Here is a 72,089-nt window from a genome sequence, read left to right as displayed (position 1 = left end):
AGGCTCCAGCACCCTGGAGCAAGGAGGGAGCATCATGGAGAGCGAGCGAAATTGGCTCTTGTCTCCAATCTGAGCTGGTACTTGAGTTGTCCAAACAGTGGATCGTGCCTCGCACCAGAACCTGGCTGCTGTGAAGGGTGCGGGGCCAAGACCGTGCTGCCCAGTGACTCACTACAGTCCCAGATTTCGACGCTCAGCCCAAAGCAGCTCTGAAGCTCTTCATATCAGCTCAGCACCCAGATCGATCCAGCCTTGCACCTCAGTCAGTTGTGCAGGTATTGGAACTCTACTGCCCTGACTTGGTCTCTCCTAATAGTTCACTCCATCTGCATCGATTCTGCCATTCTGCAACACAATCCCAGCTCATCCCCCAAACTTACCTTGCCATAGCTCGCCTGTTCCCTGTTTGTGGCAATAATTTAACACAATTTACCTTAGAAAAGGTGCTTTTAGTCAGATTTCTTGTCTGTGCAAGTACCGGTGAGCTGTTGCCCACATTCTGTAGCGCCATCCTAGATGGAAGCATTATACGCTGGTAGATATCCCAGTCTACCAGTCTTACATGTAGTTAACCTCTGGTGAAGGTTAATTATGTGTGTACTCACATGTTTATGAAGATGATGTCCTGTCATTTCTCTCGAGAAGTCTGCATTTGTTACTGGACTAATTTTGGAACATGAATTCACCCTATCACACACCCCCTAAGAACATTTGATGGAGGGCTGCTGTTAAATATTTAAAAGGGTAATGGCTTTCTCACACAAATGATTGACGGATACTTTGTCACAGGAATTAGTTTAGAAGAATATGGGAATTGTAGTCCTTTTAATTTTTTTTATTGTTGCTGAATTTGCAATTCTAGACAAATATGTTGGTGATCACGCACTTTAGATACAGCTTTCTTTCTGCTGCACCTTTTTGATTTTGTATTTCAGTTAGTACTCACCTGTGCCTTAATTTTGAGTGGTTGGACGTCTGTTTTTCAGGCATGACAATATCTGTGAGTTCTTCAGTGAAATTCTATAGTAGGGACAAGAATGTCAGCTTGGGGACTGAGTAGAAAAGCTTGTAATTGTTGTTTCCATCGACACATTTCACAAATTTTGTAGGCAAGAGAAAAGTGATTAAATGATAACTTGCAAAAATGTGATAAAGAATTGGTGCTATATGTACATAGTGGGAAACTTCAGTAAAGCTGTTTAAAAGCTGTGGAGAAACAATTGAAATAGCCTTAGAACTGGAAAGAAAAAGCTGCAGATAATGTTACAGATGTAATGGCACAAATCTGTCTGAACAAAGTACTTAAAACTTGCTCATTAAGCCCATAACAAGCACTTCATATACACTCTCATGCTGCTCGGAATGCAGAGGTGATGTGAACATTATGATCTCAGATGGGAAGTTCCCAAGTTAGAAGCTGAAACATGTTTAAGAAACGGAAAGATAAACTAGGCTGAGCATCTAATCTTTGGCAAACAGTCAGAGTTGTCTAAAAGGCAACTTATTAGACAAACAAATCTTCACAGAAAAGTAGAAGGAAGAGAAGTGGATAGACACCTTGAAAGACACATAAAGCAATGATACACTGCAGTCAGCACAGCTGCACAACCCTCTAGTGTATGAACCCAGAGTCTTTGTGTACTCTAGCAGTAGCCTTACAAAACCAACAAGCTAAAAGGACATTTTTTCACTCTTGAGCATGCAAAAGCAAGTAGGTAGGCCTAGTGGCAGGGGTTGTGGGATTTGCGATTAGTGGTGTGGACGTATTGGGACAGTCTCTGGCTACAGTGGGAGAGGTAGAATGGAGTATCGTTAGGCTGGATTGGATACATGGTTGCTTATAGAGTCATTGGGAAGGGCTTGTTGAGGTCACTCTCTGTTTCAGGAGTGGGAGTGTTATCTTGGTGGGGAAAGGTAATGGTATCTGAGGAAGAACCATTATATCTGATGCACTTTTATCTTAGAGATCCTACCTTAGACAGGGTCCAGGACCAGATCTGACAGCTTGGGATCTGCCCCGGTCCGAAGTTTTTAATGATGAAGTTAGCCTCAATGCATATCTGGCAGGCTGCTATTACACGGAGAAACTGAGCCATGTGTGTTCCCAAAAGAAACTCACAGAAAGCAAATAATACTTCACACATCATCCGATGCCAGATGCCTCCAAGTATTAGTCTTGGATTGATCACGTGCATCGTAAAGTTTGTAGTGTTCTATTATGGACATATTCTCGTGGAAATTCAGTGATTTGGCCTAGAAACAAAAAAGATTAGAATTTAATGTTCCAGTATCCCACCACCTCGACAGTGATAGAGTTCCTCATGTCATTACCTACAACCCCATGAGCCTTTGCATCCAACACATCATCTTCTGCATCTTCCACCATAGAGTCAGAGAGCAGTGTGGCACAGAAACAGGCCCTTTGGCCCATCTAGTCCATGCCAAAAACCATTTAACTCCCAACAACCTGCACTGGGACCATAGCCCTCCATATCCTTACTATCCATGTACCTATCCAAACCTCTCTTAAATGTTGAAATTGAGTTTGCATGCACCACCTGTGCCAGCAGCTCATTCCACACTCTCATGACCCTCTGAGTGAAGAAGTTTCTCCTTATGTTCTCTTTAAACTTCTCAGCTTTCACCCTTAACCCATGACTGATTTTATCCCAGCCAACCTCAGTGGAAGAAGCCTGCTTGCATTTACCTTATTAATACCCTTTGTAATTATACCTCTATCAAATCTCCTCTAAGTTCTAAAGAACATAGTCCTAACCTATTTCAACCTTTCCTTATAACTCAGGTCCTCCAGACCTAGCAACATCCTTATAAATTTTCTCTGCACTCGTTCAACCTTGTTTGCATCTTTCCTGTAAGTGCACAAAATACTCCAAATTAGGCCTCTCCAATGTCTTACACAACTCCAACATAACATCCCATCTCCTGAACGCAATACATTGATTTATGAAGGGTAATGTGCCAAAAGCATTCTTTACAACCTTAACTGCCCATGATGCCACTTTTAACAAATTATGTACTTATATTCCCAGATCCCTTTGTTCTACCACATACCTCATTGCCCTACTGTCCGCTGTATGTGGCCTACCCTGGTTGATTGTACCAAAGTGCAAAATCTCGCACTAGATTCCATTAAGTTCCATTTACAATTTTTCAGCCTATTTTTCCAGATGAACCACATCACTCTGCAAAGCCATGATAGCCTTCCTCACTGTCCAGTAACCCCCCACCCCAATCCTGGTGTCATCCACAAATTTGCTGATCCAGTTAACCAGATTACCATCAAGATCATTGATATAGGTGACAAACAAGGAAGGACCCAGCACCATTCCCTGCGGCACACCACTAGTCACAGGCCTGCAGTCAGAGGGGCAAATCTACGACCACTCTCTGGCTTCTCTGGCCATTTCCCAAGGGATCCTACCACTAAATATATCTTTACCTTCCCCCCCCCCCACACACTTTCTGGAAGGATCCCCTTGTCCATTTGTCGCTCTCCACTAATCTCCTCCTGTCACTTAACCCTGCAAGTGGCCTAAGTGCTACACCTACCCATTCACCTCCTCCCTACCTCCATTCAGGGCCCCAAACAGTTCTTCTAGGTGAGGAAACTCTTCACCTGTGAACATTCTGGGGTTGTCTATTGAGTCCAGTGCTCCCCATGAAGCCTCCTCTACATTGGTGAGACCTGTGGTAAATTGGTGGACGCTTCGTTGAGCACCTCCGCTCTATCCACCAAAAGCCGAACTTCCGGGTGCCTGAACATTTTAACTCTGATTCCCATTCCCTTTCCGACGTGTTGGTCCATGGCCTTCTTTTGTTCTAAGATGAGGCCATCCTCAAGGTAGAGGAGTATTGCCTTATATTCCATTTGGGTAGCGTCCAACCTGATGACACAGATATCACTTTCTCCTTCTGGTAATTTTTCCCTCCTCCACTTTCACTCTTCTTTTATTCCCCACTAAGGCTTCTTACCTGCCCATCATTTCCCCTTGGTTCCTCTCCTCCTCCTCTTACTCTTATGGTCCACTCTCCTCTCCCATCAGATTCCTTCTTCTCCAGCCTTTCACTTTTTCCACCCACCTATCTTCACCTACCACCTTCCAGTGAACTTACTTCCTCCACCTTTTTACTACAGCATCTTCCCCCTTTTCAGTCCTGAAGGAGGGTCCCAAACCAAAACGTCAATTGTTTATTCATTTCCATAGATGCTGTCTGACCTGCTGAGTTCCTCCAGCATTTTGTGTCTGTTGTCTAACATTAAAATTTTAGGCTGCAGATTTACAACTAGTCTCCATAGTCAGCAAAGGGACATGAAGTTGGAATTGCGAATATGATTTTTGTTTATGGTTAAAGAGATTATCATTGATATTCATTGCCTTTATTTGTTACCCATTTCAAATACAATCCAAGTCCTATCATAGCATATTGGGATTTAAACAATAAGGATTTGAATTTCATTGATTTTAGGGCAATGGTGGGTCATAATTTGGACTGGGTAAGAAATGTTGGGTTTAAATAAATTTGAATTTATGTAGTTTGGTGGATAGAGCTGAAATATATGTATACTGGAGATATTATCCTTGAAAGGAATACCAGGTAAACTTAACAGAACATCATCTAGACACCAACAGTTACATGATGAGCAGGAAAGAATACTTAAAGCACACTAATGTCATTGGATTTCAAACATTAAGGTGTTATTTGAGTAGATTTTTAAGATTCAGATATTCTTTCCTATCGGCAAGGCACAGATGAAGAGGAATGAAAATTAATCCTTTCCTTACTGGGTTTAGTTTCAACGGGCCTCCTGACTGACATTTTATCCACTAGACCAAGCACTAACATTGTCAACATGTGCTATGCAGGATGCAATCCAGATAAACAATAAACCCAACATTCTTTGAAAACATTTGCCAAGCCTGAAAAGTGGGGGCAGCAAATGTATGCAGACACGTTATCTTCTAGTTCTCCTCTAGGTCACACCCCACCTTGTTTAACACATACAGTAAATTGTGCTTTCTTCGTCATAGTCTTGGAATTTCTATTCAAGCACATCAAGAGAGTTGCAATGCATGGCAGTTTTGCAGTTGCAACACAAATAAAAATGGTTTATTTTCTTAATTTTTCAATACATTTCTTCACAAATTTGGAACTTAACTTGTTTATTGGATTAAGGTGAACAATTCTGGTGACTTAAAAATACGACTGAATTTCAGATTCTAGTTCTAGCTCTGTATCTGAACATGTACAAAGATGTAAGATTTGGGTGGAGAATCTGACAGATAAAGTACAAGCGTGTTCTAAGGTTGGGCAGTATAACATCCTAAATACAAGTAGAAAAGGATATAAAAACCAACAATCACTTTAGTGGATCTGGTGACTAACTGACAAACGTTTTCTCACAACCTCTATACAGGTTTGGCAATGAAAGCCAACAATGTTTTCCGGCCCTCTAAGCTGTTGCAGGCAGCAGCATCTGGTGAAAGTGGTATTCCACAGCCCTCTCTGCAATGGCAAATTCCCAAATGTTTGTTAAAATCCTGGGACAGTGCAGAAAGCATACAGATTGAGCTGAATCTTCATGGGGATTAGTAGCAGGAGTCAGAACTCTCATCAGCAGATTTCCATTTCTTCATTACCACAACCACATGTCGCTGTTCATCTGCACTCAGTAATTCAACCAGTGTAACCTCCTCAAAATGACTGGACATGCATGAAATGAGTAATACAGTATGCCAGAAGGCTTTGTCTTGTATGGCATTTGGAGCTACACATGGTGTTTTGGGGGATGTTTGCAGAAGCAAAGAGTATTTTAGAGTTCTGTTTGTAGGATAGGTAACTATTCAACTGTTAACTACATGAGGTGTGCTGTACCCTGGTTGTATGCTTCAATATTAGCATGGATGACAGCAAGAGTGCCACAGTAGAGTTGTGCTTGGCACAATGCTATTAAAGCTCAGGACGTCGGTGTTTGGAGTTCAATACCAACGCCATCTGTAAGGAGTTTGTATATCCTCCCTGTGAACACATGGATTTCCTCTGGGTGCTCCAGTTTCCTCCCACAACTCCTAAGACGTTCCAGTTAGTAGGTTAATTGGTCATATAAGTTGACCTGTGATTAGGCAAGGGTTAAATAGGTGGTTGCAGGACAGTGCAACTTGCTGAGCCAGAAGGGTTAGTTCTGCATCCTAATGCTAAATAAAATAAAATAAAAGAGAGTAAGTGAATGAATAATTGATTGGAGAAGAGTAAGTCTGGTGAAGTCAGTGCCTTCCCTCAGGGAAGGTGTTTTTCTTCCTTCTCCCACTCTGCCTGTTTCACCACCAACTCGAAAGTTGCCTCCTTAGTAGTGTCAGAGGGCAAATAGTTCTCTGTTCTTTCAGATAGTCAATTCAAATAGATTTATATCAGGTCTGACTCCTGCTTGAGCTCAACACCATTGTTGATAGGCCAGGCAAATGTAAAGAGAAGGGTGCTGTGAACCTGTGCGAATGATGCCTAACAGTCAAGAAAGTTACAAGCACATCATTGGAGTATGGAGCATGGAGATCATAGGGGGATGAAGTAGGTGAATTCAGTGAGGTATGCAAGAAAGAAGGACCTTTTTTTTTCAGAAATCTGATCAGGATAAGGTCCAGAGGCCCACTGTGCTATTTGGAGGTCATTTAACCCTTTTATCTATTCTGCCACTTAAAAGAGTAGTCATTTCCCTGCTTTATGGTCTTATGGATTTTCCCCCAACCTCTATAAAAGCTAAAAGAAATTATTCTTCTAGCACTACACAGCAGTATGCTTCCTGGAAGTAAAAGGCCACAAAGCATTAATCACAGGTGAGTTTTATTTAAACGTTAAATTAAAAAAAGTATGAAGTCATACATACAAATCATTCAGTATGCACGGAATTATAGAGAGGAGGTTGTTGACCATTTTCCTTCCCATGTGAAAGAGAGATTTGATGGTGTGTTGTGTACACATTTTTACAATCTCTACATTTATTAATACTTTTTTTTCAAGGTTGATCACATTGAGTTCATATTTTGCGATTTTATAAGTTATTGCTCCCACTGAGAATGCTTGCTTAACTGCAGGAGGGTTGACGGTAAATCAGCCTCGGAGATTGTTGCAACCAGATTGCAGCTGTTCTTCTTTTCGGTAGTTAATCTTAATCAGTGAGGAAATGAAAGGGACAAGAATCAGATTTTCAGAGCTCCACAGCCAATTGTCTGAACTGCAGTGCTGTTGAGTAACACTCACCTACTGGAACACCAGATCATCAAGTGCAGAATGGCATAAATGTGTAATTTCTTGATGGTCAAAAGTAAGCTCCTCAACATAGAAAGAATTTAACTTTAATAAGAAGGGGCACAAATTTGAGGTGATTAAGAAGAGCAGAAGGAAGGTACTTAACAGAAGAGTATTACACACTTATGCATAGTGAAATGGTTCCTCCTCCTCTTCTCAGTTTTGAAAGGATTTCCCTTTATTCTGAGGCTGTGCCCTCAGTTCCTATACTGGGCAGATGAGTCAATGTTGAATTGAATGAAGGGACAGCCTTGAGAGTCTAAATAACTTAGTCCTGCTCCTATTGTCTAATATTCTGAGACCTCAATACAAGAAAGACACCTTTATATAGGTTAATATCATCATAATTACAGAAAAACATGGGTGGGTTCTTAAGGGATTGAAGTGGTCATGGCTTGTGTATATCCAGAAGGAAGGGAAGAAGATAATGGAATCGAGAACAACAAACAATCTGCTGGAGGAACTAATGGATAAGAGATGCTGCTTGGCTTACCAACTTCTTCCAGCAAATTGATTGTGGCTCTCGTTCTTCACTTGTAGTTCCCATCCACAAATTTCCCAACCACTTTAAATTGTTTCGCTCCAAGAATCAATAAAGTCAACCCGTTACTTAACTTTTATAACTCCAAAACAAAACTATTCAAAAGAAAAACAAGGAAGCTTGAAATATATGTACAATGTTGCTCAAATATCACTAAAAATATACATCGCTCCTCCTGCTTAACAATAAACTCCAACTCAAGATAGAATGCATCTCAACTATATACAGTACATAGTATACTATATAATACAACCACTATATAGACATCTACAGCATAGTCAATTTTAAATTGTCCCATTCAGGCCTAAAGATTAAATTGCCATGAAGGATTTCTACTCTTGTGGAATAACATCTTTCATGACAAGGAAGGTCACTGCTTGGCAGATGAGACATGTGGCTGTGAAACAGTCTCAGGTTCTGGGTTTCCTCTGTGGGGTTTGTATGAGATGACTCTGGGCTGCAGAGAGTGGTTCTGACAGCTCTGAATTGACTCTGCTCTCCTCAACTGATCGATGTGTTATCTCAAGATGACATCAGACACAATCTCCACTGTGTAGGACAGTGTTTCAGTTCTGTCCTTAATCTTTCCAAGTACACACTTTTGATCATCTCTGTAGTCCCTCACCAAGACTGCTTGTCCAGGAGTGAAACTTGTTAGTGTGTTCTATTGATATTGCTTGCAGTGTGTTCTTTGGACCCCGGACAAACTTTTCCCCAGCCACTTTTAGCTGGATGGTACAGTGCAGATGTAAAATGTCTTATTCCATTTATTTTCTGAAATGACTGAAACTGTTCCACAAGAAAATGTGGTCCATTGTCACTGATCTGGTGTTTTGGAACACCATTCCTTGAGACGAGGCTTCTCAGCACATCAAACATGTGTGAGGCTGAGGTGGAGGCTGTTGTAGCTGCACGCACTACTACCAAGAGATTTATGCCCACGAATGGTTCGGCAAAATCCGCTTGAATTCTCCTCCAAGGCAATGCAGACCATTCCCAGGGATGGAGAGGTGCTGCTCTTGGGATCTTCCAGATGTATTGGCTTCCCAAACAGTGCATGGCAAGCTGCTCGATATGCTGATCTATCCCAGGCCACTACACAAAGCTTTGAGACTACGCTTTGATTTTGACCATGTGTAGGTGTGCGGCATGTAGCTCCTCCAACACTTTAGCTCTCAGCTTGGATGGTACAACAACTCTCAATCCTTGCATAAGGTAACCCTGTCAAAGGCAATTTTCCTGGGTTAAGAGAAAAAAGGATTAAAATGGATTTGAAAAATAGAAAATTAGCAGGAACTAGGGACAGCTTTTCTTGTGAATTTTCAACAGATTCCAGTTTATTTGTGTTTACTACGTCCAAAAATTATTTGCATGTAGACCCTGAGGTTCTTTATTTTGAACTGTTGGAAAGACCAGACATCCAAAATGGATGCCTATAAATTTTCCAACATGCCATTGATGGGAGTAACTTGTAGATTCTGAACATGTTGAACTATATGTAGCAAAGAATAAAGACCTCGTACTTGCTTATGAAAGACCTGCTCTGCAAACTCCCAGTAAGCCATGAACAAGTGGACAACCTTGTGCAGATAGTTGAATGATAAAAGAGTGATAAAAATGAGAAGGTGGGTTTGATTTTCGAACAAGACCAGAACTTGTCAGGACCTCTAGGTTACTACTCTTCCTAAAAATTCTACCTTTGTTAAAGCAACATCTAAGTGTACTTTAGAACCTTAGATCTCCATTAATGTATGTTCCTTGATGTCATTTGATCCTAGCTAAAGGCTATAAATATCTAGTTTAAAAGCAGAAGAGCTTTTGCCTCAGCCAACTTGTTGCCTCACTTGTTGTCATTTCCCATCTTTTTGTGTGTGTCACTCAGGATATGCATTGTCAGATCAGTGAACAAAGACTTCCCTCTAACCTAGCACAATATGAGTGAATTGCAATGATTGATAATAGTGAAAATTGAACCATATAAAAATGAATCAACTTCTGTTGTTGTGAACAAAGATAGAATGTGTTATGCTAAACAATATACCTATTATGGAAAGTTTTGAAAGGCTTCTATTGTTCTCTGTAAAATTCATTTCACATATACATAATACTTTTTAATAAGTAGACAATTTTAAAAAATTGTAATTTTAGAGAGCTAAATTTATTTAGTTGTTATTTAAAATATTCTAGTGGCAAGTCAGCACAATGTTTCTTTGACAAAATTAGAATTTTTAGGAACAATGGAAACCTATTGGAAAGAATACTGAGGGATAGGATTTATGCATATTATGATTTTGTGCAGGTCAGGTCATGTCTAATAAAATTGATAAGAGTTTTTTTCAAAATTCATTTTTATTTGTTAGCCAAAACATAGAGTCAAATATATTGTTTGCATTAGCAAGCAAAAGGTGTGCTGAGGACAGCCCACAAGTGTCACCACATATTCCAGTGCCAACTTAGCACGCCCACAATTCTTGGCAGAACAACACAGACACAACAAGTATCAAACAACAACAGCAAAGACAAGTCCCATTTCTCCTTCCCATGCATGCACATGCACAGTCTTTTAAACCCAGGAAAGGTCTCCAACGGACTCAGGCCTGCAGACGCTGGGCTTCAATCTCCCCAGTGGGAGATTCACAGAGATCCACTGACTCAGCTCCAGTCAACGGGCCTTGATCCCAAATACTAGGCCTCAAATTCTGGTCATACCAATTTGCAAACCCACAGAGTCATTAGAACTCGTTCCTCCAGCTCACATGGAACTCCAATTCCAGAACACGCCAACAACTCGCTGACCTGGGGGATGCAATCATCCACTCTCTGCTGGTACAACATCTGATATCCAACCACAGATAGTGTACATCTGCATAGTTGGTCTTCAGACACAGAGTAGAGACTTAGATTCTAGCCTGACTTCTAATTACATACATTCCTGTTCTTAAAACCCTAATCCTAATGCCCCAAATCATCATTATGAACCTTAAACAATTGTTTTTTTTTTGAGGAAACAAAGATCCTTGATGAGGGTAAGGCAATGGACATTATTTGCATGGACTTTCGTAAGGGAGTTGACAAAGACCCTCATGATAGCTTGATTCAGAAAATAAAGATATATGAGATTCAAGGTAAATTCCAGAGCCAGCCTCAACTTGCCCATCAAAGACAGAAAGTGTGAATAGAAGACTGTTACTCTGGGTGAAGGCCCAGGGCTTCAGTCATGGTGTTCTGCAATGATCAGTGCTGGGACCTCTGTTCTTTGTGAAATGTATCAGTGACTTGGATGAACATGTAGATGGGTGGATTAACAAGTTTAGAGATGACACCAAGATTCAGGATGTTTGCCTGAACTGGAGGGGTTGAGCTATAAGAACAGATCTGAGATTCTTGGGTTGTTCTCCTTAGAACATTGGAGGCTGAGGGAAGATCTGATACAGGTTTTTAAATTTATGAGAGACATAGAGCAGAGAGTCAGGATCTGTTTCTCGGGGTAAAAATGTCAAACACCAGAGGACATGCTTTAAGGTTAGAGGGAGAAACTTAAAGGAACATAAGGGACAAGTATTTTATGCTGAGAGTGGTAGGTACATGGAATAGGTTGAAGTTGGTGAAGTTTAAGAGGCTTTTAGACAGACACATGAATAAGAAGGGAATGAAGAGACATGGACAATAAGCAGGAGGAGGGCAATTAGTATATATTAGCATCAAGATCAGGATATCATTGTGGTCTAAATAGCCAGCCCAATGCTGTAATGGCCAATGTTTTATGTTCTAATCAGGGTTGACTAGATTAGAGTGTCACACTAAAAGAAAACCTGTCTATCCAATCAAACACTAAATTAGGGATGCACCTGCTCACACAGGCAGTGTTCAAAAATTTTCTGCACCACTTGAAAAAGAACAATTAATTTATCCTAATTTCTTGACCAAAGCCTATCATGTTATGAAAATAGATAAATTGGATACTTATTCAACTGTGGCTTCCAGGATTTAGCAGTATACAAGCTGAAGCCATGTTTAGTTTGTAAGCAATGATTACACATTGATTCACAGAGCATTGTGAATTGTCCACCTCAGAAAGCCAGGTTGAGAAACATGCACAGTGACATTTAGTCTGATGTGATACAGTACTTACTTACTTCCCGTTAAACCACTGGCGTTTAGGACAGCAATGAAGATCCTCCATCTCTGTCTCTCCATACCATTGCACACAGATATAGGAGGATTCTCCATTGCTGTTTCCATAACAAGTTTTTTGACCAGTCAGGGTTGTTAGCCCTGAGCTGAACCCCTGAATCTGGAGGACCGGAGGACCACTCTTATCCTTTGGCCTCTACCCTTTGACCTATTTGGCATGAGTGACCCGACCAATAGCCAAAGCCCAAGGCCCTGACTCAGCCAACATAGCTCTCCAGGTCATTGCGGCACGCAGGGCTCCAAACCCTACGACAAAGTTGTGGTCCTCTTGAGGAATATGATAGGGGCCCAATTTATATTCTGATGAATAATACCTTTATACACTGAAAGGAAGTCACAAACAATCATAAATGGAATTGATAAGCACATTGAATGAATACTCCAACATTTACATTCAGCCCAAGGAAAGTATAGAATTGGGGAGAGGGTGCATCTACATAAATGTAAGCAACATAAAACTGATGAAGAACATCATGTGATAGATTGCTAGGCCAGATGGTTTCCATTCCGGAGTTTTAACCGAAAACATTGGTGATGCACTAGCCAATTTTTTAAAGAAACTATTCTTTAAAATGCAAATTATTTATGCCAATCTGCTATTTAAGAAAAGTGATGAAAAATATCTGGGGATTATAGACCAGTTAGCTGATATCTGTCATCACAGGAAATTGCAGGAATCCAAAATAACGGATACAGGCCTAGAAACCTGTCACATAGCACAATGATCATGTATCTGCAAAGTGTAATTACTGTGGAGGAGAATGTGTGAAAGAAAATTAAAGACTTACTTGGTGAGTGGCATAGTTCACGTGTCCAATACCGTATTGTATAGAGATGCAAAGGTAAGCACAAATGGCTCTAATGGCATACATTAAATGTCCATTCTTTTCTGCTTCATTGGTCAGTGTATGACTCTCAGAAGGTGTACTCTGCGCATGTAGGTCTTTGTAGCATGGATGAGGGGCTTGATTCAGTAGGACCCAATTAGTTAATGGATTTTGATACAGAGAACCTGCTTCACTTTGGGTCTGCTTTAGACTACTTACCCTTGGTTGTGACCGTCATCTCCCTGTAGGATGACCCTTGTTATCCTAAATTGGCTATGACCCCAGACAGATAAAGACTATTTTAGTAAAATATAAGTAAAATATAATGACAGGTACTGGAAATATCCAAAATCATTCATGGAAAGCAAACCTTTTACCTAGAGGTCTGGACCACCGGTAATGACACCAATCCATCAGTTCAGGGGTGAGCTCTGCCATGGATTTCCTTATGGAAACTCCAGAGAATGGCTGTTGAACTAAGACCTATCTAAACAGGATACAGATTTGTCATCACTCTTCTTCTGTCTGCTGATTGGGTTTCATTCCCTTCTCTTAATATTTTCAGCTTTAGTCAGAATATTTCACCTCATAGCATGCTATTTTCAAATGGAGGTCAACTGATCAATTGACCTTCTCAGCTTGTGATGCCCTCATCTTCTTTCTTGAAGTACACTTGCAACATTTCATTTGGCCACCATTGAAACTCTGACCCTGCATGAACTGGGCGTAAAGGTCCCAGTTGAGGGCCCAGAATCTGTATGCGATATCTTTTTCAGTGAAGTTGTTGCATGAGGATTCTTGATTCACTGTTGGAAACATAGGCTTTAGTCAGGACGCTGGAAATAGTGTGACAACTTTCCCGTTTGTCGAGAAGGATCTTCCAAAGGCATCATTGATGATGGCTCTCCAGACTCTTGAGGTATTGTCATACAGATTTTGTTTCCATTGAGGAATATATGCATTTGGATTTTGATGCCCTTTCCTAGATTATAATCAATGGAAATGTATCAGAGCAGATGACAATGAAACGTTATGCGGTAGATCCTGTACTGAATCTCAATTAACGTTTACATTTTGGAGATGGCTATCTTGTTATCAGAAGCACTAGATTTTCTCCAAAATCCATCCTTCAGTGGTGTTTTGTAACTGTTCATGAGCAAGGCTCTGAAAGAGGCCATCAGAACATCTTACCCTCTTCATTGTTAAATGAGAATCCTAAGCTTCTGCAAACAGATCCAGTGAGAAGATCTGTGTGTGTGTGTGTGTGTGTGTGTGTGTGTGTGTGTGTATGTGTGTGTGAGAGAGAGAGAGAGAAGATGACATGGTCACTGGTGCAATGAAGATCAGTGATGGTTTTATTGAAGACTTTATTCATGTTGCAGGAGAAAACTGTTATCCATTGCCCATTCTTAATTAGATGCAATTATTGCAAGGCACTCTTTCCCAAGGGCAACAATTCCAACCAGGAAGCTGTAGAACATGGTTAGGACAAATGCATAACCTTGACTACCCTAGCTTGGATGAAGGTTTGATTTATCTTCAGACTATCATGGACAGAAGCAGCAATCATTTGATTGTGGAGAATACGAAGGACCTCAAAAAATTTCAAGGACAGCAAAAATCTTGCTGGAACCTTACACAGCTCAATGACAGAGTCAAGTTTGCCAAATTATTGAAGGCTATCTTGCGACAAAGCAGATGCTGGAAGTCTTGAGTAACACACACAAAATGCTGGAGGAACTCAACAGGTTAAGCAGCATCTATGGAGGGGAATAAACAGTTGACGTTTCAGGCTGAGACCCTTCCTCAGGATGGGATAGGAAAGGGAACAGAAACTAGAATAAAGTGAGGGGGAGGAGAGGAGTACAAGCTGTTGGGTGAGTCAGATGAGGCGGGAGAGTGTCTGAATGGGAGACAGGGATATGACCCTCAGAGTTCCTGGATTTATCCAGCAAAGAGGATCATGTTCAATGAGCAGATCTAAAATTGTAGCAGTATTCCTTTTAATGGGATGGTATTGGTTTCATCAAGGATATTTCCTGCAAAAGTCTTTCCTGCAAGACTTTCTAGTAACCTACTCAGCTAGGATCAAAAGTGATGCATAATCTCACTGACCGGCAGAACAGTGCAAAGGCTTACATAGCCTTTTCCTGTCCTTGTGTTCCTAGCTTATGTGATACCATAACCTATCATCTGCATCCACCAGCTTAAACTGTACATGTGTCCATTCCACAGTATATTATCTACATGCAGAATGGCACATTCTAAAATCCTCCCAGTTTCAATTCATAATCAATACTTAACAATGAACTACACTATATTGTATAATGCACTTAGAATGCCTTCTCAAAATCCAAGCTTCCATGACCAGCTGCTTTTCATAATGTGTGTACTACTCTAAATTTCAGTTTGAATTGATGCTCACCATTTACTGATCTTACTCAATTGATCCAGTCCCTCTCCTTAGCTTCTCACACCTGATATTCTGTACAGCAGTTCAATGGAGACTCCAAATTCCAAAATCCTTTTTACTCCTTACTTGTTTTAATTTTACTTCATTCCACAATGTACATTGAATCTGTGAGTTCTCATTCTTTCATCATTGGCTGAAGTCTATATAATGTGCCCCCATTTTGTTAACAAGTTGCCCCAATTATTTCACTTCTGAGAAATTCCTGCCCTATATGATAACCACAGAACTACTGACAAAGACTTGGATCTTGACAGGTGAACCAGTGAACTATCTGACACTTAAGTCCATTATGGATTAGTTGTAAGTCCTACACATGATAGTTTAGAAGTATTTGGGAAAAGTTTGACCTTAACAAACTTGTCTATTGTGTTCTATGCTTGACAGTTGAAATCTGTGCAAAGAATAAAGCTATTGTTCAAGGTTATCACCGTGCAAATTGTGCTGTCATCAGCTGGATTTGTTTTGTAAAAGACATTCCGACAGTCCTACTCAAAGCTTAAATGCTGAAAGATAATGTGTAAAACATGGGCACTGAAGTGTACCCAGTGATAATGGAAAGGTAAAGGTGGCTGTGTTTATGTTGTATTCTGCCGCTAAGATTTTTGTGAATCATTACACAAATAAAAGGATTGATGAAGGTTGAAGTTTATTTTCTGAGTGACATGATGAGTGATTTCAGTAATGGGGAAAGCTCAGACATATATAATTATGGTACTTACTTATTTTGTGCTCAAAGTTATTTATGTTTTTACAGGCATATGCACTAGGCACAAAGAGCTATACAGTAGAAAGCGACAAAAGGTGAGAACGGTAAGTAACTAAAAAAATGTAATATTAACTTTTCTATGCACAGAAACACATACCCTGTGCAATCTGTTTATATAAAGATAATGAATACAAAACACATGTGTTCATTTTATTATCAAGAAGTCTTTTCAATGGCAGGAAGTGCATGTTCAGGCAGCGTTGAATAAGCATTCTATTCAGAATCCAGGGGATACTATTCCATAGATGTGCACTCACTGATGTTGAGCCAGATAACATTCCCTTTAATCATTTTGGAGTACAGTTAATATATAGTAAACTGCACAATGAATCAAATTCTCTTCTAGTCAAGCCTCTGAGTTTCTAAAATTCCGTATGCTATTACCTTTAATTAACTTGGCTAATGAAATGTAAGCTATCAGAGCTATAATCTAGAAAGATATTTTCTAAAAGACCCTTTCTAAGAACGTGATATGGTTGACATTTTGAGACAACTTCATGATCAATATAATTTATTTCAAAAATTATTAAATTATTTTTTAAATTTTAATTTTTATTCCCATGGATTATTCATTCTGGTTATTAGATCACTGATCTTGTGGATTAGTAGCCAAATAATTATCATACCCTAGTATAATAATTACAGTTATAATATAGTATAATAATTATAGTTATCAGATATTTTGCAATTAACATACAAATAGGCTTTGAATATTTATTTCTAACTGAATAAAACAAATAATAAAGAACCTCCAAAGACATGCTTGACATTTTACTTTGCTGATCAAACTCCATGCTGGTAATTGTGCTAACCCTGCAGCAGAATTTCACTTACATTTGTTTTTGCAGGTTCAGGTTGTAAGTCAATATATTGTTATTCAACTGTAGACATGTATACTGCTAAACGAAACATTGTTCCTCTGGACTAAGGTGCACACACAGTACATATAACTCTCACACACACTTATCACATAAAGTAATCTGACCACACATAAATTTAAAAAATAATAAGGTGCTTTAAGATGCAAGTTAATAGTATAACACAACTGGCGCACTTCAAACGTGATAAGACCTGTGTGTTGGCAGTGAGTTCAGTAGTCTTACGGCTTGGGGGAAAATGTTGTTCCCCATCCTAACAGTTCCTGTCCTAATGCTACAGTATCCTGCCTGATGGTAGGGGGTTAAGGAGATTCTTAGACAGTTGGGAGGGATCATTGACAATGCTAAGGGCACTGAGGACGCTGCTCTCTGGATAAATATCTCTGTTGTGTGGAAGAGAGACCCGGTGATCCTCTCAGCCGTCTTCACAATCCTTTGTAGGAGCTTGTGGTCAGATGTCTTGCAATTCCCATTGCAGGTGATGATGTGGATGGTCAGGATATTCTCAATGGTGCTCTCGTAAAAATTGGCTAGAATGGGAGGGGAGCAGTTAGGAGCCTCACTTATCTCAATCTCTTTAAGAAGTGGAGATGCTGCTGTGCTTTCTTGACCAAAGGGGTGTTGTTGAGGTACCAGGTGAGTTCAACCCGTAGGTGCACTTCCAGAAACATGGTGCTCCGCACTCTCTCTCCTGAGGAGCTGTTTATGTGCGGTGAGTAGTGGTCAGCTTCCTAAAGTTCACAATCATCTCTTTGGTCTTTTCCATGTTGAGACTCAAGTTGCTGTGCTTGCTCTGTTCTAACAGCCGCTCTGCCTCCTCACTGCATGCCTTATCATCATCATTGTTGATGAGGCCACCTACTGCTTTTGCCTGTTGCTTGTAAATGCACATTAAGACTAATCCCACTACAAGACTGACTAACAGATCCCTTATTTTTGGCAGTCTGCACTGGTCAGTGGTGCGACAGTGGTGAAAATGTCCAGGACAGTTAAAGTGCAGTTGGAAATGGGGCAGGGAACAAAATGAATTCATGATGGTATGAGAGAGAATAAAAATTAGTAATTAATATAAAACATAGGCATTCTATACTTGTTATTTGTACTACTTTCATTCTGGTTTTGTTTTATAGGGACTGAAAGGTTGATGCATATTTTGAGGAAAATTTTCCTAATAACAACAAATACAAAACACAATTTTGTGTTTATCATGCACAAAAGTCACCAGAACACTCTAATCTTAAAGACCATAAAATTCAAGCCTTACCGATAAAACTAAGGAAAATAATGTTGTGAGCACAGATATTGATAAAGATGATACTGAACCTGTGTGATTGTCATAAGTCTTCAAATTAAAATCCCTATACTCATCATGCAATAATTTACACGGATTCATAAAACTTGGTAATTCTTCCCAGTTTTTAAAATATGTGCAAGTAATTGCCATGCCTTTCTAGTGCTCATTTTCACCAGTATTACCTTTGGTTTCTCCCTTGGTTATTGCATGACTAGTTATCTTAAGAAGAATGCCTCCAATCTATCCACACAATGCTTGAATCATTCTCTTTCACCTTCTTTACCTCATGCCAATTTCAAGTTGTAAGTCAGTTTTGTATGATGACAAATTCCATACTGTACTAGATACATAATTATAATTTATTCCCACTGCTTGATGCTTGCCCAAAACTCCTCAATAACAAACTGCATTTACACTGCATTTATTATTGGAAGTATTTTTCAGAATATGTCTTGAACTTAGGAATTTGTTTCTTAATTTTTGTCAAAAATAAACTTTGTTCATTTTTATCCACGTATAAGTGCATCTCAACAACGTTGCTGTGTAAGTTCCCAATTAGTTACTTGCCAGCATGTCTTCTCACTACATATACATTTCCCAGTGTTGGCACGTAGCCAAGTGGCTAAGGCATTGGCCTAGTGATCTGAAGGTCACTAGTTCGATCCTCAACTGAGGCAGCGTGCTGTGTCCTTGAGCAAGGCACTTAACCACACCTTGCTCTGCGATGACACCAGTGCCAAGCTGTATCAGCCTTAGTGCCCTTCCCTTGGACAACATTGGTGGTGTGGAGAGGGGAGACTTGCAGCATGGGCAGTTGCTGGTCTTCCATACAACCTTGTCCAGACCTGGGAAACCTTCCAAGGCTCAAATCCATGGTCTCACGAGACTAACGGATGCCTATCCTAATCTCCCCAGTAAACTACAAAATGACTACTGCCCATTCTGCATTACATTGGCAACTGCTTAATAAATTCATTCATCCTCCTCATTATTTCCTTTCCTCAAGCAACTTCTTATGCATTAATTATTTCATTATGTGCCATATAATGCACGATCATGGTCTTGACAAATTTTTCAACAGAAGTGGTTTGTCATTGTCATTCTGGTCAATAACTTTACAAAACAGATGACCCCAGCCATTATCAATACTCTTCAGAAATTGTCTGCCTGGATCAGTGGTCACGTAACCAGGACATGTGATATGTACCAGCTGCTCATACAACCATCCACCACTTGCTCCCATGGCTTCATGTGACATTGATTGGGTGACAAGCAGGTGCTACACCATATCGAAGGGTGACCTGCAGGTTAGCAGAGGGAAGGAGCATCTTATACCTCCTTTAGTAGAGACGTATCCCCAACCTGCCACAGCATTTATTAAAATGTCTTTAATTCCAACAATCTACTGGAGGAACTCAGCAAGTTCCAACATCCACAGACTCTTGTGATTCTGTTAGAGTTCCTCCGACAGATTGTTTGTTGCTCCAGATTCCAGCATGTGAAGTCACTTGTGTCTCCTCTTAATAGCCACTTGTTTATAACGACATATTGATTCTATTTCATCCTCCTTTCTTCATTGTTGTCATACTGGACCTTCTCTTTATTTTCTTTGTTCTAGTTACCATGCATCATTACAAATCCTGTTGTTGGGAATGTGGTTTGAAAGCAACCATTGAACTTACTGGGGAGAGATCTAGGGATTATGAAGTTAAGATTAAAGATTGAAGATTTTCTTTATTTGTCACATGCACATCAGAAGATGGAAACATACAGTCAAATGCATTGTATTATGTCTGCGACCAGCGCAGTCCAAAGATTGTGCTGGGGAGAGTCTGCAAGTGTTGTCATGCTTCTGGCGACAAGATCGCATGCACACGACTAAGTAAGCCTAAACCATAAACGTTTGGAATGTGGGAGGAAACCAAAGCACCCAGGGAAAAACAAAACAGACTTGGAGAGGGCATGCAAACTCCTTACAGACAATGGTGGGAATTAATCCCCAAATGGTGATCACTGCTGCTGGAAAGCAATTGTGCTACCCTCTCTGAATGGTCCATAAGCATGAGTAGCAAACCTCTGTGAGGAACACTAGTGGGCTGCTAATAGAACGTTATTTCAGCCTTACTGGCATTGGTGACTCTTTGAAAAGGTATGCTGCCATCAGCTTAGCCAGATCTAGGATTGTACATGCCTTTCTGCCATACAAGTATACTCTTCGTATTGAAGGAAAATATTAACAAGGGAAATAATAACGAAAATGTTTCAGCAAGTTAGGATTTGAAGAATCAACTAAGAGTAGTAATTCCCCAAGGAAATATGATTGAGGTGATGACAGAGTTGATTGTAAAGTCAGTGGAAGAAATGCATAATGAATCAGGTAGTTTGTGTGCTGGTTAATGTTTATACCTCAAGCAAAATCACAAAAGATGTTTATCAGTTCAAAATCACATTTTTGTGTGTGGAGTCTTGGCAAAAAAAAATTGGCTGGCATTTTTCCTGCATTACTACAGTTACATGACTGACATCAGGCACCTCAAGAACCGGAAAGAAACACCACACTGTCGACGCAGAATACTCCAATTTCAGTGCAAGGAAGAAAAGTGAACTAATGTCAGTGTGTTTCCCAGGCCAACTGAGGCTCCAGTTACACTTACTTATTTCTAGCTCTCTCATGGGAAGGGGTTACCAGGAGGTCAGAGGAAAAAGTTCAAGGATGTTATCAAAATCCACTTTGAAGAAATGCAACTTCCTCACTAACTCTGGAGAACTGCTGACCCATGAAAACTCAGAGTGAAGAAGGATTGTGAACCTCAAGTTCATGTATCGGCTCCATGTACATGACCGAATGGGCATACCACCTCAAGAACAATTGCTTCTCGGTACCATCAGGAGCCTCTTGCCCCATTTGTGGAAAAATCTACTGTTCCCTTTCTGATCCCATCAGCTATCACAGAACCCACATGACTGGAATGGAAGCAAATCATTGTCATTCCAGGAGTATTGTCTCTGAAAAAGATTGTGGCAGTTGCTATATGGCAAAAGTATGGTTGGGAAGCACCTTGGATGCACTGAGCTCAGAAGATGCTCAACAACCCTAGTTCCTTGATTTTTGACTCCTGCTTTCAATATTTTATGAAAAAAGAAGGGCAAAGATTTTAATTTGAGAACAGAGATGACACAGATGAATACTGTGTAATTTTCTTCATGGGATGTCAAATTATGATGTGTTTTGTGTCAAGTTACCTTATGATCCTTTTGGAATATGACCACAATATATTAAGAGACAAACGGAGCAGGCCTGCCAAATGCTTTTTCCTAATGCCTGCGCCTTTTTTTTAAATAATAGCAATTTTTTTTCTGGAATTGTTTTAATATAAAACACATCAGGAATAGCAATTGCCAAGATTTCGGAGAGAGAAGGAGGCATTTTACACTCTGAACCTAGTACTATTGAGCCTGCCTTCTATTATGATCAAACAATCCAATAAATTTTGTTATAGCTGTAAGCGTAGTCAGGGTTACAACAAAAAAATCCTAAGCAAATATTGTCCCTAAAGCAAACTGTTATTATTTAGCCCATGTTCTCTTGAATTTAAAAATGTGTGTATTTAGTGCTTTCCATTAAATTTGATTATTTAAGTACATTTGATTTTCACAAGGACAATACTGGAGTACAGATCCTTCATTTGTTATTGAAAAGAAAAAATAACCATTGTAGTTGCATGATACTGTACTTTTAATCAATTTAGACATATGTTAATTATCAATCTGTGTTCATTAGTGCTGTATTTCCATTCTTAAGCTAAACAATGACTATGGCTTGTAGCACTAATCCAATAAAGAGTTAACTCATCATATATGGACTTGTATAGTACACTAGGATTCTTACATTTGATAGGAATTGAGAAATCTGAGATATGGTCTTTGCACAAAGGAAAACAATCTGACAATTATGGAGTTTGTAAGTAATGTCCCAATCCAGTGTTTCTGCAGATCCTTTGTTTAAACTTCATTACATTCCCAGATTTTCAATTGCTAGTACTATAGTATTTTCATTCTAAGTCTTCCCAAGTGCTGCTATTGATTTAAGAGTGCACACTAAAATTGTCAGATTAAATAACAGGCACAGCAGCTTGCAAGGTTTATCTTCAGCATTTCCTTGGCCCAGTTGGATGACTCATATTTTAAGAGAGCAGTAATAAGAATTGGGATTCCCTAAATAATAATCTGTGTTCTTGCACAGGGCCTTTGGAAATGTCAGAGAAAAGGAAAAGAAATGACTTTCATTTATAAAAGCGTTTTAGAATATTTAAAATGTTTTTTAGCCAAGGAAGCAGTGTTACTTTTATAAGTGAGGAAACATGTTCACACAGCAAAGTTCCAGAAACAGGAATAGTCGGAATATTTTGTTATGTATAAATGTACAGCCAGGACTCTTAAACAAAGAAGTGCACTAGGATCCTTTACATCTACTTAAGAACTGATGGACAGCCCTCCCTGAATGAGAGCACTGGATTGGTAGCTTGTTCAAATCTCTAAAGATCAACTTGAGCGCAAAAGTAATTCCGAGTCAAGCGCTCTACTCAGTGAGCCACAGCTAACGCTTTAATGGATGGGTATTTTATAGAGAAGCAATGCATGATAAGTAACATGGCTAAATCAGTTACAGTGACAGAGTGAGAAATTGTGACAACACATTCTACAAATAAATCGTCAAATACTATCTTGTAAAAACATTCTTGGAGTTATGAAAATTTGGAAAAAATCAAAATTACTTAAAGTGTCTTCTTGGAAGGTTGGCATGGAGATAGAATGGGAGGAGTTGGTTACATGAAAAAGAGGAATTTCTTTGTGTTGGAGCAGAGAGAGATTGGTGAGATCTTTTTATTGGACTTCCCTTGCCTGGTAAGTTATATGAATGTGAGGTGCTTGGATTATACCATCAGTTGCACAGAAGACCTGACAAGGAATTTTAAAGATATAACAAAAGATCAACATTCTGTAGTGAAATACTTTCCCTTAGAGTTATAGAGTAGTATCACATTGAAGCAGACTGACCAGCCCAACTTGTCATGCGTCCAAGGTGCCCACCTCTCACTTTTGCCTGCATTTAGCCCTTATTACTCCAAACCTTTCTTGTCTGTTTCTCCTGTCCAAAAGTCTTTCAAGTGTTGCTATTGTTCCTGCCTCAACATCTTTCTCTGGTAGCTCGTTCCATAGACACGCCACCCTCTACATGAAGAGGCTGCCTCTCAGCCCCTGTTACATTTTCCCCTTTCACCTTAAACTTATGCCTGTTAGTTTTTGTTCCCCTTTGCTTGGGAAAAGGACTATGTTCATTCAGCCTTTCTGTACCACTCATGATTTTATACAGCTCTGTTAATGTCACCCCTCAGTTTCCGGTGTTCTAAGAAATAAAGCCCTACTCTGCCAAACATTTCCTATAACTCAGCCTCGCTAGTCTTGCCAACATTCTTGTAAATTAGGTTGAAAGATTAAAAGCACTTACAGTGAAATTATGACACCCTCCCTTTTCTCTCCAATACAGAGCTTACCACTCATTTACCCACTATTGTTGTGGAAGTCATTTAGCCTAATAAATTCCCGCTTTTGTTCATCCTTCCTTGTCTGTAGCCATTGCCTCGGTTGATCATCTGTCAGGACATTTGCTGATGACCTTTTGATAACCGTGTCCGTATTGCTGATAGATCTTGCTTTTCAGTTAAACATCCAAGGATGACTACATGAATGAAAGTGGTATCAGAGACGTCATTGAGAATGAGACCATAAGACATAGAAGCAAAATTAGGTCATTTGGCCCATCAAATGTGATCTGCTCTTCCATCAAGTCTGATTTATTTTCCCCCTCAACTCCATTCTCCTGCCTTATCCCCATAACTTTTGACACCCCGACTAATCAAGAAACCTTCAACCTCTGTTTTAAATATGCTCAATGACATGGCCTCCACAGCTTTCTGCGACATTGAATTCCACAAATTCACCACTGTCTAGCTAAAAAAATTCCTCTTCATCTCTGTTCTATGTGAACATTATTCTAAGTCTGTGCCCCCAGTCCTAGAATCTCCCACTATAGGAAACATCTTCTGCATATTGACCCTATGTTCACAATATTCCATGCATAGTCTGACCAATGCCTTATAAGGCCCCTGCATTACATTCTTGCTTTTATGTTATAGTCTTCTTGAAACGAATGCTAACATTGCGTTTGTTTTCCTTACTGCCAACTCAACCTTCAATTTTATCTTTAGGGAATCCTGCATGAGGATTCGCATGTCCCTTTGCACCTCTGTTTTTTGAATTTTCTTACCATTTGGAAATAGTCTATGAACTTTATTCCTGCCACCAAAGTGCATGACTATATACTTCCTTCACTATATTCCACTTGCCATGTCTTTGCCCATTCTCCCAATCTCTCTAAGTCCTGCAGGCTTCTTCTTTACTTAGCACTTTACTTGCCCTTCTATCTACATATTATCTGCAAACTTGGCCAAAAAGCCATCAATTCCATCATCCAAATCATTGAAATATAACGTGAAAAGAAGTGGTCCCAACACTGACCCCTGCAGAAGACAACTAGTCACTGGCAGCCAACCAGTTAGGAGATGCCCTTGCTGACTACAAATGGACAGTAAATATTTACATCATATGAGGGCTGCATTTTTGAGCTAGATAATGGACTAGACATGACCAAAGGAAGTCATGGATGACCATAGTAAGCAATCCTGAAAGTCAATGGACACGGAAAATATATATCACCTTACAATCACGTCAGATATTTCTCTGACTTTTACTAGGGGAGATTCAGTGCTAAAATTGAGGACATTCATGAGAGAAATTTCAGTAGTAATGTCATGTATTAAACCTCAGGAGTCTGAGATGAGTTGAAATTGGATAAATCAAGTTTAAACAGTGAGAAGAAAAAAATGAGCAAACATTTTGTGTGCTGAGTTTCAGTGTGCAAGTGCAATATTTGATGTGTATCCATCTGTTATAAATTATGTTCAGAAGCACATTGAAACAAACCATTAAGTTATTTAGAATACTTAATGGAAGTTGTTATATTGCCAATTGGTTATGAAATTAATAGTCATCGGTGTTCAACTTTTCTCAGCTATGTTTTGGATTTTCCATATTCTATTATGGCCATCACCCACATGAAAACAAAATGTAAAATTTAATTTCAGGCAATCTTCAAATGTGGAGAAAGGCTCTGCCATTCTGTGGATCAGATCTGTGTTTTTTTTAACGTTGCAAAAAAGGAGACTTACGGGGTCTAAAGAAATCTTCATTGGCATTACCCGCTGTGGCCCTTTTGAGAACTTCTAGCTTGGACACTCAAAGCCAGGTATCAATGGACAGAACGTGAACAACATTTCTATTACCACCTCAATACTGCAGTAGTTTTTTTTCTTTATCTGAGGACTACATTAAACGTAAACGTTCAAAGTTCAAAGTGTATTTATTATCAAAGTACATACAGTATATGTTACCATATATAACCCTGAGAGTCATTTCCTTGTGGGCATACTCAAAAAATCCAATAAGCATAATAGAAAGTTACCAAAATTCATGAAACATGCCGGTGATAATAAACCTGATTCTGATTCTGATGAAAGAGTGCACCAATTGGATATACAACCAATGTTCAACTCCTTCCAACTGTGCATATACAAAAACAAAGTAATAATAAATATTGAAAATGTAAGATGAAGAGTCCATAGGTTGTGGGAACATTTCAGTGATGGGGCAAGTGAAGTTGAGGGAAGTTATCCCTTTGGTTGAAGAACTTGGTGGTTGAGGTGTAATAACTGTTCCGGAACCTGGTGGTATGGGACCCAAGACTCTGTACCTCCTTCCTGATGGCCACAGCAAGAAGAGAGCATGGCCTGGATGAGGCTGTCCCTGGTGATAGATGTTGCTTACCTTCAACAATGCTCCTTGTAGATGTGCACAATGGTGAGGAGGGCTTTACTTGTGATGGAATTGGCAGCATCCACTTATTTTCTTAGCTTTTCCATTCAAGGGCATTGTTGTTTCCGTACCAGGCCATGACGCAACCAGTCTGTGTACATTCCACTGAGCACCTACAGAAGTTTGTCAGTTTTAAATGACATGTCAAACCCTCACAAATTTCTAAGGAAGTAGAGGCACTGCCATGCTTCTTTGTGATGGCACTAAAGAGGTGGACCCAGGACAGATCCTTTGAAGTGATAATGCTGAGGAATTTAAAGTTACCTACCCTTTCCACTGTTACTCTATGATCATGAATGCCTACTTTTCTGCCCCTCGACAATATTAGAGAAATCTGATCACCTAGCTGTCCTGCTGTGACCTACATACAAGCAGAGGCTAAAGATCAAGGCAACAGAGGTAAGGAAAACAAAGAAGTGGTCACGGGAGGCAGAGGAGAGACAATGGAATTGTTTTCAATTGGTGGATTGGGCGATGTTCAAGGGCTCATCAGAGGATCTTTACAAATATGCAGCAGTTGACACGTTCTTTATGAAGGCACACATTGACAAATGTTATCCTCAAAAGCAAGTCTTTTTCATCGAGAAGCCCTAGATGAACCAAGAGATCCTGGATCTACTGAGGTCTAGATCAGTGGCGCTCAGGTCTTATATCGTGGAAGGATAATTTCTCTCTCGCTCTGTCTCTGTCTATCTCTCTCTCTCTCTTATTATTATTTTGTTTTTTCCCTTTTTGTATTTGCACAATTTGTTGTTGGTTGTTTGTCAATCTTGTGTAAAGGGGGTTTCTTCTTTTTTCTTTGTTACTGTGCATGTAATCAAAAGGGCTTCTTTGTTTTGTTAACTAGCAGGAATGCTTCTTTGTTGCGAGAGAGTGCTGGAAGCTTGTTGGGAAAGGGCTTCTTTGTTTTTTTAAAAGCAGGAATGCTTCTTTGTTGGGAGAGAATGCTGGAAGCTTGTTTGGGTTAAAATTTACTGATAACGAGAATTGTATTCCTTTGTAAACCAAATGGGGATTAATGTTCTTTCTTCTGAGTCTGTAAGCAATTGTTGACGGGCTTTTGGGCAGATCGGCGCGAGGGAGTTGAGAGAGAGGACACAATGCTGTAAGCTGGGCGAGGAACGGACCGCAAGCGGGGGTCCGAGGCCAGGAGGTACTCCGAGGGGGGGGGGGATGAAGCTAGATGTGCTTGGTTGACCACTTCGGAGGGTCCTGAGCTGCGAGTCGAGGAGTTCGGAGGGGATCGAATGGTGGCCAGAAGACTTCAGTAATTGAGCTCCAATGGTTGTGCATGAAGTGGTTTGGACTTTGATAAGTTTGGCGCCTTTTCTTTAATTTTCTCTTCATATATACTGTATCATTATTAATCACTTAGTTATAGTAACCTTTATAAATTGTACTCATTTAATCGCATATGGTGTACTGTCTGTTTTTGGGCGAGGCGGGGACATCACACAGCATCCACACCAGCTGATTACCAAGTCTGGCGGGGCCAAAGGCTGCTTCCCCTAGACGAGAATGAGCTGAGCCAGCCTGAGGCAACCCAGGGGGTTACACTTGCTTGAGTGCAGTTTTCATGGAGTCTGCTGTGTTTATTTGCATTTACTGTGAATGCTCTCAAGTGCCTTGAAGTATCGTGTACAGTTCTGGTCACCGAATTATAGGAAAGATGTCAACAAAATAGAGAAAGTACAAAGAAGATTTACTGGAATGTTACCTGGGTTTCAGCACCTAAGTTACAGGGAAAGGGTGAACAAGTTAGGTCTTTATTCTTTGGAGCGTAGAAGTTTGAGGGGGGACTTGATAGAGGTATTTAAAATTATGAGGGGGATAGATAGAGTTGACATGGATAGGCTTTTTCCATTGAGAGTAGGGGAGATTCAAACAAGAGGACATGAGTTGAGAGTTAAGGGGCAAAAGTTTAAGGGTACATGAGGGGGAACTTCTTTACTCAGAGAGTGGTAGCTGTGTGGAACGAGCTTCCAGTGGAAGTGGTAGAGGCAGGTTTGGTTTTGTCATTTTAAAAAAATTGGATAGGTATATGGACAGGAAAGGAATGGAGGGTTATGGGCTGAGTGCAGGTAGGTGGGACTAGGTGAGAGTAAGCGTTCGGCATGGACTAGAACGACTGAGATGGCCTGATTCGATGTTGTAATTGTTATATGGCTATATGGTTAAGGAAATGAGTCTCAGTGTAGTATATGGTGGCATATATATCCTTCGATAATAAATTTACTTTGAACTTTGAACTGAAAGATTGACAGCAGGAATTTTCTCATAACCCCCAATAGAGTCCTTGAAAAGAATACATTCATACAAATGTCCCTGAGCTGCTGTAGTCTATGTGTTGAATACACTCACTGGCCAGGGAGTTCCAGGTGCTAGATTCAACACAAGGAAGAAGATGATATTTTTACCAAAACTCAAAACGTTGAAGCAGGAATAGGCCATAGAATCAGAATTCAAATCAAATTTGTTATCACTGAGTTACATGGCAAGAAATCTGTTGTTTTGCACCAGCAGTACAGTGCATAGATAAAATTTACTATAAAGTTCTTCATTTTACTTGTACCTCACTTGTACCACATTTTACATGTACTGTGTACATGTCTGTAAACCGAACTTGACTTGATGTGAAATGGGTGACCTCTTATTCTGAAACTATGCCTCCTCATTCCAGATTATCTAAGAGAAGAGCATACTTCATAGAATTTACCCTGTGGAATCTTGCATTTGCAATAAGATAGTCTCTCATTTAAGCTCCAACCTACTTGAATTTTTTTCATTAGACAATTCTTTCATTAAAGAATCAACCAAGTGAACCTTTTCACAACTGCCCCGAATGCAGGTCCTGCGTACAACGCTCCTTTGGTTGACATCTTCTGGATAGATCATGAAACCAATTTTTTCCACTTTTTTAATGTCTTGAATGTGATTCTGGAACTGTCGGAGCTGTTTGGAGATGATTGGATGCTTCAGCGCTCTGCAGTCTCTGAGATTCCAGAAGGCTGAGGCAGTGTGAGCAGACCTCATGGTGAGAAGCATGCAAGATGGCTCACAAGCTGATGCTTCACCCCATTTCGCCGATTGTAGCTTCTGTTGTTCACCAATTAAAGGTTCCGTTGTTTGCTGATTAAAGTGATAAAGGCCATTGGAACATCAAGGTTAGTGCAGGAGTTTGGAGAACGTTTCGTGCAGTCTTTGAGAGGATTCTGGGAGGCAGAGACCTCGTGAAGGGCAGGCTACAGGATGGGGCACAAGCCGATGTTTGGCTCCATTTCACCGATTAAAACTCTCATTGTTTGCCGATTAAAGTTATGAGGCCAATGAAGTATCAAACCGAGTGCAAAAGACAAACGCCAGCTGCCCGCTCTTTGATCGGTTGCTCTGTACCAGAGAAGGGAAAGCCTGCTGCTGCGTTTGGGCTGTGTCAATATTGTCCAACTTTTTTCTGCAGTTTGGATTTGGACTTCGGCCTATAGCCTCTATTCTTCAGTCTTATAGTTTTTATAATCTGTGTTTTTACATCTGATCTTCTCATTTTTTGTGGGGGGAGGGAGATTTGGGGAGTCATTGTGCCTGATCTATTTTGCTTGTATTTTTCTTCAGGAGGAGGGATTTGGGGTCATGTACCTGATCCGTTTTGCTCGTTTTTTTTGTGGGGAGGTGGGATTTGGGGGTTGCTTCCTTTCTTTTCTTTATCTTTCTTGATTTCATGGCTACCCAGAAAACTGAAGAATTCCTGAGTTATATACTTTGAACCTTTGAACTTTCCTCTTTAAATAAGGAAAGCAAATCTGTATAGTTCTTGCTGTAGTTTAGGATAGCATGTTGTTTGACTTACGGGGAAAATCTCCTCGTGCCTTCTGTCCTTGCTTTTCTAGATGATGGACTTGGCAAATTTTTGCTCATGGTACAAGAATGAGCCACAGTGGGCAAGTGACACAGAGAGAGAATTCTAAACATGTCATTTCTAATAATGAGAGAGCTTGCATTTAAGTAGCACCGTTTACCTTCTTGCGTCATTACTAAATGTTTGGCTCCCAATTAATTATCTTTCAATTGTGGCTACAGTGGTCACTCACAAACTGCATGGCAAGTACTCACTGTAACATTGAGCCTCAAATGTGTTTTGCCACTGTTGACCTGGGTAATGATCTGACTACATGCTCTTCAAATGGCACAATAGAACTTATCCTGTAAATCTGGCCAGGGACCTCAACGGTTCCCAATTTAATCTGAAGTTCATTTGAAAGGTTGCACTTTTGACAAGACTGCTTATCTTCTTTCTGAAATGTGTACCTTCTTCACATGCACTAGGAGGGTTATGGTTTGCTTACATGATAGAATAGGAGGGATATAGTTCTGAAGGGGCAGATTATGGAACACTAAACTTTCTAGAAACTTGGCAATTTTTTTGTGATGATTATGACGGCTTGCATCAGAGCTTGGGGAACGCTTTGGACCAAAGTGCAATGTAAGATTTTATTTGCCATTTTTTCGTTGGACTTCAGATTGAAAACTTGCATCAAATACTAATGCTATGATGCCCATACATGCAGAAGGTTATAAGTACGCAGATTACTGGGAAGTATAAGCAAAGTGAGTCATGTTTTAATGAAATATGATAGATGAATTTTAGAATCACATTACAAAATGGATCTTCTGCAAATGACAGACAAAGTCCTATTAAAGTTAATCAGTTCAATGACATTCGGAAAACATTAGGAAACAGTTTGTAAGGTATAAATTGTGGAGATCTATCAGGCAGCGTAACAACAAATTGTCTGCTTTAAAGCAGCAACTCTGCAACTAAAGAATCTAGACAAGAATACTTTCAATAATATACATGATTTACCTCAGAGTCAGAATCAGGTTTAATTTCACTGGCATATGTTGTGACCAATTTTGTTGTTTTGTAGCAACAGTACATTCCAATACATAATAATTTAAAAAGCTGTGAATTCCAATAAGAAGTATATATTAAAATTAAATTAAATAAGTAGTGCAAAAAGAGAGGAAAAGTAGCGAGGCAGTGTTCATGGAATTATTGTCCATTCAGAGATCTGATGGTGAAGAGGAAGAAACGCACTCAAAATGCTGGAGGAACTCAGCAGGCCAGGCAGCATCTGTGGAAAAGAGAACAGTCAACACTTCGGGCTGTGACCCTTCAGCAGGAGTGGAGATAAAAAATGGGGAGTAGAGTTAAAAGGTGGGGGGAGGGGAGGAAAAAACACAGGGTTATAGGTGAAACCGGGAGGGGGAGGAGTGAAGTAAAGGGTTGGGAAGTTGATTGGTGAAAGGGATACACGGCTGGAAAAGGGAGAGTCTGATAAGAGGGGACAGAAGGCCATGGAAGAAAGGGAAGGGGCAGAGGGGCACCAGAGGGAGGCAATGGGCAGGCAATGAGATGAGGTGAGAGAGGCAAAAGGGAGGAGGAATGCTGAAGGTGGGGAGCATTACTGGAAGCTCAAGAAATTGATGTTCATGCCATCAGCATGGAGGCTACCCAGACGGAATATAAGGTGTTATTCCTCCATCCTAAATGTGGCTTCGTAACGACAGTGGAGGAGGCCATGGATAAACATTGGAATGGGAATGGGAAGTGGAATTAAAATTGGTGGCCGCAGGGAACTCCTGCTTTTTCTGGTGCACAGAGTGTAGGTGCTCAGTGAAGCAGTGTCCCAATCTACGATGGGTCTTACCGATATACAGCAGGCCACATCGGGTGCACTGAACAAAGTAAATCACCCCAACAGACTCACAGGTTAAGTGTTGCCTCACCTAGAAGGACTGTTTGGGGCCCTGAATGGTAGTGAAGAAGAGGGTGTAGCACTTGTTCTGCTTGCAAGGATAAATGCCAGGAGGGAGATCAGTGAGGAGGGACGAATGGACAAGGGAGTCGCGTAGGGAGCAATCCCTGTGGAAAGCAGAACATAGGGGGTGAAGGGAAAGATGTGCTTGGTGGTGGGATCCAGTTGGAGATGGCGGAAACTGTGGACAATTATGTGCTGGACACGGAGGCTGGTGGGGTGGTTTGTGAGGACAAGAGGAACCCTATCCCTGGTAGGGTGGCGGGAAGATGGGGTGAGAGCAGACATGCGTGAAATGGAAAAGATGCAGTTGAGGGCAGTGTTGATGATGGAGGAAAATAAACCCTTTTCTTTGAAAAGACTCAACCTGAGAGCAGATGCAGTGGAGATGGAGGAATTGAGAGAAGGTGATGACATTTTTACTAGTAACAGGGTGAGAAGAGGTATAGCCCAGGTAGCTGTGAGAGTCCATAAGTTTGTAACAGTCATCAGCAGATAAGCTGTCTCCAGAGACAGAGATACAGAGTTTGAGAAATGGGAGGGAGGTGTCGGAAATGGACCGGATAAATCTGAGGGCAGGATGGAAGTTGGAGGCAAAGTGGATGAAGTTGATGAGTCTAGCATGGGTGCAGCAAGCAGCACCTATGCAGTTGTTGTTGTAGCATAGGAAAAATGCAGGACAGTCACCAGTGTAGGCTAGTCTGGCGTATTGACTTCTACCTCCACCACCGACAACTCTCAGACACCTCCTCTTATTTACCCCTCAAACAGGACCCCACCAAGGAGCACCAGGCCATCGGGTCCTACACCATCACCAACCTTATTAACTCTGTGGATCTCACATTCACTGCCACCAACCTCATAGTTCCTGCACCTCCCATTTCTGCCTCCTACTTTCCATCCCTCTCTCTCAGGGGGAGATCTGTACACTGACCGGTGTCTCTCAGTCCCTCTCTCTCAGGGGGAGATCTGTACACTGACCGGTGTCTCTCAGTCCCTCTCTCTCAGGGGGAGATCTGTACACAGACCGGTGTCTCTCAGTCCCTCTCTTTCCAGGGGAGATCTGTACACTGACCGGTGTCTCTCAGTCCCTCTCTCTCACGGGGAGATCTGTACACTGACCGGTGTCTCTCAGTCCCTCTCTCTCACGGGGAGATCTGTACACTGACCGGTGTCTCTCAGGGGGAGATCTGTACACTGACCGGTGTCTCTCAGTCCCTCTCTCTCGGGGGAGATCTGTACACTGACCGGTGTCTCTCAGTCCCTCTCTCTTGGGGGTAGATCTGTACACTGACCGGTGTCTCTCAGTCCCTCTCTCTCGGGGGGAGATCTGTACACTGACAGGTGTCTCTCAGTCCCTCTCTCTTGGGGGGAGATCTGTACACTGACCGGTGTCTCTCAGTCCCTCTCTCTCAGGGGGAGATCTGTACACTGACCGGTGTCTCTCAGTCCCTCTCTCTCAGGGGGAGATCTGTACACTGACCGGTGTCTCTCAGTCCCTCTCTTTCCAGGGGAGATCTGTACACTGATAGGTGTCTCTCAGTCCCTCTCTCACAGGGGGAGATCTGTACAGTGACCGGTGTCTTTCCATCCCTCTCTCTCAGGGGGAGATCTGTACACTGACCGGTGTCTCTCAGTCCCTCTCTCTCAGGGGGAGATCTGTACACTGACCGTTGTCTCTCAGTCCCTCTCTCTCAGGGTGATATCTGTACACTGCCCGGTGTCTTGCAGTCCCTCTCTCTCAGGGGGAGATCTGTACACTTCCTCCACCATCTATGCTGCCCTCAATCATATCTCTTCCATTTCATGCTCATCTGCTCTCACCACACCCTCCTGCCACTCTAGCAGGAATAGAGTTCCTCTTGTCCTCACCTACCACCCCTCCAGTCTTCATGTCCAACACATAATTCTTCAGAACCTCTACAATCTCCAGCAGGATTCCACCACCAAGCACATCTTTCCCTAATCCCCCCCCCCCCAACACATTCTGATTTCTACAGCAATCGTTTCCTATGTGTCTCCCTTCTCCATTCATCCTTCCCCACTAATCTTCCTCCTAGCACTTATCCTTGCAAGTGGAACAAGTGCTTTACCTACCCCTACACCTCCTCCCTCACTACCATTCAGAGTCCCAAACAGTCCTTCCCGGTGAGGCGACACTTCACCTGTGAGTCCGTTGGGGTCATCTGTACCTGGTGCTCCCAGTGTGGCCTCCTGTATATCAGTGAGACCAGACATAGATTGAGAGACTGCTTCACTGAGCACCTACTCTCCGTCTCCCAAAAAAAGTGGGATCTTCCTCTGGTCGCACATTTTAATATCACTTCCCATTCCCATTCCCATATGTCTATACATGGCCTCCTCCACAGTTGTTATGAGGCCACACTCATATTGAAGGAAGAACATCTTCTATTCCATTTGGGTGGTCTCCAACCTGATGACATGAATATCAATTTCTCAGAGTTCTGGTAATGTCCTCCCCCCTTTTCCCTTGCTCACCTTATCTCCTTGCCTGCCCATCATCTCCCTCTGCTGCTCCTTCCCCGTTTCCTTCTTCTATGGCCATCTGTCCTCTCCTATCAGACACCTCCTTCTCCAGCTCCATATCTCTTTCACCAATCAGCTTCCCAGCTCTTTACTTCACAACTCCCTCCAGTTTCACCTATCACCTTGTGTTTCTCCCTCCCCCTCCCCCACTTTTTAACTCTACTCCTCATCTTTTTTCTCCAGTCCTGTTGAAGGGTCTCAGCCTGAAACATTGACTGTAATCTTTTCCATAGATGCTGCCTGGCTTGCTGAGTTTCTCTAGCATTTTGTCTGTGTTGCTTGAATTTCCAACATCTATAGATTTTCTCTTGTATGTGGTGGAGGGGTAGAAGCTATTTCTGAAATGTTGTGTGTGTGTCTTCAGGCTCCTGTACCTCCTCCTTGATGTAACAATGGGAAGAGGGCATGTCCTGGGTGATGGGAGTCCTTAGTGATGGATGCTGCCTTTTTGAGGCATCACTCTTTGAAGGTGTCCTCAATGCTGGGGAGGCTGGTGCCCATGATGGAGCTGGCTGAGCTTGCAACTTGCTGCAGCTTTTTCAGATCCTGCGCAGTGCTACTCCATAACAAATGGTGATACAACCAGTTAGAATGTTCTTCATGGTATATTGGTAGAAATATGTGAGGGTTACTGATTTTCTCTGATGTTTTCAATATCCACACCCTATCATAAAGATAATTGTTTGGGATACTATAATAGGATGTGATGTACTACTGACATACTGTATACCTGACATCATTACTCTGACAAACACACTGCCTATAAAAAGTATTCTGCTCCCCATGGAGGTTTTCATGTTTTATAACATTGAATTACTATGGATTTAATTTGGCTTTTTTTTTGACACTGATCAACAGAAAAAGGTTCTTTGTGTCAAGTGAAACTTCTCTACAAAGTGATCTAAATTAATTATAAATCTAAAACACAAAATAATTGATCGCCCTGTTCAAGCCAGCCTTTGGTAGCAATTACAGCCTTGAGTCTGTGTGGATAGGCCCCTATCAGCTTTGGACATCTATACAATGCAATTTTCCCTCATTCTTCTTTATGAAACTGTTCAAGCTCTGTCAGATTGCATGGCGATCATGACTGAACAACTCTTTGCAAGTCCAGCCACAAATTCTAAATCGGATTGAGGTCTAGACCCTGTCTTGGCCACTCCAGGACATCAACTTTGTTATCGTTAAGATATTCCTGGGCAGCCTTGGCTTTATGCTGGGGGTCATTGTCTTGCTGGAAAACAAATCTTCTCCTAAATTGTAGTTCTCTTGCAGACTGCATCAGGATTTCCTCCAGGATTCCCCTGTATTTTGCTGCATTCATTTTACCCTCTACCTTCACAAGCCTTCCAGGGCCTGCTGCAGTGAAGCATCCGCACAGCATGATGCAGCCACTACCCTGCTTCACAGTAGGGATGATGTGTTTTTGATGACATGCGGTGTGTGGCTTACACCAAACATAGTGTTTAGTCTGATGGCCAAAAAGCTCAATTTTGTGTAACATGCTGTAAGGTTTCACTGATAATGTAATGGTTTCTCAGTAGCAGCAACATTTGGGTTATGACTAGAGATAATGAGATTTGGAATGCTGTTGTTCTTTCTTGTGAGTCTGGAAGAGAGATTTTTGCGGTCTTTTGCTGGGCAGAGATGAGGAGAGAAGAATGGAGAGAGTTGGTAGACCACTGGATGGGGTGGACTTGGAATGAGGGTCCGAAGGGCAGCGATGATTGGAGGAAGTGGATGGTGGATGATCGACTTATCAGGGAGCTCCAACATTGCACAATAGACTGTTGCAAAAGATTGGGCCCTTTTTCTTTTTTTTTTCGTTTTCCTTACTAAACACATAGTCAAAGTAAGAATTATAAAGCTTAATCGTTTAATCACATATTGTGTACTGTTTGTTATTTTAGGGTACTGATTTGTAACAGGGGACACTGCACAGCATCCACCCAAATGCAATTTCTTAAGTTTGGCCAGGCCAGGGGCTATCACCCCCGCTAGCCGAAGCGAGAGTTACAATTGTGGGGGGCTCGTCCAGGATTGATTCTGTTGGATGCTGTTTGATTACCCTGAGCAATGAACCAGTGGGGCAGATATATGTACTCTGTATCAATTTGCCTGATAAGTACTGTTGAAGTTGCGATTGAGGGCGGAGGTTTGATAAAATGGCTGGCACAGCGCTTGTTTTAATACAGACCAGTGCTCAGGTATCGGTAGCTGGGAGCAGAGATTTCAAAGACAGGGTTCTCTTGTTTCTGAGGAGTGAGGGGAAAGCGTGATCAGATTTGTAATGTCTAATTAGACCACGTCCCCCGGTGAAAAGTGAGAATTCTGACGTAAGATCTGCCCTTACTTCTCTGGCGAATAAACGGAAAAATCAGAAACAAAGTCCCAGCTATGACAGGCTCCACTGATTCTCTGGAATGACGCCCACCCCTGAAGGGGAGGAGGAGTATGAGACGTGGGCGGAACGGACTGCTTGGTTGTTAGATGAGTGGCAGGGCTCTGATGATGAAAAGCGACAGAGATTGGTTGAAAGTTTGAATGGGCAGGCCACTGATGTTGTGAGAACTGTCAGGTTGAAATATCTGGTAGCGACAGCTGTCAATTACATGCAAGCACTGGACAATGCTTTTTGCTCTTGGTGGAGTTTCAGAACATGCGTCAGGAGAAGAGGGAGAAGCTTTCTGCTTTTATTTTTCACCTAGAGAGGCAGTTAAATTCCTTGAGCACAGAGGGGTGGATCAGTTAAGAATGGACCAGATAGCCAGGGGCACCCAGTCCCATGACCTGATTGCTTGGGGTCTCCGACAGTCTCATAAGATGCGACCCCTCCATCTTTCGTTGAGCTGATCAGAGAGGTATGGGAAGAGGAGAACGCGGGAGGACTCTGTCAGCAGTCCTCGCTAGTGCTCCCCTGCAGTGGAGTGACCACAGATAGCCTACCCTGGTGAGCGGTAGAGGAGACTTCAGCAGAGTTGAGAATGGAGATGCGTAGGCTGTTATCAGCGGGTGTGACCCCACCCCCAAGATGGAGCTAATGGGGGGGGATTCCCCAAGGAGACGAACAATGCGGAGGGCTGCTGGCAGCAGGTGTCACGCCAGAAGGAAAGTGAGTCCCCGGGTACCTCAGCAGGGAGAGTTGTTGGGAAAACGTAGAGGAGACCCAGTGAGGGAATGGCCTGGTCTCTCTGGGGGACACATTCCCAGCAATGTACCAAGGAACTCCCAAATGTGAAAGGCCCTATTCCTGAAGGCTTAGTAGGTCCAAGCTCCAGTGTGTCACTATGAATAGAGGGTATTTATGCTAAATCCATACTTAACACGAGGTCGCAGGTCAGTTTGTTGTACTGTTTGTTTTCCATCCGGTATCTGAAGCATTTACCATTGATACCATTCAGTGCACTGGAGATCTGGGGCCTCAGTGCTAGTGATTATCCAAATGATGGTTATTTGTCAGTGAAGTTGGAGTTCCCGGAGGCCGATGTGGGAGTGTCTCAGGTCCTGGGTACATTAGTGCTGATTTGTCCGGACCCTGTTGAGAAGAGTGGCGTTTCAATTCTGGTGGGGACCAACACTCCTCTTGTGAGGAGGATCATGGGGGCCTGCAAGAAGACAGGTGGGAGGTTTCTGGGAACATTGTCCGTGTACCCGGGGTTTCAAGCTGCTTTTGAGGAAGTGCATGGCAGCATTGGGCGGGATACCGAATTCAGACGAGTGACTGTGTGGTTCACCCAGTCAAAGTCAATGGTAGTACAGCGTGGAGGAAGTAGTGAGAGTGATGGAGACCCCAAAGTTCCTGGAGTGCCTGAGGGCAAAGCCCTCTTAGTGGACGCTCTGGAAGACCACGAGGGGGAGTCAGGATTTCCTGCTGGGGTACTGGTGAGGCCTGAATTGCAGAAGCCCTCGGTTGTACGGGCGAGGAGGATGGCAGTGATCATCAGGAACACTACAAAGAGGGAGGTCACCTTCAAGTGGGAGATACCCCTGGTACATTTGTTCCTGGTGACGGTAATGTCTAGTGCTCCTGTGAGGCACGCTGGGGAGAAACTATTGGAAAAGGGGGGAATGTTGACCACTGAGTCATTCAGCTTCGGGGACTCCCCGGTTCCTGTGGGTTGGACAAGGAGGCTGGTAGAGAAGATGTTGAAGCTGGAAGGTGTCTTTTTCACTAATGAGTTTGACCTGGGTTGTTCCAAGAACACACATCAGACTATCCGAGTGACTGAGGATACCCTGTTCAGAGAAAGATCGCAACAGCTGGCCCCTGCAGAGATGGAGGATGTTCAGCAGCACTTGTGTAAGGCTGGGATCATCACTGAGTCCCGAAGCCCCTTTGCATCCCCAATAGTAGTGGCCTGAAAGAAGAATGGAAAGGTACGGATGTGTGTGCCATCCAAGAAAATCTATCCCACACACAAGTTGGAATTTCTGTCGTTGAAATGGGCGGTGGTGGATAAGCTGAGTGACTATCTCTACGGGGACAAGTTTGAGGTGAGGATGGACAACAACCCCTTAACTCATATACCGACCTCAGCAAAACTGGATGCCATAGACCGACAGTGGTTGGCGCGTTGTCTGCCTATGATTTCAGCCTGAAGTACTGGCCGGGGAGCCAGAACATTGAACATGCTTTGTTCATGCTTTGGAGCCAGAACATGCTTTGTCCTGATGGGTGCATGAGGGACTGGACAGAGATGGGGAGTGGGAGAGTGTTCCAGGCATTGGTACCATTTGGGCAGCGGAGGAAAAGGGAGACATGGCTCAGGCGGAGAGGACGAAACATGCATCAGTTACTGAGACAATGGCTTCGGTCGGAGTTGAAGAACCAGATCTTATTCCGGGTAACGTTGATCTTATTCAGATCAACTCTGGCATTGCCAGCTGGTTCTGCCCAAGAGGTCTTGGAGGATGGTGTTGAAGTCGCTTCATGATAACTCTGGACATTAGGGGGTGGAAAAGACCTATGGATTGCTCAGAGACCGGTTTGACCCCGAATGAAGTTGGAGGTTGAAGAATACTGCAAGTCATGCATTCGCTGCATACGGAGGAAGACACTGCCTACGCGGGCAGCTCCCTTGTCCCACTTGCAGAGTGCAGGGCCCCTGGATCTGGTGTGTCTGGATTCCCTGTCCATAGAACCCAATGCCAGCAACACAGCAAATGTCTTAGTCATCACAGACCACTACACCAGATATGCTCAGGTTTTTCCAACCAAGGACTAGAGGGCAACTATGATGGCAAATGTGTTATGAGAAACGTATTTTGTTTATTATGACTTTCCCAGGCAGATACATAGTGACAAGGGATGGGATTTTGAGAGCAGATTCATCTATGAGTTACTGGGCTTGCTTGGAGTCGAGAAGGTGAGGACCACGCCCTATCACCCGCAGGGTGATCCCCAGCCTGAGAGGTTTAATCAGACCTTGCTAGACATGCTCGGGACCCTGGAGATCAGTAAGAAGAGTTGGTGGAGTCAACATATTGGACATCTGGTCCGCAGTTATAATTGTACATGAAATGAAGCTACTGAGTACTCGCCATATTATCTGATGTTTGGGCGTGAGGCGAGGTTGCCCATTGACCTTTGCTTTGGGACTGACGAGGGTGACTTACCACCAAAGACTTAGGTGAAGTATATGTCTGACGTGAGAAAAGAGTTGAAAAGTGCTTATGAACTGGCTGGGTTGCAGCCGCCAAACAGAATTGAGGAAATAAGAGGAGGTATGATCAAAAAATGAGGTTCTCCCAACTCCTGCTGGGAGACCGAGTCCTCATAAGGAATTTGGAGCTACCTGGAAAGCATAGGTTGGCTGACCACTGGGTGGCCGCACCCTATGTAGAGGAGAGCCAGATGTCAAACCTACCAGTTTTCCGGGTAAAACCACGGGAGGGGAATGGGCCTGTCAAGATTCTCCATTGGAACCACCTGTTGCCCCGGGTGAAGAGGTGCAGGTAGACCCAGAACCTGACTTGGACCCTACACCTCGTAAGAGGACTCGCAAAAATGCAGGGTGACTGCAGGGCCCACAGCAGGAGAGGCTGGGCCGGGCCCTGCCCATGAGAGGGATAGTGATTCGGAGGGTAAGGACCTGGATGTGTGGTATATGCTGCCTTTCGCTAACTCCCCATTGATTGAGGAAGAAACCTTCTCCCATCAAGACAGGGGAAGTGGGGGGGGGGGGGTGCTATCTGTGGGTAGCCTGGGTTCCAGCAGGACCCTGAAGGAGAGGAAGCGGGGCCTGGACACGGTACAGAGGGCTCTGAGTTGCAGGTGGGCACAAGTGATATATCAGGGGAGGCCTCGCCAGGTAGACTGGTAATATCCCCAGTAGTGTCTGAACCAGAAGAGTTAGATGATGGGGTGAAGAGGTCTCAGAGAATTAGGAGACCACCAGATAGGCTGGCCTACGTAGCGCCAAGGGAACAGAGTGTGACCCCTATTGTGTTGGGAAGCCATGTCACTGCCTTTTAGACCTGGATTGGGCTTTATGTTTTGTAGGGAGGGTTGGCAAACTATCTAAATGTCATGAGGACAATAGATAATATGTGCAGGAGTAGGCCATTCGGCCTTTTGAGCCAGCACCGCCATTCAATGTGATCATGGCTGATTATCCTCAATCAGTACCCTGTTCCTGCCTTCTCCCCATATCCCTTGACTCCGCTATCTTTAAGCGTTCTATCTAACTCTTTCTTGAAAGCATCCAGAGAATTGACCTCCACTGCCTTCTGAGGCAGAGCATTCCACAGATCCACAACTCTCTGGGTGAAAAAGTTTTTCCTGAACTCCATTCTAAATGGCCATACATCAACTCTATGCAGAAACGCCGGCGAGTTCTCTGGGTCCAAGCTCGTCTCAGATGGACCGAAAGACTGTGGAACCGTGTGCTGTGGTCAGATGAGTCCACATTTCAGCTAGTTTTCGGAAAAAACAGGCATCGAGTTCTCCATGCCAAAGATGAAAACGACCATCCTGATTGTTATCAGCGAAAGGTGCAAAAGCCAGCAACTGTGATGGTATGGGGGTGCATCAGTGCCCACAGCATGGGTGAGTTGCATGTATGTGAAGGTACCGTAGACTCTGAGGCGTATATTAGGATTTTAGAGAGACATATGTTGCCATCAAGGTGACATCTCTTCCTGGGACGTCCATGCTTATTTCAGCAGGACAATGCCAGACCACATTCTGCACGGGCTACAACAGCTTGGCTTTGTAGACAGAGTGCGTGTGCTTGATTGGCCTGCTGCCAGTCCAGACCTATCTCCTATTGAAAATGTATGGCGCATCATGAAGAGGAGAATCAGACAACAGAGACCACGGATTGTTGAGCAGCTGAAGTCCTATATCAAGCAAGAATGGACAAAATTTCCAATTGCAAATCCACTGCAATTAGTAGCCTCAGTTCTAAAATGATTAAAAAGTGTTATTAAAAGGAAAGGTGATGTAACACAATGGTAATCATGCCTCTGTCCCAACTTTTGTTGAGTGTGTTGCAGCCATTAAATTCTAAATTTGTGTATATTTACAAAATACAATTAAATTAGTCAGTAAAACTATTGAAAATCTTTCCTTTGTACTTTTGTCAGTTAAGTAAAGGTTCAGGTGAATTAACATATCATAGATTTTTGTTTTTATTGCATTTTGGAAAATATCCCAACTTTTCTGGAAATGGGGTTTGTATATGTTTCAATCAAATCCCCTCTCATCCTTCTAAATTACAGTGTATACAAGCCCAGTCGCTCCAATCTTTCAACATACGACAGTCCCACTATCCCAAAATGACTAAAGTTCATGAAATTTAGGACATGACTAAATTTGGTGCGGGGAGAGTGTAATATGCTGTAGGGTTTCACTGTTATATAACATGCTGTAGGGTTTCACTGATAGTGTAATGGTTTCTCTATAGCAGCAATATTTGGAATGCTGTTGTTCTTTTCTGTGAGCTGGAAGGGAGATTTTTGCGGCCTTTTGCCGGGGAGAGATGAGGAGAGAAGAGGCAAATGGAGAGAGTTGATAGTCCGCCGGATGGGGTGGACTTGGAACGAGGGTCCGAAGGGCAGCGACGATCAGGGGAGGTCGATGGTGGACAATCGGTTTATCAGGGAGCTCCAACATTGTGCAACAGACTATTTAATAAGACTGGGCCCTTTTCATTTTTTTTGTTTTCTTTACTAACCATATAGTCAAAGTAAGAATTACAGAGCTTAATCGTTGAATCACATATTGTGTACTGCTTTTTATTTCAGGCCACTGATTTGTAACGGGACACATTGCCCAGCATCCACTCAAACGAGTTTGTCCGGCCCTGGGGCTATCATCCCCCATATTTAGTCACTAGCAGAAGCAAGAGTTACATTTGTTTTCATCAGACCATAGAGCCTTCTTCCAGCTGACTTCAGAGTCTCCCTCATGCCTTCTGGCAAACTCCAGCTGCGATTTCATGTGAGTTTTTTTTTGAACGGTGGCTTTCTCTTTGCTGCTCCCCCATAAAGCTGCGACTGGTGAAGCACCCGGGCAACCGTTATATGCGCAGTTCCTTCCATCCCAGCCACTGAAGCTTGTAACTTCTCCAGAGATGTCATAGGTCTCTTGGTGGCCTCCCTCACTCATCCCCTTCTTGCACAGTCACTGAGTTTTTGAGGATGGCCAGATCTAGCCAGATTTACAGCTGTGCCATATTCTTTCCATTTCATGATGATTGATTTAACTATACTCCAAGTGATATTTAGCATCTTGGAAATTTTCTTGTATCCATCTTCTGACTTGTCCTTTTTAATAACCATCTTGTAGAGTTGCTTGGAGTGTAGTTTTTGCCAGGATATTGACTCACTGGCAGTTGGACCTTCCAGATACAGGTGTATTTTTACTACAATTAATTGAAACACCTTGACTGCGCACGATGATCTCCATTGAACTAATTATGTGATTTGTAAAACTAATTGGGGACAAGCAGTGATGATTTGGTGTGTCATATTAAAGGGAGTGAATACTTCTGCAATGAATTATATTGTTGTACAATGTCCTGGATATGTTACTCAAAATGGCCTCTTTGGTTTGTTACAAGTAGGAATGTTTCTTTGTCGGATAAGTGTTTCTCTAGCCGTTGTTTCACTTTAGAATGGCTGATATGGTAATTGTATTCATTTGTTAATCAATGGGGAATGTCATTGTGTCTTGTGATGCTGGGAACTTGGGGGAGGGGTTTTCGCGGGTTTTTTGGGGGAGGCCGAGGAAGACATGGAAGAAGGTGGACGTGTGCTGGACTGCTCGTAAGACCACCGGGGTGGTCCCAGGTGCGACGGCCGGATGGGTCGATTGGTTCGTTGATTGAGCTCCAACGAGTGCACTAAACAGACTGAACTTTGATAAGTGGCGCCTTTTGTTTTTTTTCCTTGTGTATATATATTGTATTGCTTACTACTCTTTTTAATTTTAGTAAACTCTTTAAAGTGTATTTCATAACGGTATTTGTTGTGGGTTTGATACTGTTGGCGGGCTCGAGGCGTAAACTCGATTCTCACAGCACCTGCGTGTACGGGAGGTGGGTTGGAGAGTGGCTGGATCCCTTTTTCCCCTAGACATATACCAGCCTGTGGGTAAGTGTTACATTGTGTTTTATATTTTTGATTAATATAGATCATTTTGTAGAGATCCGTTTTCACTTTGACACAAAAGAGTCAATTTCTGTTGATCAGTGTCAAAGAAGCCAAATTAAATCCACTGTGATTCAATGGTATAAAACATGAAAACTTCAAAGGAGTGAATAATTTTTATAGGCTCTGTATTGGCTATCATTAATTCCCGATCCTTAAATGCCTGTCGCTGTGACAAATTCCCTTATTAAAATTAATGAGCTGGGTTGTCTTGGGCCTGGCCCACAGCCTGAATTTGCCAGCCACAACCTCTGCTGCCAGCACTTACACTCTCCAGGTAGAGAGAATGAGCTAACTAGCAAGCTGATGAAATCGTAAAACCTCATGCTATATCTTCTTGAGGCATCAGCCCTAGAACACCCTGACAGTCTTTGATAGCTACCTGGCTATTAAAGGACTTTGTTCAAGCACCTTTTAAGTGCTTCTTACAGTCAGGAATACTTTAAAACAAAATTACTCCAATGAATGAAAGTATTTTTTTTAATATTGAAATTAATTAAGAAAAGCATTAAACTCTCAAGAACAATTTAGAACATTAAAATAGAATAAAATAAAGTAAACTATTCAAAAGCATAGCTCCCTTTTACCCACAACATTAACAATTCTATTCAAAGAAATAGGTTTAACTTTGTTCGCCAGCCGTCCCCAGTATGAAGCTGAGGGATTGAATGCAAAGTCTACCAGGGCCCCTTTCTCAACAGGCATGAGAACCGAAGAAGTAAAATCCAGGCCTAGGCTATTTGGCCTTTTATCTGCTTTGCCATTCAATTAGATTACAAGTAATCTTTTAACTTTGGAGCTAATTTGCAATAAAATACTATATTCCTTGATTTCTGGAACACTTCGAATCTACACCTTTCTTGAACATACTCAGTGACTTAGCTTCTACCGCCTCTTTGGGTAGTGAATTTCAAAGATTCCCTTGCCTCCTGATTTCTTCCGATCTCTCTTACTGAGCAGCTGATCCTCAATTTGAGACTGTGACTCCTGGTTCTCAACACCTCAGATAGGGAAATAAATACCATTTGCGTACATTTGATGATATTATATCTCATTATTCTACAATCAAAAGAATAAAAGCCCATTCTGCTTAATCTCTCCTTATACAACAAATCAATCATTCCCACTACAATGAATCAATCTGATGGATCCTTAAGTGCTTATTCATCCTTGGGTAGGGAGACCACACCTGAGTACAATGTAGCAGAAACAGAAACACCAGGGATCAAAATTGTAGGAAGTTATCTACATTTGTACTCATTTCCCTTCCAATAAATACTGACATACTATCATTTGTTTTTCATTTGCCTTCTGAAGATACCTGGTAAATTTCAGTGATTTGTGTTCAAGTACACCCAGAGTTCTTCGACGATTTTCAAATTTTCACCATTAAAAACAATACCCCGTTTTTCCATATTATATTCCATCTGACATTCCTTCACCCATTCCCCATTCCCTTAGAGCTTTCAGGGTGATATGAACAGACTATTCTTCCCCTCTTCCTCGCAGCCCACACTGGTAACCAAATATGTATATAAGGTAAGGTTATACATCACATCAGATCCACTCATCCAAATAATTAATAAATATTGTGATTGTGAGCAACTGTTGCCACAGCAACATAAAATACCTCACCTTTATCTATTCAGCCAGTTACAGCCTCAAAAAATTCTACCAGTTTTGTTGAACACAATTTCTCCTTCACAAAGCTTTGATGACTTTCCCAACCCTATTATTGTTCCCAAATGCCTTTTTACCATATCCTTAACAATAATTTATGGACTTTCCTCTACCATCAAGGAAAAGCTAACTGGTCTGAGGTTCCCTGTTGTTTTTCTCTCCCCCCACCTTCTTAATTACCTCGGTTAGAACCCTACGTTTCAATTAGTAAGATAATTTCTAGTATTTGTGGGATTTTAGAATATGGTGACCAGTGCATGAACAATCTTCATAGATGCCTCTTTCATAAAGACCTCAGGAAGGGGAAGTCAGAAGAACACACACTGGTCCTTATTGAGTGTTCAGCAGTGGAAAGGGACAGTAGTTTCAATTCTTCGGTGCCAGCATCTTGCAGCATCTATTTTGGGCCCAACATATTAATGCAGTCATGAAGATGGCATGCCAGCTGCTCTACTTTATTAGAGTTTGAAGGGATTTTGTATGTTGCCAAAGACTCTTGCAATTTTCCATAGATGCACAGCAGAGCGCATTCTGACTGGTTGCATCATTGCCTGGTTATGGAGGTCCAATATGCAGGATCAAAAGAGTCTGCAGAAGGCGCTTCTGCCATGTGCACTTCTCTACCATTGAGAACGTTTTCAAGTGACACTTCCATAGCTAACAACTTTTACCATCCAGGACATGCCCTCTTCTCAATACTACCATTGAGGAGGAAGTACAGGAACCTGAAGACCCACACTCAACTTTTTAGAAACAACTTTTGTCCATCCACCATTAGATTTCTAACCTCATGAACAATCCCCTTGATTCATCTTCAGCACTTTTTATATGTTTTTGTAACTTTTAGTAACTTCTATGTCCTGTGCTGCACTGCTGCTGAGAAATGACAGATTTCATGACAAATATCAATGAAAATAAAGCTAATTATGATGTTGAGTCAGATGTGGGTCTTGAGCTCCAGGGAATTTATTTATTTTCAGTACCGTTAAATTTCCCATTATTAGATTTTTAAAATAAAATTAACTCTACCATTTTTGAGCATGTCACTTTAGACCTTTAATGCTCCACTATTTCTGAGAAATTTTCTGTTTCTTGTAGTCTTCTGTTTTCTTTGAAAATGTTCTGTTTCTGTTTCTTTGCTAAATATTTATTTCAATTTTCTGCTGTTTCATTGTGCCCCATCAACATCTCTTCTGTCTCAGTATGGGACCTATATTGCTAGTATTTTTCTTTGTGAATGTTTCTGAAGCTCTTGCAGATTGATTAAGGTCCCTCCCTCACCTTACCTATATTTCACTTCCCCTTTCCTCTCAATGGCTTAGTCTCCCTTTGCTAAGTTCTTGAGTTTTCTCAGTCTTTAGACCTTTTTTGGCAGCATTATTAGCCTGTTTTTTTCCCCGTCAAAATGATCTGTAACTTGATAATAATAACTGGATCACATTTTACCTTATTTCAAAGGGATGCGTTTTATTTGTTTAGATGCTGGAGACTGTTGGTTTGCGGTTCTAGAACATAAAACTTGTATCAGAACAACACAGGAAAAGGCACTTTAGTACAGCATGCCTGTGCCAAACCTGATGCCTCCTTGAACTAATCCCATCATCCTGCATGTAGTCTACATCCCTCATCCTCTGTCTGTTCACGTGACTGTCAAAATGCCTCTTAAATGTCGCTATATCTGCTTCCACCTTTTCCTCTTGCAACACATTCCAGTTACTGACCACTCACTGTAAAAAAAAAATTGCCGTCCAAACCTCCTTTAAACTCTTCCTTCTTCACATCATATCTATTCCCTCAAGTATTTGACATTTTTGCCATGGGATAAAAACTGACTATCTGCCCTATCCGTTCCTCTTATAACTTTAGAAACATCTCTCAGGTTGCCTCTCAGCCTCCACTGCTTCACCAGAAATAGCCAGGGTTTCTCCACCCTCATCTTATAGTGAATACTAGGCAACATCCTCTTTTGCAGCCTCTCCAAATCCCTCACTTCCTTCCTGTAATGTAGCAATGAGAACTGCATGCAATCTTCCAAGTCTGTCCTAACCAAAGTTTTATATAGCTGCAACATGACTTGCTACAACCTATTGAGGCAAATATGCTATCTGCCTTCTGTATCATTTTATCTATTTGTGTGGCTAGCTTTTGCCAGCTACAGACTTGCAACCCAAGAGCCTCAATACATCAATGCTCCTAAGGGTCTTTATGTTGATTTCCCAATATGCAACACTTTGCACTTCTCTGGATCAAACTCCACCAACCATTTCTTCACCCCATATTTCCGATTGATGTATATCTTCTTTATCCTCTACTTCTGTAGAGACAGATACGTTAGTGGCATTTTAAAAACTGTTAGATATGCACAAGGACAAAGGAAAAATACAGAAATATGGGAGACCAAAGGATCCAGTCGCAGAGCAAGGTACAGAGGCCACTGTAGACCTGTTGTGGTAATAGCAAATTGCAGCAGGTCCAGGTCCCTGCTTAGGCAGGAGTTGATTCTAGCCGTGAATGACCTCTCAAAGCAATTCATCACAGTGTATGTGAGTGCCCCTGGGTGATAGTTGTTGAGGCAGATCACCCTGCTCTTCTTGGGTATTGGTATGATTTAGAGCAGGTGGGAACCTCCGACTCCAGCAGTGAGAAATTGAAGCTATCCTTGAACACTCCTGCAAATTGGTTGGCACAGGTTTTCAGAGCAGGAACTTGTACTGGTGTTCAAAGCAAGCATTCGCAAAGGTATAGTTTTATTTTTCTTTTCAAAGTGTACATACAAGGCTCATCTGGGAGTGACGCATCACATGGTATTAGGTTTTGCTTTGTAGGAGGTAATTGCCTGCAAACCCTGCCAGAACTGATGCATGTCATTCCATCTCTAACCTCAATCAGAATTGTTTTCTTGCTCTTAAAATTGTTTTCCGTAGGTCGTACCTGGATGTGTATAATTCTGGATCACTGGTCTAGGATGCCACAGACTTAGACCACAGCAGACTACAAATCCTTGGTTCATCCATGGCTTTTGGTTTGGGTATGTCCAATATGTTTCTGAAGCACACACTTATCCTTACAGGTATTGATGAAGCCGGTAACAATTGTGGCATGTTCATTCAGATTCAAAAGTGAATCCATGAAGATTGTCCAGTCCACTGACTCAAAGCAGTCCTATAAACACTCTTCTGCCTCCCTTGACCATACCTTCTTGATCCTCACCACTAATATTATGCTCTTCAGTCTCTACTTATATGCTGGGAGTAGATGTTCAGCCAGGTATTTGGATTTTCCAAAGTGCGGACTTGGGATGGCACAGTAAGTGTTCTTGATGGTGATGTAACAGTGGTCAAGAGTGTTAGCTCTTGGTTTCTCTAGTTCTATAGGTGATATGATGGTGGTAGTTGTTCAGAGACCTTTTCAAGCTGGCCTGGTTGAAATCCCCCGCAATGATAGGGTAGGCATCTTAAGGTGTTCTGTTTCATGCCTGCTGATTATGGAGCTTAGCTCATCCAGTGCCTTCCTGCCATTGATCAGCGGTGGGGTATACACTGCTACCAGGATGATGGTGGAAACTCCCTCAGTGGATAAAAAGGACAACATGTGACCACGAGATGTTCCAGGTCGGGTGGGCAGGACTGAGCATGAACCACTACATTTGTGCACCACGATGAGTTAATCACAAAGCATATTACACCTCTTCTCCCTTTAAAAGTCTGAGCTGTGCTGTCTTTGTGGAGAATGATGAAGCCATCAAGCTGCAGTGCTGTGTCCAAAACGGTTGGTATACCCACGTTTCTATGAAACAAAGAACAGAGCAGTCCCTGATGTCGCTCTGCTACAGCATCTTGCTCTGAGGCCTTCAATTTAATTTTCAGACGCTGTATGTTCACTAGTGGGACAATCAGGAGTAGTGTTTTATATCATCTGCATTTCAATTGTACCTGTAGGCTTTCAACTGTTCCATGCTTCCATTTTCTTAAAGGGGAACTGCACTCACAAATTGAATCTGCTGTCTGGCATCCATCAATTTTTTAAACATCTTAAAATGAAGGTGCTTACTGAAGTACGCATGACTGTGACTGTGGATTCCATCTGCAGTAGCTCTGAACAGGAATATTTGATGACTCATATCTGAGCTGCAAGCAAAGAATCACCCCTTAATCACTGCATTATGAGTTGCTTTTGCCTTCCTGTTAGCTTGACCCAGTTTGGCTGTTCTCCTCTAATCTCTCTCATGTACAAGGCTTAACTGTCCACAGAACTGCAGCTCATCAGTTTCTCTTCTGTTTTTCGTACCATTCTCACTAGTGAGATCTCAAGCCACTGCATCTGATACCAAAATCATTCCATGGTCAAAGTCACTTAGATTGCATTTCTTCCTCATTCTGATATTTCATCTGATCTCTTGACCATGTCTGCATGTTTTTATGCATTGAGTTGCTGCCACATGATTGACCGATTAGATATTTGCCTTAATGAGTATCTGCGTAGGTGTATCTAATAAAGTGGCCACTGAGTGTATGTCTCATCCCCTTGCTCATAACTTTATTTAAATTTAAGGCACAGGTTTCTAACTGAATGATATTGCTTTTATTCCGTATATAACATTCCATGATATCATATTCACCCTTACTTAAAGGATATGGAAAACTATCTCTATACCTTTCCATACTATTATCTGTAATTTGATTTATCCAATTCATATCTCAATTTAAGTCCCTTATTACCCTTGTTACAAATAGTTAAGTACATAACCTTGAATTTTTCCCTTTTTGTCATTTATCTCTGTCAGAAGCATTTGGTGTTGTTCAGTTGTTTAGTTGAGTCTGACTCAATGTGACCTCATGGTCTTCGTGGCAAGATACAGAAGTAGATTGCTGGGCCTTTCTTCCGCACAGATACTGTTGCTGCCCAGGTTAGGACCTGGCTGGACTTGAACTTTGCCTTGAAGTTCGGTGCTGATGCCACTATACCACCAGCTGGCCCGACAGAAGCATATGCTTACATTTACCTGTTCTGTCCCCTCCTGACAGATTCAGATTATGATTATCTATCATGCTATCTTGCAGTTTTACTTTGTCCTATCTGTTTAACTTTAAAAACTTCTCTCCTCCCCACCATCCCACTTACACCTCCAGCTATTCAGCCTAAAGCCTTTCTTACAACCCCATATTCTCAGATACTTGATTTTTCAAGGCAAATTGTATAAGATACCAGTGCAATTAAAATAAAAGCATAGCAGTCTTCCTCAAGTATTGTTACTCATGAATCATGATTTGAACACCAATCAATCCTTTGATCTATCCCAATTTGGATGGGATTTGTATAGTAATCCAGAAATTAACACCTTCATATTTTTGTTTGTTACTTAGATGACTGCTGCTCAGATTCATTCAGTGGACTCTCTTTCTCTGTCCTATCCATGTTATTAATGCCCTATTCTTTCTCCTACTATTCTAAGTTCACTTCTGCCTCATAAATATGTCCTTTGGAGTTCACAAATGCATCTGAGAAGAACATAGCTAATAACTATACTACCCCTGTTACCACTGCATTCCTCTTCACTCTCCCAGTTTTACTGGACCCAGCTTTAACCAGCCCATCTACATTTATATCCAAATCTTATATATATATAAATATTACAGCACTGATCCCTGCATAACATCAATGGTCACAGACTTCCAGTCAAAACAACAACCCTCTTGAAACCAAGCTTTCATGGTGCTGAGGTCATTCTCTTCATTCCTCATACAGTTTCTGCTTTCATCCTCATGGGTTGCAAGAAACACATACCTATTGGAAAAAGTGCCCAGGCTGATGTTCCAGCAACTACTTTCTGGATTCTCATATGTATCTTGCTCTTGGTCATCTTCTCCTGTCCCTCTTAATTGATACAAGCTGGCGATGAGTCTGGTAATATGTGCTTAGAAGTTTCTGTACCTTCTGCTCAATGGGATACAGGAGATGGGAGAATAACTGACACGGATGGGTCTTAGATTATTTTGGATACTTTCCTGAGGTAGCTGGAAGTGTAGACAGCACCAATGGAAGGGAGTCTCATTTGCATGATGTACTGGGCTGCATTCACAACTCTGGAATGTGTTGTGGTCTTGGACAAAACAGTTGCCATAGCAATCCAAATCAGGTACATTCTTTAGTGAAAATTTTGTTCAAAGTTCAAAGTAAATTTATTATCAACATACAGGTATGTTACCATATTCTACCTTGAGATTTATCTTCTTGAATTTATAGGAAAAAAGAAATACAAAAGAATTTTATGAAAAACTATTCATCAGCAAGGCAGACATTGACAAACAATGAAGACAAAATGTGCAAACTAAAATAATGTTGAGAACTTGAGTTATAAAGAGTCCTTGAAAGTGAGACTGTAGGTCGTAGAATCAGCTCAGAGAGGTGGTGAATGAAGTTATCCACACCAGTTCAAGAGGCTGATGGTTATAAGGTAATAACTGCTCCTGAACCTGATGGTATGGGATCTAAGGTTTCATACCTCATGCCCAGTGGTAGTAGGGAGAAGTGGGCATGGCCTGGATAGTAGGTGTCCTTGATGATGGATGCAACTTTCTTGTGGCAACCCTCCATTGTACTTAATGATAGGGATTGTACTAGTGGTAAGAATTACGTGCTGAATTTCTTTAGTCTTCTGAGCAAGTAGAGGTGTTAGTTCACTTTCTTGGTTGTGACATCTACATTGCTGGACCAGGACAAATTGTTGGTGATACTTGCAGCAGGAAACTTGAAGCTCTCAGCCATCTCCACTTTAGCACCTCTGCCCCATTCCTGAAGTCACTTACTTCATTTTGCTGACTTTGAGAGTGAATCCTAATCGAGCAGGAGGGGGTGGGGGGGCTGATTTAGATGGAGCTGGAATAGAGCTGGTGAGAGTAGGCTACAAGTAGATGCTTGCATGGAAAACAACATTTGACAAAAGTGGGATACTTTTAAATAAGAGTTTGAAGAGTTCAGACATGGCATGTGCTGGAAGGTTGAAAGGAAAAGACAACATGATTAAATGACAAATGCTCTGTTTTGAATGTTTTGTCAGGAAAAAAAGGTAAATGTAACAGGAAGGCAACTACAATCAAGTAAGTCCTTAGAGGAATATAGAAGATGTGACAGTACTTAAAAAGGACATTAGGAAGGCAAAAAAAAAAATCATGAATTGGCATGTGAGATGAAGGATCTGGTTTATCCCTGCTACCCTTCTTAAATAAAGGAAAAACATTAACTATCCTCAAGTTTCCTGGCAACTTATTTGTGGCTTTCGAAGGTACAAATATCCCTATCATGGCCCCAGCAATCTCTTCCATTGGGCACATAGTATAACGACTGGAAAGCTCCCTTAGTAAGAATCTTCCTGAGGCAATAAAGGCCACAATCTATTACATTCTCTGAGGGAGCAATTTTTGCAGGACAGTAATGCTAAAGAGATATTGAGGAGGACAAATTGAGGTTCTGAGCTGCATTGCCAGTTTAACCTAATTTCAACACAGTTTACCATCTTATTAAAAAAAGGTTTGGCATGTGCTAGAAATAATACTGAGAATGGCTGCTCAGTATTTAAGTTGTCTGTGAGTGCTCATTAAAGAGTCAACCGGGCACTTTGGTAGCTGGCAATTCATCTAGCAGCCTTTCTTAACAACAACCAGGTGAGCAAAAGTAATTACTGAGGATTTCCAGAGCTGGCTAAAGCCATGTACAGCTTTTACAATGCACATGCTGCAGGAGGCTTTATTCTGGATATTCTCAAAGAATTGTCTAAAGGCCTGTGGTAGCTGATTGGAGATGGGGTACATCAGGATGTTAGTCCATGAGGATCTTCTTGGGGAAGAGTGTGATTTGGTAATGGGAAGGAAGAAACAAACAAGACCTGGCAGATTAATCCCACCTGCAGAAGGAGAGGAGAACTGGATGACAATAGGGCTCCCTCCATTCTTCATGGTTTACAACACCCTCTGCACTCTGCCATCGGGCACCCTGTGCCTCAGATCCCTCCTCCTTTGGTCTAACTATAAAATACTCAATGTATTCAACTTCTTCCTTTGAAATAGATGTGTTGAAGTAATGTATACAGTCCCAGAAAAATTCTTTTTTATTGATAATTGTGTGCTGAAATGTCCACTTTAAGTTTGCTTTAACTTCAAGCATGATTAAAACAAATTATTTAGCAAGTAGGTCCAAGTTTGAACACCCAATCAAAAATTCCAACAGTTTATTACCGCTGTACCCAAAGAATATCCATTTTACCCCTTTCTGCTACCTGTTCCTTCTGCAACTTGTCCCTCAGGGTCCAACTTTAACTCATCAAACATATATATAGGGTGGCCATCTGGCCCAGCCATGGCAGTGTGAGACTGCTGATGTGATACTTGGCAAATTTTAATTATCAGGCTTGATCTGTGCAGGCCAAGTCATTCATGGCACCCAAAATGGATAGAAACTGACAGCAAAAACAAAACAATACCTCTTTTCCTGGGTGCTAAAGGAAGTTAGGGAGTAGAATCTGGAGAGAAAGCAGTCACATCTGAGAAAGAGGAATCCAAGCTGCCTCTCGGTGTCCTGGTGTTGCTCTTCTTCTATGGATACCCACAAAGATACTGCAAGTGGCTAAAGGGTTTCCCATTTGGAGTCTCTAGTCTTTTTGACTGCACTGTCAAGAAGTTACAATGGTTTCCTCATTCTTGCAGCTACAGATGATAAAATCTGACCATAATATGTATTATTTAAAACATAGGTCCAAACAGTTTCTTTCTCTGTCACTTGCTTAGGAAAAGGACTGAAATGCAAGATGAGCATGGGATGTATATAGGTGGGCTCTGCGGGAGATTTTAACTGCTTGTCTTTCCACTGTCAAGTTTTCCTCTTAGAAAGTCTAGATTTCCTGAGGTTCAGTTACTAACAGTTACTGAATTGCTGAGCTGTGTCGCTGTATATAGGTTATAAATTTTTCTGTGAATGATTGCCATTCCTGTTCATCTTAAAGTCAGTTGGCCAGGAACACTTTCTATCAGAAATGTGATCCAGCAGGTATTTTCCAGCCAGAGTCTCATCTCATCCTGGCATCTCTCCAGGAGGCTGCTTTTGCCCTGACAAAGTAGACGAAGGTCAAGAATTGCTGGGATAAAAATCATCCAAGAAGAAAATAAGATTAAGTGTGTGTAACAGTGTGCCGATATATTATCATCAGTTTTGCTCAACACAGAAGATGCCTTTATCCCTTGCTTAATTGTTAATCGGCAAGAAAATTGACTTTTCTAAACCTCTCGAGGAAGATTTTTTTAACCTCTTCCTGCTGCTTCGGCAGAGGAAATGAGCAACTCTTGAACAGCAAAAGAGAACACAACCCAAGTTGAGCCTCGGCTGATGACTCCTGTTTTATTTACAAGTACTTTGTTATAACTGCAGAAGTGCTCTTTGTGCCAGCACATTAAGATAGTCCATGATAGGTCCTTACCGACAAATTATAATTAGCAATGTTTGTTTCAGATCATATCTTGCTTTTAGTTTGTTCATGAATGGTATCACATTCTTTCCAGACCATAAGACCATAGGATATAGGAGCAGAAGTAGGCCATTCAGCCCATCCAGTCTGCTCTGCCATTCAATCATGGGCTGATCCAATTCTTCCAGTCATCCCAACTCCCCTGCCTTCTCCCCATACCCTTTGATGCCCTGACTAATCAAGAATCTATCTATCTCTGCCTTAAATACACCCAGTGACCTGGCCTCCACAGCCACTCGTGGCAACAAATTCCACAGATTTACCACCCTCCAACTAAAGTAATTTCTCGGCATCTCAGTTCTAAATGGATGTCCTTCAATCCTGAAGTCATGCTCACTTGTTCTAGAATCCCCTACCTTGGGAAATAACTTTGCCATATCTGATCTGTTCAGGCCTTTTAACATTTGGAATGTTTCTATGAGATCCCCCTCCTTCTCCTGAACTCCAGGGAATACAGCCTAAAAGCGGTCAGACATTCCTCATACGGTCACCCTTTCATTCCTGGAATCATTCTCGTGAAACTTCTCTGAACCCTCTCCAATGTCAGTATATCCTTTCTAAAATAAGAACCCCAAAACTGCACACAATACTCCCAAGTGTGGTCTCACAGGTGCCTTATAGAACCTCAACATCACATCCCTGCTCTTACATTCTATATCTCTGGAAATGAATGCCAACAGTGCATTCACCTTCTTCACAACTGACTCAACCTGGAGGTTAACTTTTAGGGTATCTTGTACAAAGACTCCCAAGTCCCTTTGCATCTCTGCATTTTGAATTTTCTCCCCATCTAAATAATAATCTGCCCATTTATTTCTCCCACCAAAGTTCATGACCATACACTTTCCAACATTATATTTCATTTGCCACTTCTTTGCCCATTTCCCTAAACTATTTAAGTCTATCTGCAGGCTTTCTGTTTCCTCAACACTACCCGTTCTGCCACCTATCTTTGTATCATTGGCAAATTTAGCCACAAATCCATTAATACCATAATCCAAATCATTGACATACGTTGTCAAAAGCAGCGGTCCCAGCACCAATCCCTGTGGAACTCCACTGGTAACTGGCAGCCAGCCAGAATAGGATCCCTTTATTCCCACTCTCTGTTTTCTGCTGACCAGCCAATGCTCTACCCATGCTAGTAACTTGCTTGTAATTTCATGAGCTCTTACCTTTCTAAGCAGCCTCCTGTATGGCACCTTTCTGAAAATCCAAGTTCACCATGTCTACTGCATCTCTCTTGTCTACCCTGCTTGTAACTTGCTCAAAGAATTGCAGTATGTTTGTCAGGCAGGATTTTCCTTTCAGGAAACTATGCTGGCTTTGGCCTATCTTGTCAAGTGCCTCCAGGTATTCCGTAATCTCATCCCTAACAATCAATTCAAATAACTTCCCAACCTCTGATGTCAGGCTAACAGGTCTATAATTTCCTTTCTGCTGCCTCCCACCCTTCTTAAATAGCAGAGTAACATTTACAATTTTCCAGTCATCTGGTGCAATGACAGAATCTATCAATTCTTGAAAGATCAGTGTTAATGCCTCCGTAATCTCTCCAGCTACTTCCTTCAGAACCTGAGGGTACATTTCATCAGGTCCAGGAGATTTATCCACCCTCAGCTTCCTGAGCAGCTTCTCAGTCATTATTTTCACAGCACAAACTTCACTCCCCTGACACTCTTGAATGTCCATTATACTGCAGATGGCTTCCACTGTGAAGCCTGATGCAAAATATGCTTTCAGTTCCTCTGCCATTTCTGCATCTCTCGTTACAATATCTCCAACATCATTTTCTATTGATCCTATATCTATTCTCGACTCTCTTTTACCCTTTATATACTTAAAAAAGCTTTTAGTATCTTCTTTGATGTTAGTCACCAGCTTCCTTTCATAATTCATCTTTTCCTTCCTAATGACCTTCTTAGTTTCCTTCTGCAAGTTTTTAAAATAGATTCCCAATCCGCTATCTTCCCAAAAGCTCTGGCTTCATTGTATGCCCTCTCTTTTGCTTTTACTTTGGCTCTGACTTCACTTGTCAGCCACGGTAGTGTCCTTCTTCCCTTCGAAAATTTCTTCTTATTTGGAATATATCTGCCTCACACTTCTCTCATTTTTCATAGAAACTCCAAACATTGCTGTCTGCTGTCCTTCTTGCAAATGTCCCTTTCCAGCCAACTTCGGCCAGTTCGGCTCCCATGCTATTGTAATTTCCTTAATTCCACTGAAATACTAACAGTGGATTTTATTTTCTCCCTCTCAGATTTCAATGTGAACTCGATCATATTGTGATCATTGTTTCTGAAGGGTTCATTAACCTTAAGCTCTCTTATCACCTGCAGATCATTGCACAACACCCAATCCAGCACAGCCAATCCCCTAGTGGGCTCAACAACAAGCTGTTCTAAAAAGCCATCCCTTAGGCATTCTACAAATTCTCTTTCTTGAGGGCCAGTACTGACCTGGTTTTCCCAATCCACTTTCATGTTAAAATCCCCAACAATTATCATAACATTGCCTTTCTGACACGCCTTTTCTATCTCCTGCTGTAATTTGTAATCCACATCCTGGCTGCTGTTTGGAGACCTGTATAGAACTGCCATTAGGGTCCTTTTACCCTTGCCATTTCTTAACTCAACCCATAGAGACTCTACATCTTCCAATCTGGTCATCTCTTTCTAGTGATATAATATTATTTCTTATACACAGAGCCACACCACCATCTCTGCCTATTAACTTGTCTTTCCGATACACCATATATCCTTGGATGTTCAGCTCCCAATAGCAGCCATTCTTTAGCCAAGTTTCAGAGATGGCTACAACGTCATTTTTGCCAATCTGTAGCTGAATTTCAAGGTCATTCATTTTATTCCTTATGCTGCGTGCAATCAAATACAACACTCTCAGTCAAGTATCTGTTGCTTTCTGTTTTAACTGCACCACACCTCTATTGCCCTGTAACTCATGCCACTGGCTGTGATTAAGCCTCATCCGCTGCCTGTTCTTTTTATAATCTCTGTTGCATGCTATCTTTGATGTATTTCTGTTTTCCCCTTCCTCACTCCGGTTCCCATCCCCCTGCCAAATTAGTTTAAACTCTGCTAACAGCTCTATTAAAATGTGCCTGCTAGGATACCGGACCCCTTTGGGTTCAGGTGTAACCCATCCTTTTTGTTCAGGTTGTACCTCTCCCTGAAGAGGCCCCAATGATCCAGGAATCTGAAGCCCTGCCCCCTACACCAGTCTCTCAGCAACACATTAATACGCCTGATCATGTTATTCTTGCACTCGCTAACATGTGGCACAGGCAGCAATCCTGAGATTACTACCCTAGAGGTCCTGTCTTTCAGCTTCCTACCTAACTCCCTGAATTCTCTCTTCAGGACCTCCTCCCTTCTCCTACTTATGTCATTGGTACCTTCAGATTCAGGTGCCTTTTCAAAAGGATTACTTAAAGAAGATGCACAGGTTCAGAATGGGTCTATTATAGGGAAACATGAGGTTCAAAAGCCAGGAGTATGAACTTAAAGGACCCAAAACATTGTTGAGGAACCCCAACACCCATCCTATAATCTGTCTGATCCACTTCCATCAGGAAGGAGGCTTGAGGGAAGAAGCTGTTACCAAGCCTGGCAGTTCTAATCCTAATGCTCCTGTACCTCCTTCCTGATGGTAGTAGGTCAAACAGGTTGTGGGCTGGGTGTTAGGGATCCTCAACAATGTTTTGGGTCCTTTGTGTCAAAGACACCTGGTAAATGCCACAAATAAGGGTGGTCCTGGTGACCCTCTCAGCTGTTTTAACTATCCTCTGTAAGGTCTTGCAGTCCAGTGCTTTGCAGCTTCCATTCCACATAACAATGCAGCTAGGCAGGACTCTCTTGATGGTGCTCCTGTAGAAAGTTGTTAGAATGTCATGGGAGTGTGGAATAAGCTGCCAACACAAGTGGTCCATTTGAGCTCAATTCCAACATTTAAGAGAAGATTGTATAGGTACATGGATAGTAGGGATATGGAGGGCTATGGTCCTGGTGGTTTTTTGGAATAAGCCGTTTCAATGGTTTCCAGCATAGACTAGATGGGTCAAAAGGCCTGTTTCTGTGATGTACTTCTCTATGATTTTATGACTCTTGTGGGATGGGGAGCCATGTATGGCCCAATCTCCTGAGAGAGTGAAGATGTTGCTGTGCCTTCTTGACTAATGAGATGTTATGGGTCCAGATTAGGTCATTTGTTAAGTGCACACCAGGGAAATTTGTGCTCTTCACTCTGTCTACAGCAGAGTCAGAGTGGTCAACCTGCACCTTCCTGAAGTCCACAATCATCTCGTTTGTAATGTAGAAATTGAGACTCAGGTTATTGTTCTCATTTGACAAGCCTCTCTATCTTCTCGCTGTATACCGTTGATGAGGCCAACCATGGTTGTATCATCAGCTAACGATGATGTGATCTGAGCTGGATCTGGAAAAAGGGCGTGAATCAGCAGCAGTCAGCTGAGCACACCGTCCCGGCAGACACCAGGGTTCCGTGTGACATAGCCTGAGATGGCTGCCATCTTGGCCTGACTGAGAGCTTTCCATCAAGAAGATTGAGATCCATTTACAGAGAGGGCTGTTACCGTCATCTTATTCCCCATTCTGAAGTAGTGTCCCAGTCCCTGAGCAGTGCACAAACCTCGGCAGTGGTTTCTGGTTTACCCTGGCAGTGTAGTGTTTAATCACAGTAACGTCCTCAATGCATTTTCCTGAGTAGACAGTCATCAATCCTGCGTATTCATCAATATGGATGTGATGATCACAGGTAGATCATAGGACTGAATATATTCCAGTGCATGCTTTTCAAACAGTCCTGGGCTGACTGATTTAACCTGTGGTCTGTATGCAGGGATTACCAAAATGTGTATGTATTCTGAGTGTGGAGACAGCCTTGTAGGCTGCACTAACATTGGTATAGAACAGGTTTAATATATTCTCTCCTCTGGTTGCAAATTTGACAAGCTGGTAGAACTTTAACAGGATTGTTTTTAAGTTGGCATGATTGAAGTCTCCAGCAATAATGATGAAGCCATTGGGGTGAGTGGTTTCGAGTTCTGGCACAGGGGGTGATGTAAACAACAACAATTACAAAGGCAGCGAATTCCCTTGGTAAGTAGGAGAGCCTGCACTTCACCATTAAAAACTTTATTTCCGGTGAACAGTGTACAGTTACTACCAAAGCAATCACACACCAGTTCTTATTGACGTAGACACACAGACCTCATCAGCAGGTCTTACCAGAGGTTGCAGCATTTCTGTCCACCTGAAAGCGGATTAGGCATTCTAGCTGGATGGCTGAGTCCTGGAGCCATGTTTCTATCAATATGAGTGTGCAGCAGTCCCTCATTTCCTGCTGGTTCAAATGCAAACCCAGGTAATCTATCTTACTTTCTGGTGATTGGATATTAGGGAGTAGAATCATTAAGAATGTGAGCCTGCAGGGATCTGCTTTAATTCTTACTCGAATGCCAGCATGTTTACCGTGTTGCTGTGTCCTCACACACTGCTTTCAGTGTATGCTTCCCCGAGTAACTGTGGTAGGCCAAGCCGCAGAGTGAGGGCCCACTCCTCGCATTAGACTGCAACTGCACAGCATCTTCATTCTCCTGCTCTCTGGCAAGGTAGACTTGCAGATTTTGTTGTTCTTTCTGATCCGCAGTGTTTTTCAATCTTAGAAAAGAGGAACAGGACAAGAAATTTCGCCATTGATTGGAGCGGGAGAGGCTGCAGCAATCATACCTGCCACCATCTTGTGATGTAAGATAAAAAATCCACTGAAGCAAAATATTCCCTTTCTATGTGTCATGAGACTTTAGAATTCTTCTTCAAATGGAAGTGAGAGCAGAATCTTTGAAAAGGCAGAGGTAGATGTATACTTGATAACCAAGAGGGTGAAAGGTTGCTCCAAAAAGAGAAGGAATGCAGAGGTGAGGTTAACAATGACTTTATGAAATGATGGAACAATCATGAAGAGCAGGGTAGCCCACTGCTACTCCTTATTTGTATCTTTGTACAGTATGCTCACAAGTTTTCAAAAGGGAGAGCACAAAACTTAGCGAAAAAATAGTTTGCAGAGCCTTGTATGAAGAATAAAGAAAAGAGACTGAGAGGGTCCTTCTTCTGGGAACTAACACACACTTAATGAAACAAATGGCCTTTCTTTGTGCTATTGTAGTTCTAGGAATTTTAAAAAAAACAGTTTGTATGCTAGAATGTAAACCAAAGGCCATGGAATGACTACGGACAGCACTGACAGAAAGTTGACCTGTACTTTACTTCTGCAATTTGCACTAAAGGTTATTCACTAGTGACACAGTGTGAGGTTTAAGAAGGGCTCTGATGCTTTTGGCTCTTTGGCAGGCTGCAATCAGTATGAGAGGTTATTTCTTGGTGACACAGTGTGACATTTAAAAAGAGATTGGGTGTGTTTGCTTTTTAGGGCAGGCTGCAATTAGCTAATAAAAAGAAATGAGGTATAAGCTGAACAGCCACTATTGGAGTGGGCCAATATTAGGGTGGTCAGTTTTGGATCAACAGGCTTAGGCAAGAAAGGCTTGGGCCTGTGGTAAGTTTCTAGGAAGTTTTTATTTCTGCTAGTACATGGCAAGTGCACTGCGAATGGGTCCAGTGGTAGTGGTATGTTCTTTGTGTGAGATGTGGGAACTCTAGGAGACCACCAGTCTCCCTGATAACTACCTCTGCATGAAGTAGGAGCTTCTTAGAGACCACGATAAGGAACTGGAGTTGCAGCTGGATGACCTTCAGCTCATAACGGGAAAACAAGTAGGTGATAGATAGGAGCTACAGGGAGGTAGTCACCTCTCAGTTGTAGCAGTTAGGTACCTGGGTGTTTGTCAGGAGAGGAAAGGAAATGGGCAGCCAGTGCAGAGTCCCCCTGTGGTCTTTCTCCTCAATAACTGCTTGGATACTGTTAGGGAGTGGTCCTACCAGGTAGAAACCTCAGTGCCCAGGTCCCCAGCACTGATTCTGGCTCTGTGACTCAGAAGAGAAGGGAGGAAAGAGGAGTGTAGTAGTGATAGGTGATTCCATAATTAGAGGAGTAGGAAGTAGATTTTATGAAAGTGAAAGAGACACCTGGATGGTATATTGCCTCCCAGGTGCCAGATCAGGAATGTCTTGGATCAGGTCCACAGCATTCTAAAGGGGGAGGTGAACAGGCAGAAGTTGTGGTACATATTGGTACCAACGACATAGGTAGCAAAAAGGAGGAGGTCCTGAAGAGAGAATGTAAGGAGTTAGGAAAAAAGCTGTAAAGCAGGACCACCAGGGTAGTAATCTCTGGATTGGTGCCTCAGACACATCCCAGTGAGGGCAAGAATAGGAGGGTTTAGATTAATTTGGCAGGAGGGTGGGAACCAGACTGATAAGTCTCACAAAGGGGCAGTTGGTATACAAGTAGGTGCAGTGTGTAGTGAGACTGCAAGGAAGGACAGGCAGATGACAGGGCAAAAGTACAAGCAATGGGATGAGTTAAAGTGTAAGAGGGGGCCAAAATAAAAAAAGGGTGAAGAATACAGGACTGAATCTTGTATACTAAACAAATAAAGTATATAGAATATGTTAGATGATTTTGTTGTATTGTTAGAAATTGCCAAGTATGAGTCGTGACTGCAAGAATATCATAGTTGGGAGCTTAACATCCAAGGACACACATTGTATTGAAAGGACACGCTCTGTTGGTAAAAAATGAAATCACATCCTTAGAAAGAGGTGATAGACTGTAGGATCAGAAGATGTACAAACGTTTGTAGAATCCTTGTGGGTAGAGTTACGAAACTGCAAGGGTAAAAAGATCTTGATGGGAGTTACATATAGGCCTCTGAACAGTGGGCTGGATGTGGGCTGTAACTTCAGTACTGTAATACTGTCAACAACACTTTGGGAATACCCACACCAGGATTGTGTTAGTTTAAGAAAGCAGCTCCCTAGTATATAGTAATGTGGTAGTATGTTGGTTACGTGTAGCAAGGTGCAATAAGAAACTTGTCTTGCATCCCTTTCATATAGATCAATTCATTATAACAGTGCATTGACAAGTAGCAGGTAAAACAATAGAGTGTTACAGGTACAAAGAAAGTGTAGTGCAGGTAGATAATAAGGTATTTGATCAAAACAAGATCAAAAGTCCATCTTATCATAGTGTAAAACTGTTCAATAATCTTATAATAGCAGGACAGAAGGCTTCCTTGAGCTTAGTGTTAAGTGCTTTCAGGCTTTTGTATCTTTTTGCCCAGAGGGACAGAAAAGAAGAGAAAATCCTAGATCTGTGGGATTTTGATGATGTTGGCTGCTTTAATGAACACTGCATCCATGGAGGTGAGGCTGGTGTCTGTGATGTGCTGAGTTAAGTCCACAACGCTCAGCAGTTTCCTGCAGTCACAGGCCAAGCAGTTGCTATTCCAAGACATAGGGCATCCAGGTATAATGTTTTCTATCTGCTTTGATAAAAATCGTCAAAGGGGACACGCCAAATTTTTTTAGCCGCTATCATGAAGGCGATTAGCGATGGGCAATCAGTGCTGGTGATACCAAGTTCTTGCAAATAATGATGTAAAAATTATGAACAACAGTAAAAGTGTAATGGAACTGAGGGTCCTGGAGTATATTCACTTTGATTCATTGAATTGTTTTATTCAGAATTACTCCATTATATTGTCTAGACAGTGACATTTTAAACAAAATATTTACCACATCATATACATTCTGTCCAAATATTTCCCACTGACCACCAGTGCTTCCTTTGTTATTTGGAAAAGCTTTGTTTCCATATTACTTTCCTCGTTTCCATTCATCTTCGTTCACAATAGCTTTTTCATTACTTTACTAAGAGTTACAAGCAAATCCCAGCTTGCCAGAAGAACCCACAGTGCAGTGGTTCAAGAGGTTTCTCTCAGGTGGTCTTCGGTTACCCAAAAGTTTCTGCCTTCATTTATGTGTGTGGTTTCGATTTTAGATACATATTATTGAAGCCATGCGATTTCTAAAGCGTATTACACCAAAATGCAGGCAGAGATTTTTTTTTTTGAAGAGTCATGGAATCATAGAACATTTCAGCACAGAAACATTTAGTCTGTGCTATTCCATTAGTCTGCCTAGTCCCATCAACCTGCACCAGAACATAACCCCCCATATGCCTCCCATCCATGTATCTATCCAAATTTCTCTTAAATGTTGAAATCAACCCCACATCTACCACTTGTACTGGCAGTTTCTTCCAAACTCTCACCCTCCCCTGAGTGAAGAAGCTCCCCCTCATGTTTCTCTTAAACAATTTACTTTTCACTCTTAACCCATTGACCTAGTGTTGTCATCCATCCTCAGTAGAAAAAGCCTGTTTGCATTTCCCCTATCTATGCCCTTCATATTTTTGTATAACTCTATCAAATATCCCCTTAATCTTCTATGTTCTAGGGAATAAATTCCTGTCTCATTCAACCTTTCCCTACAACTCAGGTCCTCAGCAACATCTTTGTAAATTTTCTCTGTACTCTTTCAATCTTATTGATATCTTTCCTGTAGGTAGGTGACCAAAGTTGGACTCAGTGCTCCAGATGAGACCTCAACAATGTCCTATACAATTTCAACTTAACATCTGAACTCTTGTACTCAATATATTGATTTGTGATTGCTAGTGTGCTGAAAGCTTTCATTACAACCCTAGCCACAGGAATGCTGCTTTCTAGGAATTATGGATCTCTGTTTACCTAGACCCCTCCGTTCTACCACTCTCCTCAGTGCTCAATCACGCACTGTGTAAGACTTCCTCTGGTTGGTCCTCCCAAAGTGCAACATCTCACATTTGTCTGTATTAAATTCCATCTGCCATTTTTGAGCTTTTTTTCCCAACTGGTCCAGTTTCTGCTGCAAGCTTTTCCTCGCTGTCCACTACACCCCTAATTTTAATACCACAGATTTGCTGATCCAGTTTACCATATTGTCATCCAGAACATCAAGACAGATGACAAACAACAGTGAACCAGCACCAATCCCTGCGGCACACCACTATTCACAGGCCTCCAGTCTGAGAGGCTGCCATCGACAACCACTCTCGAGCTTCTAATCAAGTGACTGAACCTTCTTGACCAACCTCCTTTGCAGGACCTTGTAAAAGGCCTGGCAAAAGTCTATGTAGACAACATCCTCTGCCTTGCCGCTATCAACTTTCCTGGTAATATCCTCAAAATATTCTAGAAGATTGGTTGGACATGACATCACACACAAAGCCAGGCTTACTGCCCGTAATCACCCCATATCAATAAATACTTATATATCTGGTCCCTTAGAATATCTTCCAATAACGTTCTCACTACTGATGTCAGGCTCACCTTGTCAGGCCCTGGTGACTTATCTACCCTAATTTTCCTCAAGACAGCAAACACTTCCTCCTCTGTAATCTGTATAGAACCCATGAAGTTGATGAATTGCTTCACATCTACAGATACTATTTCTATCTCCCAAGTAACTACAGCTGAAAAATAATCCACTTAAGATCACCCCTATCTCTTTTGGCTCCACACATAGATTTCTACTCTGATCTTCCAAAGAACCAATTTTGTCCCTTGCTATCCTTTTGCTATATCTGTAGAAGCCCTTGGGATTCTTCTTCACTTAATCTGAAAGAGGAACCTCAGTCCTTCTTTTAACCCTCTTGATTTCATTCTTGTGTTCTCTTGCATTTTAATACTCCATAAGTATCCCATTTGTTCCTACCTGTCTGCACCTGCTATGTACCTCCTTTTTTCTTAACCAGGGCCACAATATTCCTTCAAAACCAAGGTTTCCTGCACCTGTTACTTTTACCTTTTATTCTGACAGGCACATACAAGCTTTATACTCTGAAAATTTTGATTTTGAAGGCGTCTCACTTACCAAGTACACCTTTGTCAGAAAACAACCTGGCTGAATCCACACTTGCCAGATCCTTTATGACTCCATCACAATTGGCCTTTCTTCAATTTGGAATCTCAACCCAAGAACCAGACCTCTCCTTTTCCATAATTGCCTTGAAAATAATGGCATTATAATCACTAGATGCAAAGTTTTCCCCTACACAAACTTCTGTCACCTACCCTGTCTCATACCCTCATAGGAGATCTAGTATCTCACTCTCTCTAGTTGGGACTTCTATGAATTGATTAAGGAAACTTTCCTGATGACATTTAACAAATTCTTTCCCATCCAGCCCTTGTACAGTATGGGAGTCCCAGTCAATATGTAGAATGTTAAAATCACCTACCATCATTACCTTATGGTTCTTGAAACAAACTGGTACCTCTCAAAAAATTTACTCCTCCAAATCCCATGGACTGTTGGACAGACCACAAATATAATCCCATTAATGTGGTCATATCTTTCTTATCTCTTAGTTCTACTCATAGATCCTCACTAGACAAGCTCTCCAGTCTGTCCTGACATTTACTCTGACTAGTAATGCCATCCTTTCCCCTTTAATCTCTCCCACTCTTTTGCATCTAAAACAGAACTCCAGAACATTGAGATGCCAATCCTGCCTGTCCTACAATCAAGTCAAACTAATAGCTATACTTTTACAATCCCAAGTGCTGATCCATGCCCTGAGCTCATCTGTCTTTCCTACAATACTCCTTGCACTGAAATTTATGCAGCTCACAACATTCACCCCACCATGATGAATCTTTTGGTTCCTGACTTTGTATGTAGGCCTGTATGATCTTCCTTTTTCTAGCCTCACTAGCACATGCGATCCTAAGATTGCAACCCTGGACATCCTGTTCTTTAACTTAGCACCTAACTCCCAGAACTCACTTAACAAGACTTCATCATCCCTCCTACCCATATCATTGCTACTGCTACCTTTGGCTGCTCACCCTCCCACTTAAGAATGCTGTGGACTTGATCTGAGATGTCCCAGATCCTGGCACTCAGGAGACAATAAACCATCTGGCAATCTTGTTCCTGTCCACAGAACTTCCTTTCTGTTCCTCTAACCAACAAATCCCTGTCACAACAGCTCACATCTTCTCCCCCTTCCCTTCTGAGCCACAGAGACCTGACCATTCAGATTCAGATTCAGTTTATTGTCATTTAAAAACCACAAACGCAATGCAGTTAAGAAAAATGAGGCAACGTTCCTCCAGAATGATATCACAAAAGCATATGACAAAACAGACTACACCAGAAAATCCACATAACGTTTGGCAATCCCCAATCCAGAATCTGGAGAGGCTGTTGTGTATTAATATCACGCTACCGTCTTAGCGCGTTCCCCGGAAGGGAGCTCCAAATCTACCAGACAAACAAGACCAAAAACTAAAGCTATAAGACCTGCACAAAACCACATAATTACAACAGTGCAAACAATAGCATCATTGATAAAAAAGACCATGGGTACAGTAAAAATAGTCCAAAGATGTTATAAGACTATAAGTTCAAAAGAAATCACCTCACAGTTTCCACAAGTCCCCAGGGTCCTGACAGACTCACCACCCCACACCGGCGACAGAAGGGAATTCCCCCGCTATGGACTTCCACGGCGCTGCCCGACTCAGCCTCACAGACGCAGAACACACCAAAAGCGACCTGACCGCAGTGGACTCTGAGTCAGTCGAACCTCCGAGCCAACCACCGTCCCCTCCAGCACAGCTTCTCCGAGCACCATCCTCTGCCGAGCGTTTTAAGATGGCCCCGCCAACGGCCATCGGCAACGCCACCCCGAGGACTGGGGGCCTGTTCTTCCCAGCAGAGTCCCAGACCTCACAGCAGCAGCAGCACCGAACAAGGTCTTCCTGGAGATTTCCCAATGTTCCTCCGTGCTCCCACGTCCATTTTCAATTGATTATGATCGTGCACAGCACCCCACTTCACAAGTAACAGATAATCATTGTGGCTTTACTCTGCAAGGTCACCCCCCCACCCCACCAACAGTATCCAGATCCTGCTGTTGAGAAGAACAGCAACAGGGCACTCTGCACAAGCTGCCTACCCCTTTCTCCCTCCTGACAGTCACCTGTGTCCTGCACTTTGCATAAAACTACATTCCGGTGTCCTACACTTCAGGTGTAACTATATCCTGTCTATCAACCCCATCAGCCTCCAAAATGATAGAGTTCATCCAGTTTCAGCTCCAGCTCCTTAACATGGCTTGTTAGAAGCTGCAGCAAGATGTATATCTTGCAGGTTTAGTTGTCAGGGACACTGGAGGTGCCCCTGCCTTCCCAAATCCCTCAGGGGAAGCATTCTAGTGTCCTGCCCGGCATCGCTACTACTCCCCACTCCAACAAGGGTCCACTCACACAACGGCTGCTCCACTTGAACTTCTTTTTATTGGTCCTTGTTAAGTGCATTTCAAGTCCTTGTTATGCACAATCTAATGTCCTCTTGGGAACTGTGGCACTCAAAAAGTGCTGACTCCCCCACTCACTTCTTTTAAACTCTCTCTTCGTCTACTCAATCCAGTGTCTCCTCAGAACTGTGGCACACAAAATGTGCCAATTGTTCCTGCTCGCCTCTTTTAAGCTCTTTCTCCTTCTAATCAATCTGGTGTCTCCTCAGGTCTATGGCATGCAAAACGTGCTGACTGCTCCCACTCATTTCTTTTAAACTCTCCCTCTATGCAAGCCAGTATGTCCTTGGTTTTTTTGTGTGTATATTATGAATTAGTTCTGAATGAAATGTCCTTTTGGGTACATTTCCTCCAAGCCCAAATTTCTGACATGAGTCCAGAGTACATTAAGTTCAGTGCTAACAGTATTTTACACAATTCTTCCCTTCTGGGTTCTTGGTGTTGACTTATAATATTCACTGCCTATTAGCAGCCATTCCCTCAGTTGCCAAGTTCAACAATTCCTTCCCTAATCGTCTCTACCATTCTCTCTCCTGCTTTCAGATACCCATTAAAACCTATATGTTTGGTTAACTGCTGTAATTCTGTGTAGCTTGTGATCAAACATAGCCCTTTGAAATGTTTTGGGATATTGTGCTATGATTAAAGCAACAAATTAGTAGTGATTGCTGCAATGCTCCAAAGTTATCTCTACTTATCTCTGAATGATATTGCTGAGAGTGAAAAAAGAAATTCTCTTACTACCTCCACCATGTTCTGTGATCCTGGACTATATCAGAAGTTTCAATAAGAACAATGAGCTGGATTTTACGTGTGGAGCATACCCATTTCCATGGATTTTCTCTGGAATTTTGCAATTGTTTCCTGCCAAATCAAACATCCATCAAAACGGTATCAACTACAGTTCATCTGGGAACTGTGTGAATGGGGAAAGCAACTGTGTGGCTTCTTACCCAATCAACCAAAGAACTCTGCAGTAACTCTACCAGGAATAGGAAGTGAGAAAAGTGAACATAATGTTAAATTAGGCACAGAAGGTAAGGAAATGGTTTATTATTATCACATGTACTGATGTACAATGAAGGCTTGTTATGCATACTGTTCGCATACATCAGATTGAGGTAGAAAAGGTAATAAAGTATAACAGCTACAGGGAGAGTGCAGTACAAGTAAACAATAAGGTGCAAGATGACAAAAAGGCAGGTTGTGAGGTCAGGTTTTCAATGGAAACTGAACCTTGAGTCCAGTAGTGCATTTTTTGAGGCTCTTGTATCATCTGCCCGATGGAGGAGGGAGGAAGCGACAATATCTGGGGTAGGTTATGCTTGCTGCTTTATTGAGGCTGTGAGAAGAATAGACCAAGTCCATGGAGGGGAGTCTGGTTTCTGTTATGCGCTGAACTGTGTCTACAACTCTCTGCAGTTTCCTGCAGTCACAGGCAAAGTAGTTCAAGTTTATTCTCATCTGACTGTACATATATACAATCAAACAAACCAACATTCTTGCACACCTACATACTAAGTCCTCCCAAAGGTGTGCGACTCTAATAGCTTCTGATAACCAAGTCCAGCTCCTGGCTTTCACCTGTGTCTTAGCTACAGGTGAGACTCTGATCTCAAAACGTCTGCTGCCTTGTGGCTATACCCACTCATGGGAAACACTTTGGGAGTATACCCTAAGGAAAAAATCTAGAACTGGAATCCTGAATCTTACATTGAGTTTAATGCTGACTGGCAGCTGCTGTGATATCGTTGGTGCCAAACTGTTGTTCCTTTAGACTCTTGTTGTATGGGCAACAGCTTATTCTCCATATTTTACCACCCAAGCTTGTGTATCTGGCCAGCTAAGACACAAGACACATGTGTCATGTGTCTAAGACACATGGTCAACTTTGATTGACTCTGAGAAGATTGACATGTCCAGTCAGCTTTGAACTACCTTAGGGTCTCCAGCTCTGGATTGTTCCCTTGGGGTTTATTCCCAAAGCCTTACCCATGAGTGGGTATAGCCACAAGGCAGCGAAGGTTTAAGATTAGAGTTTTCCTTCTCCTAGTTGAGTTACCAGCCATGGCTGATGAGCCCCATTGCCCGAAGTGACTGACTTTGAGGCAGCAGTAACCTGCCTTTGCCCCTTCTCCTATCAGTGGGAACAGTTCCTCTGGGCTTAGTTGCTAAGCCATAGGTGAAAGCCAGGAGCTGGATTTGGTTGTCAGAGTCTATTTGAGGCACATGCCAGTGGGAGCATTTAATAAGTAATGTAGATTTTCACAAATAAAATGAAGTGAGGCATTTTATGTTTAATGAAACCCGTAACGTATTTTATTGAACTCTAAAACCTACACGCAAAAGTTCGCTAAAACTCTTTATGCAAAAACATCATTACGTCAGGCCAGCCTCTTAAAGTGAAACCCCAAGTCAATGTCAGTGGTAGTGAATTATGTACATTTCCACCAATTACTTTGCCCTGCAGTAGTAGGGGTTTGTCCCTATTAACACCCTTTGGCTATAACAACCTTCTGGAACTTTCTGATATTTATTTCCTCTATTACTTTATTTACAGATACCTTTGTAGTTTTCTTCAACTATCCTTCAATTTGCCAAGAGGGCCATTGCTCAAAGAGGCAGAATGCAGAATTAGACACAGAACATTCAATTGGATTGCTTTTTTTTCTAGCTGCAAATAACCTCCCCTTTAAGAGATGCAATATGTCTTTAAGTAAAACTAGTCATATTCAATGTTCAGACATTGCTAAAGCAGCTAGAAGCAGTGTTGGTAGCTCTGGTTCCATGCAGTAGCTGTGCGGACTGCACAGGTTTACTGTTTTCAAAGTTCAAAGTAAATTTATTTTCAAAGTACATATGTGTCACCATATACAGCCCTAAGAATCATTTTTCATACAACAAACATAACCAAACCAATGAAAGATTGCACCAAGCAGGACAGACAAAAACCAATATGCAAAAGACAACAGACTGTTCAAATACAGAAGAAAAAGAAAGAAAGAAAGAAAGAAAGAAAGAAAGAAAGAAAGAAAGAAAGAAAGAAAGAAAGAAAGAAAGAAAGAAAGAAAGAAAGAAAGAAAGAATAAATAATATAAATAACATGAGATGAAGAATCCTTGAATGTGAGTCCATAGGTTGTGAGAACAGTTCAGTAACAGGTGAGTGAAGTTCAGTGAAGTTATCCCCACTGGTTCAGGAGCCTGACGGTTGAGGAGCAAT

Source organism: Hypanus sabinus, chromosome 3, assembly GCF_030144855.1.
Source record: "Hypanus sabinus isolate sHypSab1 chromosome 3, sHypSab1.hap1, whole genome shotgun sequence".
Classification (NCBI taxonomy): domain Eukaryota; kingdom Metazoa; phylum Chordata; class Chondrichthyes; order Myliobatiformes; family Dasyatidae; genus Hypanus; species Hypanus sabinus.
The sequence above is the reverse complement of the archived record's forward strand: the minus strand, read 5'-3'. Positions refer to the sequence as shown.